This window comes from Chionomys nivalis, chromosome 7 (genome assembly GCF_950005125.1).
Source record: "Chionomys nivalis chromosome 7, mChiNiv1.1, whole genome shotgun sequence".
NCBI lineage: Eukaryota > Metazoa > Chordata > Mammalia > Rodentia > Cricetidae > Chionomys > Chionomys nivalis.
In genome coordinates, this window is record NC_080092.1 from 91,703,486 (window position 1) to 91,775,574 (window position 72,089).

Below are 72,089 nucleotides of genomic sequence, written 5' to 3' on the forward strand. Positions count from 1 at the left end.
AAAATTGGAGTTCACCAACATCAGCCAGATTAGGAAAGAACAAGCATGGATCAAACTAGTTCCTCTGAATGTCATTGACAGTTGCATGGCTAGAGTAGACTGAGGGGTAACTGACAGTTGCACCAGGATTCATCCCTACTGCTTATACTGGAATCTATTCTCTTTGGATGTTTACCTTGCTCAACCTGGATATAGTAGGAAGAGTCTTTGGCCTTCCCCAAAACAATGTGCCTTACCCTCTCTGAGGAGCAGATGGGGGAGGGGTGGGGTAAGTGAAGGGAATCGGGGGAGGAGAGGGAGTGGGAACTTGGATTGGTATGTAAAATGAAAATATACAATTTGTTTTCTTTTTTAAAGAAATGAAAAAAATAGAAAATGTGCTTCATTTAGTTTATTTAACTGAGCCTTGAGAGAAAATGTGATGAAAATGTACACACACATGCACGCACACACACACACTAAATTGGGGTTGTAAATTTTTGTCATTTTCAGAATCATGAGTCCATTTCTAACTCTACAAAATACAGATATAAAAAACCTGTAAAATAATTGTAACTTTCATTTATTAGGCTTGCTTTAGGTATTTTAACATAAATGATACTTTTATTACTGTAATGGATGGGACCATTGTTATCACAAACTTGAAAAGCTAGCCTTTCTTCTAAGGAGAGATTAATCACCTTTAAGTCATGTTTGCCCTAACTTCTGTTGAAAAATATTCACATTTACTGCAAGTGCAAAATTTAGCTTTTGAGGATTTTCAGTATTTATTAGGCAGTGGATCCAATTAGATGAAAATTAATGTGATTTTCCTATTAATGCGTAGAAGAAATCAAAATACATCTGATAAAGCACTTCCAAAATCCAGTACTCAGTAGATACCACAAGAAACAGTGATCTTGAATGATTAACTAGATTATTTTTATGCATAAGTGGTTTATTATTATTTCATATAGTAATATTTTTCATATGTGAGGTCAGCAGTGTGCCATATGTGTGGATGGAGAAAAAGAGTGTAATGGGATGATGATGGCTAATGGAGACAACATTCATTTTCATCAAAGAGTTAATAATGCCATATTGATTGCACATTGATTCCATACCAAAAATTGTGGACCTAGAGCCGGTGACAGACAACTTACTTTACTATCAAGAAGATACTTCTTCAAAGCCCACATAACCATTTAAGTCATTCAGTTTATATACCCTTAGCTTCTGCTGCAGTGAAATTTATTATGGTTCTCTTTAATGAGTAGCTAGAATGAAAAAGTACCTTGTAGAATATTTTTTTCAGTTCTTCCTCAGGTGATTCAGACTGTCAATCTCCCCTCTTGGGAAGTCAATGTCCCCTGAAATGTTATATGCCATAGTAACTATCACGAGAAGTAGAAAATGTTAAACAAAGGCGAACCCCCAGCAGAGCACGTTCTTTCCATTATGACTAGGATGCTACACTGTAATCGCACTCAGTGGTTTTGTGTATTATTCACGATGGAACAGGTGCTCCATGCTAGACAGTCTCTCCCCATTATTCCCAGCACATGTAACCGAAATCACCCCTGCGGTCTCTATTCTTTGGTGGAGATCCATTTATTCCATACAGCTTTGGAGGGAAATAAAAATAGACCTATCGTGTAACAGAACACCAATCTCTTTCAGCGTGGCCTTGAATTGTCTCTGCACCTTTGTATGCTCCAGATGTATTCCCTGTGCAGCATTTCCTCTTGAGTCTAATTAGATCCCATTATGTGTATTTACAAACAGGAAGCAGCAAGGTTGTGACCTTAGAATCTTCCAGAAAAGGGTTCCTCAATTAACATAAAGTGTTAGATTTTTGGGGAATGAACATTAGGTTCCCTATGAGTCCTGTGCAGAACAAAGATAAGTGATATGTTTTCTTTATCTTAAAAATGACAGTCTTTATACTGTTTTCATATTAGCACTTAAAATAAAGGTTTTTTTTTTTTTAAAAATTAAGCTTTTGTTTTAAATAATAACTGGATTCCACTAACATTAGGGAGAACTGATAGGAAACACAGTATGTGTGTGTGTCTCTGTGTGTGTACATATATACATACACATACACACAAATATAAATATACATTTATATATTATATTATTTTATTTTATTATATATTGAGTGAACTTGAATGACAAGCTCATAGCTGATGTGGGATTCCCATCTGTATGCTGTGAATGTATTTGGTTAACAAATAAAGCAGCTTAGGTCTATCACAGGAAAGAATAGAGTAAGGTGGAAATTCTAAGCAGAGATAGAGGAGAAAGTAGGCAGAGTCAGGGAGACAACATGTAGTTGCTAGAGCAGACAGATACTAGAAGCTTGTTTGTAGGCCACGACCTCATAGCAATACACAGATAAATAGAGATGGGTTGATTTAAGATGTAAGAGTTATCTAGAAATATGCATAAACTAAGTCTAAACAGTATTGTAATTAATATAGTTTCTGAGTGATTATTTCATGTCTGGGCAGCTAGGAAGCTAATGAGCAGCCTCTGTGAAAAATCCATTTGATATCAAGTAGGATGTAATGAAAGACAGAGTATCAGAAAGTGTGCACATCCTGGAGTCTTCAGGGAGGCCTTCTCACCTTTAAAGTGATAATATCTTCATAAACTTTTGAAACATACTTATGCACACAGACAAATTCATGAGAAACAATTAGGGACTCCAAGATGACTGCAAATAATAAAATGCAAATAATAAAAATTTCTTCTTAGAATCTTTTTGATACTATGGCTTCAACCCTACACAATGAAAATATTTTACAGAAATAAACTTGATCTAATTGGAATAAATGTTATTGTCACTCTCTTCTTCACTTCTTTTACATGTGGTATTTATTTTGTGTGTGTCTCTCCATGCATATCTCAGAAATCAAACTTAGACAACCAGGCTTGTTGGCAGGCATGTTTTCACTCTGACCCATTTTGCTGAACATAATGATGTTCTTTAGAAATAATTTTTTAAAATTTTGAAGGTATTGAATTTACATGTAGGGTATGTACATGTTACACCACAAGCATGAAGATCCAAGGGAGGACATATGTGATTTGGTTGTCTCTTTACATCATGTGGACTCTAAGGATGAATTTAGTACACATGCTGTTACATGCTGATTCATCTCAGCAGCCCTATTATCAATTCTCATACTCTTTTAGATAATAAGCACATATTTTAATATAATTATGGAAATATTTTTAAATTACTGAGCATGTACGTTATATAAGCTTCAAGAATTTGAACCCTAATAATATTTATTATATGAATATAATTAAGTAGAGCCATCTAGATATTAATAGAATATATTTTTTTATATTCATAATTCTCTTTTTAACAAAGGACTAAAAACTCAGAACAAGGTATATCTTTTCTGCTCCTCTTTAAGAGGAAAGTCCTTTCCAACCCTTAACTATGAACTTGGTACAGTCACTTAGCCTAACACAATAACACAAATCTGAATTTAATTGGAGTTTGTCACCGTAGGTTCTAATGGATTTGTAGCATAGCTCACAAATATTGCTGAAAATTAGCAAACATAGCATACCCTTTAAATGTCAGCCTGTTCTTTATGTACTGAAATGTCATGGTTCTTCGAAAAACAATATCAGGAATCTCCTATTAGAAAATCAATTTATTATCCAACCCCAAGTTCAGTTTTTCCTACTCAGATTTAATGACTTATTGTTCTAGTTTGATTTATTTTGCTATAATAAACATCTTCACTAAATGAAAATTGGGGAGTAGTTTATTAAATCTTTTTTATTAACATTTTTATTAATTAATTTTTTCATTTATTTTATATACCCACCTATTATGCTTCCAATTCCCCTTTATCCTCCCACTCCTCCTCCATATCCTTTCAGAGAGGGCCAGGTCTCTCATGGGAGGAGTCTCCAAAGCATGGCACAAAATGAAGGCAGGACCAATCTCCTCTTCCTGCATCTAGGCTGGGTCAGGCAACCCACCAAGAAGATTAGGTTTTCAAAAGCCCACTCAAGTGCCAGGAACAGGTCCTGATTTTACTGCTAAGAGCCCCACAAATGGACCAAGCTACGCAACAGTCACACACATGCAGAGGGCCTAGATCAGTTCCATGCAGGCTCCCTTGCTGTCTGTCCATAATCCACGAGATACCATGAGCTCAGGTCAGCTGTCTCTGTAGGTTCCACTGTCATGACCTTGAACCCCATTCTCTTCAACAGGACTCCCAGAGTTAGCATAGGACTTGATTGTAGATCTTATTTGTTTCTATCAGTTACTGGATGAATGCTCTCTGATGACAATTAGGATAGTCACTAATCTGATTATAGGAGATGACCAGTTTAGACAACCCCTCCACTATTGTTAGGAGTCTTAGCAATGACTTAGCAATGACTATTGCTAGGTCATCCTTTTGGATTCCTAGAAATTTCCATGGTACCAAGTTTCTCCCTAATTCTGAAAAGCATCCCCTCCCCGCCCTATCAAGACATCTCTTTTACTAACTCTCCCTTTTCTTCCTGCCCCAAACTGCCAAACCCAATCCAGGGACATCTGATGTTGCATTCAAGAGGTTGTTGTAGAAAACCGAAAATCATAAGAAGGATGATGGATGCTTAGGAAGTTCCCTAGAGCTGCAGATAACCAGTAGTCCACATGGAGATGAGACAAGCACTTAATGATGGAGACGCCAGAGACGGTTGTAGGTAGGAGGAATGGATGTGGAGAAGGCAGAGAACTTAGAGGGAGGGGGCCTTCTTTGGTCGTGAGAGCAAAGGGAAAGGAGTATGTCAAATGCACAGGCCAGTATGCAAATTCTCAGAAACAGCCTTTGCTCAGGGTTTTCCTAAGTAGGAGAAAGATGGGAAGACAGATTCCTAACATCTGATTAGCAAAACCGGTTCCCAGAAGTAGCCCCAACCCAAAGGATATGATGGTTGAGAATGAATCATCAGAGCTATGCTTCTACAATCGTCACAGTTCAGATTCAGTCTGGTTTGGAGGATTTGAACTCTGGGAGTATAAACTGAGTTGAGCTCAGAATTCTATGAAGCAAAACTTGCTTTTTTTGAAGGCTTACTGCAAGCCATGTTCACCTTATTTTTGGTAAGTTTAGTTACAAACGTGAACAAGTGATATTTCAGAATTCATATAACTGACTCACAAAGATTACTTATTGATAATATATTAAATATATATTTTGTGTTAGATTTAAGCTGTGAATATCAATGCTGTATTTAAACCAAGGGTATTCACTTAACACACTGGAGAGGTGTTTGTGTGTTTATCTTACATGGTTTGATTGAATTCCTCAACATAGTTTTGTAGTCTTGAGACAAAGACAATGTGCTACTTTTTTTTTTTTTTTTTTTTTTTTTTTTTTTTTTTTTTTTTTTTTTTTTTTTTTGGTTTTTCAAGACAGGGTTTCTCTGTGGTTTTGGAGCCTGTCCTGGAACTAGCTCTGTAGACCAGGCTGGTCTCGAACTCACAGAGATCCGCCTGCCTCTGCCTCCCAAGTGCTGGGATTAAAGGCGTGCGCCATCACCGCCCGGCCAATGTGCTACTTTTTATATCCCAGCCTGAACTTGAATTTGCAGCAACAGTTCTGCTTCAGTCTCGGAAGTGGTAGAATTGGAGGCATGGGCCACCACTTCTAGCTCATTTTCTGAAATGTATTATGTCATGTCTCCTTTCTCAGTCACCTGCAAATCTGATCTTATGGAGTATATGATGCTGGTTTGAACATTGAACAAGGTGTTTTTTTTTTTTTTTGTTTTTTGTTTTTTGTTTTTTTTTTTTTTTTCTTTTCCAACAGCTACAGAAGATCTACATGGCAGTGCAATACGGACAGAAAATTGGTTCTGAGTATTTTTGTTTTTCGTGACTCTGGTGGACTGTCAAAGGCCATTTAAAGAAACAAGAGGGAGCTTAGCCCCTCAACTCTTGGTAATGTGTCTCAACAGGCATAGATAAGACCTTTCAACACTGCAATCATTAAATAGCCAAAGTGAGTGAGGGTTCTAGACTTTTAAAATATTACATTGATTCATTTTTTAAGGGCGCTGTCTAAATGAAACTTGGGAAGCCGACAGGGTCTGCAAAATCTAGAGGAGTTTCTTTTCCCATCTGATTTGGCACGTCAGCCTGAGGGAATAGGAGAGGCTACAGTAACGAGAGTCAGACATTGAGAGTTCTTATAGATGTCTGGAAGCTGGGGAAATGGTAAGGAAATAACTCATAGACTAACATAGGTTTTTTTTTTTCTTGGTATAAAACATATAAAAAGCCAGTAGCTGAAGTAAGTTATAGGCAATGTTTTAAAGAGGAAACCAGAAGAAAAACGGTCAGAGGAAAGGAAATTTGGTTTGCAAAAGGATTTATGGACATTTGATGTTGAGATAACATTAGGAAACCCGAGCCTTACTGGCTCCTGTAGTCTTCCACACTGGTTAGGGAAAAAAAAATCTTTTCATAATATCTAGCCCCAAGGGTTTGAGTGTGATTGATAGGAATTACAAAAAGTACAAATAATAACAAACTGCTTTTCCCATGCTTGTTTCCAGCGAATTGAAGTAACTGATTGTTGAATGAGAAAGCCAAACACTAAGAGCAAGCTGCGTGCAAGACCTGTATCAGCATTTGAAAATTCCTGCAGAAACTGGATGTCACATAAATATCATTTGCAAAAAACTTTGTTTTTGAGACTCGTGAGTTGAACTATCTTCTTTCATCCTTTACCTCTGAACAAAAATGAGTTAAATAAAAAGGTTCTCTCAGATTAGTGAGATGGCTCCGCGTGTAGGTAAAGGCACTTGCCACCGAGACTGACAAGTTTGATCCCTGGGAACCACATGGGATTAGATTCCAAATTCTCACATGTTAGCCTCTGACCTCCACACATGTATTCTCTCTGTGTATTTGTTTCTCTCTGTCTCTGTCTCTCTCTCTGTCACACACAAACAAAAAATGTAACACAAATATATCACCATTTTTGTTCGTATTTCATCAGCTCCTTTTTGAGGATAGGTTTGTCATTTGAGGTGAAAAGTTTTTCTTTTCAGTTTTTGATGGTGGTAGTTACTTTTGTTTTTAAAAGTAATTTAAAGAAGTGTGATGAAGCCGTCCAGAGGTGCTATAGTTTTATGGGAATCAGGTTCAGAGACACTGAGTAACTACTGAGAAACTAAGACTGGAACTTGCCTGAGGGTCTTTAACTTCCTGGATGGAAGCCATTTTTGACAATAATTTTGTGAGGTGCTGGTTGAGATCTCATCTGAATGTCTTATAGTCAGTATTTGGAAAAGTCATCTCATCATTCAGGGTCTCATTTTCCTCATCTGTAAAGTAGGGGTGAAACTACTGTCCATTCCCAAGAGTTGCTCTGTAGGTTAACTGGAACGGCCATTTCCAAGAGCAGTACGTACTCATCATTGCTACAGAGAACATGTCACCATGATCAAATCATATTTAAAGAGTTAGTGATCACTAAAAATTCTTGTGGGAGCCACAGCACTCAGGAGGCAGAGGCAGGCAGAGCTCTGTGAGTTAGAGGCCAGCCTGGTCTACAAGAGTTCCAGGTCAGACTTCAAAGCTACAGAGAAACCCTGTCTCAAAAAAAAAAAATCATGAGGGAAATAGACATGACTGAGCAATAGTAAAAGAGGAAAGGAGAAGAAAATGAAGAAGTAAAGGTGAAGAGAAGGGATGGCAAGGAAGAGAAAGGAGAAAGGGGGGAGAAGAGAAGAGGAAGGGAAGGAAAGAGAAGAATAGAGAAGAGAAGGGGAGGGGAGAGGATGGGAGGGAAAGGAAGAGAAGGGAAGGGAAGGGAAGAGAAGAGAAGAGAAAAGAGAAGAGAAGAGAAGAGAAGAGAAGAGAAGAGAAGAGAAGAGAAGAGAAGAGAAGAGAAGGAAAGGGATGAGAAGGGAGCAGAATGGAAGAGAAAGAAAGGAAAGAGAAAGGATAGTGGTTTGAATCAAAATTGTCCCCCATATGCTCATTTATTTTAATGTTTAGTTACCAGAGAATGGAACTGTTTAAGAAGATTAGGAGGCATGGACTTTTTGGACTGGGTGTTCCCTCATAGAAAGTAGAAGGAGATGTATCTCTGGGAGTGGGCTTTGAGGTTTGAAAAGCCCAAACAAGTATCCAGTTCCAAGGCTTCCCCTACCCCTCTGCTTGTTGCCTTCAGATAAGGATGTAAAACTCTCAGCTACCAGTCTAGCAACATGATAGCCTGTTTCTTGCCATGATAACCATGAATAAAACTTCTAACATTGTGAGCAAGCCTCCGAAGTGTTATCTTGGTCATGGTCTATTTTCTCAGCCATAGAACAATAACTAAAACAGAAGGTAAGGTAGGGTAAGAAGATGGAAACATCACCAGGTTCGTTATACTATCTCACAGAAGGCATCTCTCAGGAAGTGATACTGCAGCTAAGATCTAATCAAGAAATTCATGGAAGCAGAAGCTCACTACATGTTGGTCAAATAAAAGGAAATTCAGCCAATTAATGACTTCTGCATCTATTGCTCAAAAATAATAGCCAGTTATTTACTTTTATCATCTATGGACTTGACTAGAACAATATTAAGAGAGAAGGAGTTGATTTTTGCGTATGGTTTGTGGCTGTATCTGCTTTCAAGGAGGAAGGTGTGGAGGCAGGAGCAGCTGCTGATTGCGCCTGTAGGAGAATGAGCCGCTTGCTGGGCTCACAGCAGAAGAGCAAGCAGAGAATGGAGAATGACTGGACCTAGCCAGTTCCCCTTCTTTCTCAGTTCTATTCTGTGCCACCCACATCCAGAGCAGGTCTTTTCCTCTTACTTCATCCTCTCTGGAAATCTCCTCAGACAGGAACCAGTAAGAGTGCCTCGCTAGTGCCCTAGGCATTTCTTGATCCAATCAAGTTGACAATCTAAACTAACCTGAAACCTTAGTAATAAAAAAGTTTTTGTGGAGGATGAGGATTCAGGATTTAGGGGAAAATATTTCTACAGTCAAGTTTTCTACCTTTGAAGAGAGACTATTAACGGAAATCAATTAATGACTTAAACTGCCAGTATTCTGTAAGACAAACTCACATCTGTAGAATATTACCTGAAGACATAAATGAATAGATGCTTAAATATATACATAAAATTTTATGGCATACAATTTTATGGTATTGGTGATTTTGTTTTTACTTTCAAATTTTATACTTTATCAATGTAATCAGTATATTTACATTAAAATTGAAAAAAATCAAGTATTAATTGATCTGGAAGACTAGGTATATAATTATAGCATACTCATGGTTTATCTGATACAGATACACCTACTCAATATATTATTACTACAATGTTTATGCATTTTGATACATACAACATATGTATTGCATGCATGCTTTGTGCTCATTGGACATTTTATCAACATTAAAGACGGCATATATACATTTGTGAGCTTGAGTGGTTGGTACACCTTAGCATTTGCTCCTGAAAAACAATGGTCTTAACTTCTTAATAAGAGTATTTGTGGCTCAGATAAATGAATGAAAGCAGATGAGATTGATTTTTTTCTCCGAAGAAGCCAAACACCAGCCTGGGCAGAAGGCAAAAGTGGCTGGTACCCTGATTTATTGTAAAACAGTGATTTGTGTATTTCAAATACATTCATCTTCCCTCTGTACTCCTTATTGACTAAACTTTAAGGGTAATTATCTTTCTTGCTTGTCTATCATAGCCCATAACCTAAATTCCCCATCCTCCATGATCCTCTCCTCTTCTCTGATAGTTGGGTTCAGGGAAATAATTGATTGCCTATAACTTTGCAATCTTAACAGAAAATAAAATGTTTTCAGGCATGCTGGCTCCAGCTGCTAGAGGAGACAGGGGCTTAGTGCATCCTGTTATCTGAGACATAGCGATGAGTTTCAGACACATCTCATACTGAAAATGGACCAGAATGATTTTAATTTTATACTATTAAAGAGGTTAATTTTGATAGTCTTTTCTATTATAGGTTAATTTATGAAAAACACACTTCATGTACTTCATTTAAAGATTGAAAACAGTGGTGTGGTTGTCAGAGACCTGTGTCAGGTTTTGTTTTGTTTGTCCTCTTTATAAATGAGCTATGAAATCATGGAGAATGTCATTTCAGGAGAGAGATTACTTCACCATGGCCTGAGTGTTGTGTCGTTGCCACTCTGTGAGGTTAATACATATGGTCTACTCAGGAGTCTACATGTGTGAAGTACTAGCTTAGCATTTGACTTCTGTGGAATGCGGTGCCACAGGTCAACCTCAGGAAGTAAAGCTTTTTAAGAAGGACAAACTGGACTAAAAGCATGGTATTTACTCAAATCAAGCAAACTTAATTTTCTGATGACTGCAATGGACTTGGAGAAGTGGGATATAGAATAGGCATCTTCAACACTCACATACAAGACTGTTTTGTGAACTGGAACAGAGAAATATTTTCTAAGAGGAATCAGGAACATATGAGAAACGTGAGTTCTTCTCTTCTCTTCTCCCCTCCCCTCCCCCCTTCTCAGTTCCCCTCTCTTCTCCTCTCTTTTTCCTTCCTTCCTTCCTTCCTTCCTTCCTTCCTTCCTTCCTTCCTTCCTTCCTTCCTTCCTTCCTTCCTTCCCTCCCTCCCTCCCTCCCTCCTTCCTTCCTTCCTTCCTTCCTTTCTTGGAAAGAACCAGTCTCTGTGACTGATTTTAGTGAGGACTAATCAATTAACCCAATCCTGAGCATGGCACAGTCGTCTCAAATGTAAAGTTTGAGACTATGCCAACTTCTTACTGTTTCAGTATTTAGGTGTACAACATCTTTTTGTTTGTTTGTTTGTTTGTTTTTCTTTTCCTTTTCATTTTTTATTGAAAATAGATCATACTCTCAAACAATATATCCCAACTACAGTTTCCCCTCTTTCCACTCCTCCTAGACACCCCCTAGCCTTTCTGCCCTAGATCCATTCCCCTCTGTTTCCTCAGTGGATCATTAAAATATCTTGATGATAGCAATAAAATTTGTCATATTTTAATATATTATACAAATCTTTTATACCATATCATTCAAACAACCTCTTCTTTATAGTTTGTATAGTACTTATATGCTTCAGTTAATTCCTTAGCTATAAAATCATTTTATCTCTAGGGGCTGCAGAGAGGGGGTGAAGACCTAGGGCTAAGGTATGGCACAGGCACTTATATCTCGCTGCAGTTATGGTAAGAAAACTACCATCCGTCAGTCTTAAGTCTCCAGTACCCCATTGTCCCACCACTTCTTCCTTGCTACTTCCATCTGAATGACTCATTTTCTGTCCCTTTTCATCTCACTCGGTCCTGGTCCTTTCTTTATTAACTCTCCCAGTTTTGTTTCCTCTTCCACGCAGCCCATACCTGTAAATGTGCCCTGCCAACCCAGTAGAGGACAAGAGCTTCTCAACCCACTTTCAGAGTCTCACCAATAAATACATTTGATGCCTGAACTTCCTGCTGTTGCCACACAGGAAGCGAGGGGAGTAAACTGAGTGTAGATGGCGGGATGATGGGAAGAATACTCTTTGTTGCTGCTGAAAATATCCAGCAAGTGTTGCTTGGGAGACCATACACTAAATGATAAGATGACTAAATGGGAAATGAAGCCCCAGTGATGTTTTACCTTTTAGAGAAATTACTAGAGAAAGCATAAAGGTATTCTAGCAAAAAAGTCCAGTATTAGGTAGGGTAAGCATTACTAAACACATCTACTACAGACTTGCTCATTTATTTGTTTCATTCCTCTAAGGTCTACCCGGCACTCACAAATTTTAAATTTTTCTATTTCGCTTTTTTTTTATTTTTCTCCTTTGACAAAACGTCTAGGGTCCACCTTGAGGGATGGTGAGTGGCCATTCCACAGGCAACCCTGACTCTCAGATACACATGTTCCAGTGAGACTGCTGTTTTTATTGGACACTTGTAAAAATACTTTACCTTAAGGCTAAAACATCTCCCGGTCACAAGAGGTTTTGTTTTGCTTCATTTGCTTGTTTTTATTTCATGTAACATAGTAGTACAGCTTTGAGAGACATTTGGTACTTTGTTTGTTTGTTTGGTTTGGTTTTTGTTTTGTTTTGTTTTTCAAGACAGGGTTTCTCTGCAGCTTTTGGAGTTTGTCCTGGAACTAGCTCTTGTAGACCAGGATGGCTTCAAACTCACAGAGATCCACCTGCCTCTGCCTCCCAAGTGCTGGGATTAAAGATGTGCATCACCACCCAGTGACATTTGATACTCTTATCCCCAAAGTCGACTTATCTATAGGACACAACAGGTACAATACTAGGGACCACAATGTACAGGGGCTTTGGATAAGATTTATGCTCAGTATATTTTAAAACCAGAAGATAATTTTTAAAAATGAAGATCTAATGAAGTCTGGGATATCTGCATGATTATGCCAACAAAAATATTAAAATATCATGAATTGTAAGAGTTTCCCAGCCAAGGATGAGGAGCCTGAGGTTTAGTGAGTCAACTCCTTGGGCCTGTTTGGTTAAGCACTGCACTGCTAGTAGGACTTTGTATACAAATGGCTCATGTATCCGGGACCAGAAATAAACACAGAGGCAACAATTCACAGGTGTTTATAGTAAATAGCCTTTGATAAGGGTGAATTGTGAAACTCTGCGAAGGAACCAACAATATTTATGACAGGAAGTCACAGCTATTTTTTTCATGGACTTTCTTTTATATATTTGGCAAATAATTTTCATTCAATTCCAACAAACACTAAATTAGGCCCTTGGGAACCTGAGAAAAGGGAAACCTACTTAAAACAAAAAGAACAATGTGTGTGGAACAAGGCAGATTCTCTAGTGTGAGAAAATCGGGAGCGTACAAAACAAGGCACGTTGGTGGCAGATAAAGGAGCTTTACATGTACACAAAATTTACAACCAAAAATGGCTCCTTAATGGATGAAAATCATACTGCATTGATGAACGAGAGGCAAGCTCTATCAATGGACTTGTTTAAAAACTAACTGGAATTTCTAGAGAAAAAGGTTTAGGTTGGGAAGACAAAATTTCTTTTTCATAAATGTGGTTCAATGCTAATTTAAAACAGAAACACAAAAATAAAGGGTATTGGCCTGGGATACAGTGGCAGAGCATTTGCCTAGTATGTATGAGGCCCTGGATTAGAGTCCAAGCATCGAGGAGTCAAACAACAATATATGCAATATGTTGTATGGTGTTGTACTGGGTGGTTTTGTATGTTAACTTGACACACGCTAGAATCATCAAAGGAAGGAACCTCAGCTGAGGGAATGCCTCTTTGAGATCCAGCTGTAACGCATTTTTTTTTCCTTTAGTGATCATTGGTGGAGGGCCCACCCCATTGTGGATGGTACTATCGCTGGGTTCTATAACAAGGTGGGATGAGGAAGCCATGGAAAGCAAGCCAGTAAGCAGCTCTCCCCTCCATAGCCTCTGCATCAGTTCCTGCCTCCAGGGTCCTGCCCTGTTTGAGTTCCTCTCCTGACTTCCTTTGGTGATGATTAGCAATGCTGAAGTGTAAGCCTAATAAACCCTTTCCTCCCCAGCTTGGTCTTTGGTTATGTTATTTCATCTCAGCAATAGAAACTCTAAGTGTGACAGATGTTTTTTTGGAATTTTGGGTTTTTAACCGTATACTTAGAATGCGAAATTAAAGTCTGGAGGCATAGACAGATGAATCTTTATATATAGGCCAGCCTGATCTACATAGTGAGTTCCAGGCCAGCCAGGGCTATGTAGAAACACCCTCTCAAACAAACAAGCAAGAATGGGAAATTATTAGGCACAATACCTTCATAATAAATGCTGATTAATAAAGTTTGTAATAAAATGGTAACAGATTTTAAGTGTTCACCTTAACAAAATTAATACAAGAAAATGTAAAACAAAATAAATGCAAACATAAAATGTCTTTAACACTAATGTTAAACACCTATACATAAAGTAGGGAATGAAACAATACACATTTTTGAGTGGGTGGAGTGGAGAAATAATGGCAGAGCATTGGCATAGATAGTGTTTCCCCTAGTACACAGAACCTCAGCACTAAGGAGGTAGAGGCAGGAGGAAGAAAAGTTCAAGAACACACTCGAATGCATGGCTAGGTAGTAAGTTCAAAACCAATCAGGGCTGGAAGACCCTACCTCAAAAAATGTGTGTGTGTAATAAACAAAATGAACATTAATAATAAAGAAAAATGAACTAGAATAATATTCTGAAGTTATACTAATTGTGATAAAACTTTAACATAAGTTGTGGTGGAAATGGTCTCAACATGTAGAATGAATTAGAATCCCATTGACCAAAACTAGACTCATCCTAATTGAGACATGTGTGTGTGTGTGTGTGTGTGTGTGCGTGCATGCATATGCCTGTGCATGTGTGTTTGTGTGTTTGTGTATGTTAATGACTATTTAGGAAATAGATTTTGTATTTAGGTCAAGTTGTCTTTGAAGTCGTTGGCTACCAAATCTCAAAGCTTCCTTCAAAGGATGCCAAAAACATGAATTTGTAATAGATTGCGTTATCCAATTTAATTTAAAAAAAATGGGGCCCTTGATCTTTTCTCAGATACTGTTCTTACTTCTCCACCTAAAAAGTTATATTTTGGTTTGATCATTTTTTTTTGGCAATCCTTCTTCACAAAACTGAAGATTATAATTCTTTCATTTGAATCATAATTAAAAGGAATTATTTATGCATATCTAATGTGACACTCATAAGATTTTAATTGTCTCTGGTGTGACATGCCTTAGTCCTTACAACATAACAAGTATGCAAATTCAACAATTTTCCTAGCTATTCCTCACTATGAAATTATAATTATCTGGAGAATGCATTTGAAAACAAATTTAAGCCTGTGGAGCCCTGAAATAAATTAAACAAACTCGATAAAGTCAGAAGTCAAAACAGAAAATAGGTAAAACAATTTGAAAGCAGGATATCTCTGAGACCATATCCTACGCTTCATGGAAACTTTCTAAGGTACAAAAATAAAGCAAGCCAATAGTATTATAGAAAATGTGATATCCAAATAGAATTGTTTATAAATAGAATGGTTTTCAAAGTTTCCATGAGGCGTCAGCTGTTCTTTAACCCCCTGAATGCTGAGATTTTCCACCTCCACTAGTTAACTTGAGGGATAGGAAAATGTTACCTATGCATTGTCTTTCGAGGTAGCTGTTGATCTATTTTTACATGTTGTGGATTATGTCTTCAGTTTAAGCAGCCTTTGGCCCATGCACAAAAACAACACACAGAGACAGACTGCCACCAGAATGAATAAAAAATAGCTCTTTGAATTTTCAGTTGTGAAAAGAATTACAGCCCAATAAAAGAAGAAGGCAGCATGCTCGGTTTTCAGGGCATGTCCCTGGATAAACTTATACTGCTTTAGTTAACCAGAGCAGTTCAGTGATTACATTAAAATTTGTTCTAAACGGTAGTTCTGCCATTGCCCATGTGGGACACAACATGTTGGTGAGTTGTCCCAGCAGTCAGGATTGCTTTACTAGATGCACTTGAATTCCTTATTCATCTAACCCAAAGAAAAATGTTCCATTAAAAACAAATTTCAGAAAACTTGGAATTATGAAGTCTACTAAAAGCTAGGGATGGCTTGCTACAAATCAATAAAAAATATTGTAAGATACAGAACTTTATTCTTCTTCTAAAACTACTACTCTTGGTGTATGATCAACTTTCTTGTTTTCCCTTTATAGTGGTCATCCATACACAGAAAACAACAGAAAGTCAACAGAGTTACACCTTCCCAGCTGTGAATACCTAAGGGAAAATAAATGACTAGATCCAGGCTTTATTCATGCGCAGAGTTAAGCACCTTAAACACCAAGGAAGAAGGATGGCCCTAAGTTCAAGGCCTGTCCAGATGGAAGAATGAAACCTTTTCTCACAAAAAGCATTCAGAAAAACGTAAGTAATAATGCTTTATTAAAATGTATTCATACTGTGGTGTTCTTAAACCAATCTTAAACCAATACATTTTGTACTTACACTAATTTGAAATACTTCTGTAAACATGTAGACCTTGTTATGTTGACTTGTTCCTTGTAAACAATTTGATGACTGCTGTCTGCTGTGGAAGAGAGAGCTAGATTTCCTCATGAACATTTTCTTAGAGAGGGTGCACATGCTCCGTTGAGAAAGGTCCTCCACCTAGGCTGTGCTAAATGGACTCAGAGAAGAAGAACATGACAAAGAGGAAAAGGAGGAGGAAGAAGAGGAGGAGGAGGAGGAAGAGGTAAATGAGGAAAAAGAGGTAGATGAGGAGGAAGAAGGCAGCACTAAAAGGACTCAGTGAAGAAGATGACGAAGAGGAAAAGGAGGAGGAAGAAGAGAAGGAAGAAGTGGAGGTAGATAAAGGAGGAGGAACAGGAAGAGGAAGAAGAAATAGAAGCTCTTGCAATTGCGAAGGCAATTTGGTAGGCAGTTGAAGAGTACCTGGGGTGGGCGGGAGAGTGAGTTTTGTCAAGATGCATTAGAAATTCTCAAGCAAAAGTATAATAGACAAAGTATAAAATGAAAACCTGAGATGTTCAAAATTTCTGGGCCTTCTTTCAGTTAAAAGAAGATTTTATTTTGAAAGAATCCTTAAAATAATCATTTTATAAGACGCATGTTATGTACCAAATACGTAGACATTGGGTTTAGTATGTTGTGAGTATGCTGAGAGACAACTCCATAAACGGGGAATGTTCTTTGAGAATGTTCCAACAGAGACCCTCCCCACATACTGCTGCAAGAGGACTCCAAACTTTAATTGTTCACAAAGTTTCTAAAAAGCAGAGTAAGGGTTGCAGAGATGCCTCAGAGGTAAAGAACACCTGCTGATCTTCCAGAAGATCCAGGTTCAGCTCTCAGCACCCTATAGCATTTAGAACTATCTATAACTCTAGTTCAGGGCATATGGTGACCTCTTCTGTCACCCTTGGATCCAGGGACACCATGCATACACACAGTATACATACATGTGGGCAAAAGAACTCACACACATAAACTCAAAACAATTTGGTCTTTAAAGAAAGGAACAATTAGAATTTCTAATTTACTGTCTTCCCTTTTGTAAGTCAGATAAATGAACAGATAAATCCTCACTTGCCTTTGTGTATGAGAGGGAGGGAGACAGTGATAGAAAGAGAAAGAGAAAGTAAGAGAGAGAGAGTGACTCTGTATGTAGTTGAGGATGTGTAATTGTGTATGTTTTAATATTGTCACATGAGTATGTCTGTATGTAAGTCGTGTGCATTCATCAGAACATGGACTTGCCACAATTTGCTCTGTCATATTTCCTGAACACAAGGTCTCAAGGAAATCTTATAAATTTGACAAGGCTGGCCAGCCAGGAAATGTTAGGATCCAGTTTTCTCTTTACCATGCTCGGCTTTAATGTGGATTCTGGGGATTTGAACCCAGGTCCTTATTCTTGCAGAGGAAGCACTCCGATGCACTGAGCCATCTCCCCAGTCCCAATTCTGACTTAGGTTCTAATAACCACTGCAAACCTTTTAAGACTGTTCCTCCTTCCATCTACCTACTAGGTGAACTGATAATCTCTTAGAATGATTTCGATTTTCTCAGACATCTGTTTTTCCTATAATCATTATAATTATCTTTGCTGGCATATTTGGAAATGACCTTGGCTTTGGGAAAGCAGACTTCAACATGTCCATAGAGAAAAAATAAATATTATCCCATGGCAGAGAGATTCTTTGAAAAAAATAGACACGATTTTGATTTTTTAAATCACAAATAGTCCGATGAGAATGAGTTAGCAACAGAAGGGTTAGTCATCATGGTTTCCAGATAAGTCCAAAGGAAATTTTAGAAAATATGCAGGCACACACTGATCCCATAGATGAAAAAAAAAGGAAAAATTTGAAAGATGAGAAGCAAGATCTAGTTAGATAAAAATTCTGAAAGAACAAAAACAAATTTTAAGGGAATAATTCCTTTCAAGGCAACACAACAGCACATCTGGACAATGGCACATCTGGACAATGGCTCATCTGGAAAGGGAAGCCAGAACCAGTACATGGGGATTTATGTTCTAACTTAAAAAAAAAAAAAATGTGTCTGTGTGTGGTGAGGCCAGAGGAAGGTGTTTGGTGTCTTGTTTCATCACCTTCTGCCCTGTTCCCTTAGTATATGGTCTTTACTGACCTTGAGGCTCACAATCCGAGCTATATGGTTAGCTACCATTCCTTGGTGATTCCCCTGTCTCTGCCCCTACCAACACTGTGGTTACAGGTGTGTGCAGCTACACCTGACATATTTTACATGAATATTAGAGATATGAACTCTGATCCATATGATTGTACAAGTACTTTTTAACTACCCAACCATCTTCCCATGCCCCCACCCGCACCCCATACCTGGATGTGAATTTTACTGCAGATACTTTTAGCAAAGAACAGTAAGTAGAATAGTAGGTTTTGAGATTTTAAACTCATTTAGTAGATGGTATTAGCAATTGCTCATTAGTTTAATTCAAATGCTTTTCTAGATCCTCTCATAATCATAGTAACGGTAATGATGTCAGACAGGTGTACATGCCAGGCACTCTTCTATAAGGTTTGACATATTTTAGTTCTCACTTACCCCAAGGGGCAGATCTGACCTATCATTCTTTCTAGTTTGAGTGCAGAGACATCAGATGTCAAAAGCTCATTCAAGATCCCAGAGTTATAATGTTTGATAATTTAGTTTGTAAAGGACTCTAAATTCTAGAAGAAGGAAATGGAATTCTCAATCTTTTTTTTTTTTCACTTTTAAGTGGGTAGAAAACTTTAGCAGAGATTTCTTCCACAGACTTTTCCAGAACTGGACCTTCTAGAGACATAGAGGAGGGGATAAGACATCTATGTCTGGCTTATGTTAAACAGAATCCTCAAAGAACATCACAAGAATGAGGCATCCACAGCTGTGCCCTTGCAGGGAGAGTGATGGCAGACAGTGTGATGTGGTAATGGCGAACTGGCATGATGGTGTATGCCTGTGAAACCAGCACTTGGGGATGCTCGCTCAAGATGAGAATTCCAGGCCATCCCTGACTGCAGAATGAGATCAGAGCCAGCCTCCGAGAACCTGCATGAGAGAACCAAAGAACCATATATGAGAACATGCTCAAAAAGAAAAATATAAACTTAAAAAAATGTGCAAAATAAAGTAAAAGATTAAAAAAAGATTGGGTGATCACCAGAATCAGACTTTGGGAAACTAAGCTTCGGTTTTTAGCACATAAAATGTATTTTAAAAAAAAACAACCTCAGAGTTGCTCATTGGTCTAGAGATATAATTCTTGCTTTGGGTGTAAGAGGTCCTGGGTTCAAATCCCAGATGGGTTCAGATTTTTCTTTTAATTAATTTGATCAAAAAGGAATAACTTCATGCAATGGCTAAAAGAATTGACTGTATTAATTAAATGTAGACTGTCTCACATGGTAAAATTAAATGTTATACAACTGTTACTATGTCAAAAATAATGAAAACAAACAACACAAGAAACAATGGCAAGGAAAAAATATTCCAAGCTGACAGTTGCTCATTTTAAAAATAACTCAGTTTTGTTTTTTGTTTTTTTTTGTTTTTCTCAGTTTTTTTAATTGTCTTTATTTTAAGAAATATGGTGTAGTTTATTGGCTAATGAATTTGTAGTCAGAATAAAATTTCGTGTTGGTTATGGAAAGGTTTATTAAAACCATCTTTTTTATTTGTAGTGTATGTTTAGAAGAAGATAGTGCCTTTGCCAAGATGCACATATAGAGGTCACAGAAAAACTTGAGGTCAGTTTTAATCATCTATCATATGTGTCCCAGGCACTGAACCCAGTTTGTGAGGCTTGGTGACAAGCACCTACCTCCACTGAACCATTGCACTGGCCTTTGGACCAATTGCTTATCTTTCTGCTCTTCAGTTTTCTTAAACATTACTGAAAATTATAGTGATACTACTCTTTAGGGTACTGGCTGTGCTGGAGCCTCAAACCGAAAGAGATAGCATCTGTTGATATTGAAGAGACATTAGCTCAACAAATGGATGAGCAAAAGAAAGAGTTAAAGAATACACACTCCTAAACATAAATACCTGCGTGCACATATGCATATGTATCATAGAAAGGATAACTTCACCTCCATGTTAAAATGCACTTTTAAAAATGGAGCTGGGCGGTGGTGGTGCACGCCTTTAATCCCATCACTCGGGAGGCAGAGGCAGGCGGATCTCTGTGAGTTCGAGGCCAGCCTGGTCTACAAGAGCTAGTTCCAGGAGAGGAACCAAAAGCTACGGAGAAACCCTGTCTCAAAAATCCAAAAATAAAAAAAAAATAAATAAAAATGGAGCAATCCATTGATAAAGTGATTTGAATTAAAAGCACAATTTCTGAGTCACCGAGGGCTTCTAAGAAGACCTGGAATTACTCCTGCTTAGCATTCTGGGGGAGATTCCTCCATTAGGAAGGAAGTAGAACACAATGAACCTGTCTGTTCCTTCCAACATTAAGATGAGAATTTGTGGAAAGTCCATATATGGACTGTTCTAGTTTGTATTTTAATAGCTTTTTCCCCCATTGTGGATTAAGTAGATATAATTCTCCATCACTTAAGAGGTGAGCCAAAGGATTTGGGATTTAGCTTAGTGGTAGAACACTTGCCTAGCAAAGCCAGGGGTGTAGGTTCAGCAGCCAAATTTTTTTTTTAAAGGGGCGGGGGAAAGGGACAAAATCACTAAAAGATTTGAATTAAAACCAACAGAGCCCAGCAAGCACATCAGCCCATGTAGCTCACTGCAAATCATAGAAACACGTTAGGGCAGTAGGTAATTCATAGCAGACCTTCGCCAAGTGTTTTCTGAAGAAGCCAACTGCTCCTGGAAAATGCATTACACCTCCTAGCTTGGCATGCAGACCTAGTGATTGCTGTCCAGGGAAGGAGCTGGGTTTATGAGTAGTCATAAGTAACTAAGACACTGACAGCTTCAAAATGACCAATGTCCTCACTATGATTCAAGGCTCGAAAAAGGAATGAGCCCCTCCTTCCAGATTGAAGGTGAGAGAGTTTTACCCATTTTTAGAACGTATCTAAAAAAAAAAAAAAGCCACTTTAAAATTCTATTATTCTGTCAAGTCATGTGCAAAATTCTTCACACTAAATCTTGAGTTGGTGAGATTATTGAATACAAAAGGAGGAACTGGTGAGGATCCATGGAAAAAGCCCACCCAGAAGGAGATGGTATATGTGGTACAACTACATCTTCATAGCCCAATGTGGAACTTGTGATCCCCTAAGAAGAATGCCACACACATGGGAAACATATTGGAAACCTTTGCTTTTGAACAAGAAGCTTTAAAACCCTAATAGAATTATAGTCTTCTAAAAATGTATCTTCTCTTCAACGAGGAATGTCTTCTTTATTGTCTACACTCATTGAATCCTTTTTCACTATGTCTATTAGATTCTAGGGGGCTTTCCTTTCCGTTTTATAGAGCTAGGGTCTCTCTCTCTCTCTCTCTCTCTCTCTCTCTCTGTGTGTGTGTGTGTGTGTACATATGTGTGGATGCCAGAGGTCAACCTCAGAGTCATTCCTCAGGTATCATCCACATGATTATTATTATTATTATTATTACTGTTGTTATTATTATCACCAGTACTATTACTGATAGGGCCACTTCCAAATTGGCTAGGCTAGCTGGCCAGCAATCTTCAAGGATCATTCTGTCTCTACCTCCTTAGATCTGAAAGTTCATGTACTTGCCACCAGACCCTGCTTTTTCATATGTCTTCGGAGGGATCAAACTCAGGTCCCCTTGCTTACAAAGCCAGCCATTCACCAGTTTAGTCATCTCCCTGTGCCCTCAGATACTTATCTAACTATTTACTAGTCAGAAACAATGGAGAGTCTGTCTCTAGCCTTTAAAGACGTGTAAAGCAATACTAATCTCAAGGTTTTAAATCTTCAGAATGACATGATTACTACAAATTTGATCCACATCTCCAAAAACGTTTGCTAACATGAACACAAAGACCCATGTATGTTTTAAGGTAATTCACATAACAGCATGATAATGTTTGTCTTAGTCACCTTAGGACAGGTACCGTCACATAATTCAAAGAAATCTTTTTACTCCCTGTGCTCAATTTATACCAATAAATACTCTTGCTACAACCATCTATATAGCCTAGCATTTTCTATTTTTACATGATCAAGGTAAGATAACTTAAGTGTTTGTTATTTATTATTATTATTTATTATTATTCAGCCAACTCTAGCTGTAGAGATGACTCTATAGTTAACAGCATTTGCTACTCTTGCAGAGGACCCAGACAATTCCCAGCACCTACATGGCATCTCACAACTATCTGTAATTCCAATCTCAGGGGATTCTAGTGTCTTATTCTGGTATCTATGGACAGATTCATGCTTGCATATTGTAAACATATATACATGGTCAGGCACACACAAAAAAATAAATAAATATTTAGGAAATTAGGCCGACTCTTCCAACATGTTTATTTTAATCCATCAATATTTTGGAAGAAGCAAACAAGGGATGATTAGGGGTAACTCTTCTCACAGTTGAGACTGGATTTTAACATGGTATACACTCAGGTTCTTCTATGGGATGTTTAAAATGGCTTATATTGATTGACCCACTTTCAGAAAAGATGCATCCATGTGTAGGGCACCAATATTGAGCAATCTCCCTCTCCATAACTCTATCTTTTCAGATGATTCTGCTGATCATCTGTCTAGGCTTAGGGACCATTTCTCAAGATAAAGAATTTAAACCATGGGTAAAAATTAAAACCACATAGTATACCATTACAAATTTCCATATTTAGAGTAGAGATGATAAACTATAAAAGTGCTTACAATATAAGAATGAGAACTTAATTTCAATACCCAGAACTCATGCAAATAAATAAATAAATCCAGCCATGGTGTCATAGGCTTCTATTTCTAGAGTGCTTGTGAGGTAGAGACAGGAGAGTTCCAGGAACTCCCAGCTAGACAGTCTTTCCTAAATGGTAAGCTCCAATTCTGTCAGGGAAACTGTCTTCAAAAACAAAATGTATAGTGAAGGAGAAATGCCCACCAAAACTGACCTCTAGGTTACATATACACATAGAGTAAAATCACACATACACATGTACTTTTACATACAGAGACATATATATTGTTCTCACATGCACACCTCCATATAAAAAGTGTGGCTTTTAGGTTAAGATCCAGACTTATTTTTGTACTGAATATGATCATTTGTGATTGTGTGAGCCAGTACTCAGCCTTGGTCCATACTTCAGCTTTGTACTCTACTTGAGTTTCTGTCCTGACTTCTTCTTCCCCACAGTTAAGGACTTGGAAATATAAGATCAAATACGCTCTTCTACCCTGTGTTGGTTTTGATCATGATGTTCATCACAACAACAGAAAATCTAGATAGACAATATTAAATTTTGAAACCTTTCCTACAATGATGGGGAGTTCACAATAGTCAAATAGAGAAAATTATTTTTGGTAATTAAATATAGGTCAATGAATATTTAGAAAACAAAGCCCAAGCAATACTAACTCGGGAGAAAATTTAATTATCTCAAAGGGGACATAAAGTTAAAAACTCACAAATTGAATTCCTTCTGTAGTAAGTTACACAAAATATAAGTGATTTAAAATAAGAAGTATAACAAAAAGGTCATAGCACACAGTTACACAGTTTAAAAGTCTCACTAGAATAAAATAAAAGTGGCATTAGAAGCCTGATTGCAGAAGCCTGATTACTCCAAGAGTACCAATAGAATAATCAATATCCTTGATTTACCAGGCTCTAGAGGTGCCCTCTATTCCTTGAGCCAAGGACTTCTCTTCCACATTCAAGCAGCGTCTGCCAAGAGCTTCGCACAGGAGTTATCCTGTCTTCTGCCCGTCTTGTTACCAAAGCAGGTTGTCCTAGAGAATCCAAAAGATCTACTGACTAGCCGTGTTTATTCTACTCAGCTTTAATATTCCTATGCCTTGGAATTCACCATAAAGAATGTATTGACAGGAGTCAGGATTAAGGTGTAGGAATCTTTGCAGGTCATTATTCTATCTACTGCATTCTGTTTACTGTAAAGTCATGGATGGAAGCAAGGAGCAGAGCCATTTGTATGAAGCTCTCTCCATTTTCTCAATGTAATCTGTATTAAGTCTGTGTCAAAAGAAAGATTCCCACCTCCCACCATTTAGATATCACCTTTCAGCCTTGAGAGCTTTAGCACAGACCAGTTAGATGAACTCACCCTGCAATCCAAATTGTGCAGAGGGTGTTAGGCATTGTCCACGGTGGCAATGGAAATGACATTGGGGCAAATTGATAAGTGTGTAGTAAAGAAAGTAGCTGGGATATCTAAGAGAGTGGCATATGGCTGGTTTTTATTTCTATTTGACACAGGCTAGAGTCATTTGAAAGAACCTTAAATGAGAAAATGCTTCCTTAAGATCTTCCTGTAGGCAAGCCTGTAGACACTTTCTTAATTAATGATTGATGAGGGACGGGCCAGTCCATTGTGAGTGGTGCCATTTCTGGGCTAGTGGTTCTGGGTTCTATTACAAAGCAGGCTGAGAAAGTCATGAGGAGGTCTGTTCTGGAGTGATAAATGTACCAGAAGTGTTGATGATGTGGCAGACAACCATCAGCATGGCAGAGACTCTGAGGAAGGTTTGCATTGCAGTGCCAGAGACATATAACATTGTGAGGCCTATTGAGGGAATCAGGGCTCTGCACAGAGTTCAGCTACCTTCTTTAAGGCAGGAGTTGCTTGCAGCATGAGCCAGTGGCCAGACACACTGATTTGCTGGCAGGAGGCAGGGAATGAGGTAATGTTGTATGACAGACATTTCCTAGGGAGTCACAACACATACACATGTCTCCCTAACCCAGAAAGGTATCTGCAGCAGACTGAATTCACTGTTACACCAAAGTCCAACCAGTGAGTTTTTCTTGCACTTACTAAGAGGAGTATGAATGAAGGATTACTTGTAGTGGCAGGCATAACTCAAAAAAAAAAAAAAAAAAAAAAAAAAAAAAAAAAAAAAAAAAAAAAAAAAAAAAGGTCATCCCAACAAGAAATGATGATTGACAAGTCAGGAAAGCTGTGTACTTCTTTAGCTGCTCTGCTGGTCAGAGGCTCCTCCCCTTTTGTTGGTTCCCTGCTGCTGCAAAGCTGGAGATGGGCTACTGAGAATCATACAAGTTTCCACTTTCCCAGACCTATGCTGTTTTCTTTACCTCCTGAGTGGCAAAAGCCCCCTCCCTCCTGGAGAGAATGTTTCAATGTTGAGGAAACTGCCATATAGCAGGTAGGAAGCAGGATATGTCCCCATCAATATGTCTTTGATGTAAACTCAATTCTCTGTGTGAGAAATTCTGGCACCTGGAAATCTGTTAGCTACAGCTTTATAGACACAGACAATGCTTTCTGTAGGATGCCTGTCTGCCTCTGCAGGGGACGAGGGATGTTGCAGATAGTGTGGCCTAAGCAGTCCTCTACTCTGAGTTCTCACACGACAGGGATATATTGTGAGCATAATGCCACAGGTAAATCAGTAAAACCTAACAAAACTAATATTTGACAGAATTTTCATGGAAATTGCTCTACAGGGAGGCAAGGAGAGTCAATATAGCAATATAGAGGTCAATACCAACTCTGAGTTTTAAACTGGGTCAGTCTTAATTATTAAGGAAATAAATTCAGACTTCAGATATAAAAGCAGGAGCTTTGGGTAGAAAGACGATGTTTGTGTTAGTCACCTTTGTGTCAACTATGTCCAAATACTTGGCCACAAAAAATTCAAGGAGTTGAGGTTTCTTTAGTTCATGGCTTTGGAGTGATTTCAATCCTGCATAGTGGAGAAGGCATGACAAAATTCACAGCGGCAGAAGCATGTTGTAGAATCTTGTTCACAATGAATACATAAGAACCAGGGGGTGGGCATAGCTGTCAAAGGCCCACCCTTGATTTAGTATTGTCAAACATAGTCCATCTCCTGAAAGCCACACAGTCTTTGAAACAGTTCCTGAAGCAGAAAACATTCAAAGCGTTATTCTGTGAGAGGCATTACAATTCCAAAACATTTATTGTGGTATTTTTTTGAGGGAGGAATAAGCAAATGTGTATTCATTGGAGATCAGGCATCAAGAGTAAACCAAAGAACCAGCTAAATCTAAGTTCAGATTAATGAGTCAATGAGTTTATTGAACTTGTCCACAGGAGCATCAATGGTCACTGATGACTGCCTCCCTGTGAAGTTTTGCCATAGCATGGGTGATGAACTTCTGCAAGCTGCATAGATGGAGTCCTCCAATTAAATTTCCTTTTCCTATATACATGATCTCCTGAGATCATGGGCAGCTAAGACAGAATTACATGAAGCTTGCATGGGTTTGTATAGGCCCAAGAGAATGTCTCTAATCCATGGCAAGGTTCTCATGATCCTTCTATGACTCCTATGTAGGAATGCCAATTGGTCCAATCATGTGAGTGTCTCATGTTTGTAATCACAGCGATTTTGATTTCAAGACAGCAATAACAATGTCATAATGGTAGTATCCCGTGACTCCATTACAACAACGATCCCATGCACTTCATAGTCAAGTCATCCTTAAGAGAAACACTGCACCTGGCAGTACAGTGAACAGAATCCAGATACCTGGTGATGATGAGAACCTGGTTTAAGGCCACAATGCTGTTATGAGGTCATCAGAGATACAATCATTTCAGCAGTTCAGAAGATGGGACTGTTCTGATAGCCTTTGAAAATAGTTTCAGAGTAGGGAAGTTTGTAAACAGAAGGGATTTCTCATGAACAAATATTCATCTTGATTAGCCAGCAATAAACTGATTCTAATCAAGGGAATGATTGACCTTGTTATTTGGAAAAACCAAATTTTTGTTGTCCTTTTGATATAATTTTGAAATTAACCAAGTTGAACCCCAAGGGGGCTTTTATTGACAGAGTTTGAGATGAGAGTGGTACCCTAATGGCTTTGTCTATTCTCTATGTTGAATCTTTCTCTCAAGAAGGCAGTGAAATCGGGATAAATATTCTCAGTAGACAAGAGTACATCTTTGCTTCACCATGCACTGGGAACACATAACCATTTTTCATCTTGGTCCTTGATTGCCCTCACAATTTAGACAGTCCAAAGACCTTGGAAGATGTTTGGAAATTTCATGCATGATATTGACACAGCATTTAAATAGTAATAACAATGGAAAACATATTGATATAGAGAAGGCCATGTTGAAAAGAAAGCTTAGATAACTATCTAGCAGGGAAACTGTTAATTTTGTCACAAATTATCAATCAACAGCCATCTGAGCCCTGTAATAGCTTCATGCATAACAACATGGCAACAGAGGGCAGATGGAGCATCTAGGGTATAAGTATTCAGATCGTATTTAAGGTGTCATGTCAATGAGAACTCATGGGCATAGCTTCTGTGATTTTTCAAAAAGTTTTCAAAAATATAATATTAAATAAATAGATATCCTGGACAAGAGGCTGTTGAAATTCTCTTTCCTGGTTGTGTTAAATTTCTCAACTTTTGTAATGCTATTTTTTGACTCCGTGGGATTCTCAGCCTTTTTTTTTTTTTTTTGCCATGGGTTTTCCCGGGTTATGTTTTCAGGATACTCTGAAGGACACAAACAATTACATTACAGCAGAAAGGACAGGATCCTCATTTAAGTTCCCGTTAGGTTAAATGCACCTCAATTATGTTCCTTGTTCTACTGTTGTTTGTTATTGCCCTTCCTGTATTTGTTTCCAGACACCTTAAAAATATGAGTCAGGATAACTTTGTAGGTGTTGGGAAGGTTGCTAGGAGGAAAGAGAGTCGGTAATAGGGCACGGAGAATTTCTTCTTGTTTCCTGTGCTAAATTTATTGAACTTGAATTGGATCCAAGGTCTTGGGCTTTACAGCTGCTGTTTGTGTCTCCATTTGTGTATTCAGTTGCTCAATAAACATGCAGAACCTCCCGGAGATGCTCTGAGAAACACTAACTTCATGGTGGCACACAATTTCAGGGTCAAAGAGTATCTTTCTATACAGCCTGTGAGTCCCATCTTTTATACTTCAATGACTCCCAGAATGTGGGTCTATTGTGCTTTCACGAAGGGAAGAAACTACCCATATGAATCTTTCTTTCAAGGAATGTGCCTGATTATCACTCTCTTCCTCTAGTGTGACATTGTGACGTGTGTGTGTGTATGTATGTGCGTGTATGCACATGCATATATCTCTTTTATAATAAATATACCATCTTTTTTATAATCTATCAGTCACAGGCCTGAAGATAATGGAACTTTTTGTATGAGAGGATGTTTAGTCTACGTTTTTGTTCTCAATCAGTAGCAACAATTTTTTTCTTAAAAAGGTTAGATAGTAAATATTTTCAGCTTTATAGACCATATGTTTCTTTTTGAAATATTATATTTCAGTGTACTAACAACAGTCAAGGAAATGGGTATATCTATATTTCAATAAAACATACTTCCTTTTTCATTTGAATGTGTTCCATTATAGTTTGGGATAACAGATTATCATTTCTCTACACTTAGCTAACTTCTTTTACTATAAATGTATAGGTTGGCATATATATACATGTATGTGTGTGCCGTTACAAATATATGCATTTTTAAACACATGTAAAGACTGAGGAATTTTCTTGAAATTTGAGTTTTCTTAAGTAAAAGCTAAAATGAAACAGGCAATAACAGATTTTGTTTGAAGCAATTGGAGCCATACCCCAGTAATAGACATTTATTGAAAACCAACAATAAGGTTCAGAATGCTGACTTCAGACGGTAAGCTGGGTGAAACCATGACGATGGTGTGATCTACATGCTCTAAGAAAGAGTTCCTGGTGTTAAGGTAAATTCCCCTGGTTGCAGATGACTGTAAACTATGTCCATGTATTAATAAGATGCATAGAGCACTCTTTGAGACCACTGGGGGATGCATGCTTGTCTGTGTTCTAAAGATGAGCTAGACTGTGTAGCATCTCTATGTCAAAAGTTCAGCTTCTTCTTGAAAACAGAACCAACTATGAAACCTTATTATAGGGAAACATTACATAGCTACTGTGTGTGTGCATATTCAACACCCCCTGAGCTCTTCTTCCTCAGATGCAAATAAGAACTTTAGAAAATAATCTTAATTGCCTTATGTCCAATGCATGTAATGTCTCCTAAATCAAAGTCTCCTTCAAGTGAGAAAAAGTGAAGGAAAGACATGTTGGTCCATGCTTGTAATCCCTGAATTCAAGAAGTAGCAGCAAGAAGATCATGAGTTTGATGCTATCCTTAGCTAAAGAGAATTATCCTATAGCCCAAACAACAACAAAGATGGAGGAGTGGGCATGAGGATGTGGGTTTCTGAAACAGTGATTACAAGTGTGAGGCCATGGGCTTGACCACCAGAGGTAAGGAAAGTAATAGAAGGAAGAAAAGAACAGAAGAGAATGATTAAGAAAGGGAAGGATGGATAGAAGGGGAGGTAAGGTTGTGCATGCCTTAGGAAGAGGAAAAAGGCATGGGGAAGAAAAAAAAGCAAGGAGGGGAGAAATGAGGGAAGAAAAAAGCAGGTGGTAAAGTACAGAAAAAAAGAAGAGGGGAAAGAATGGAGGACAGGAAGGAAAGGGAAGGGAGAAAGGGGAAGAGAGGAGGGGAAAGGAGAGAGAAGAAAGAAAGACAAATAGGAAAGGGGAGAGGAGAAAAGGGAAGAGGAGACTAGGAGAAATGAGAGAACCACTTGAGCCTCCATGCTGAAAGTGTAATTATCAGGCAACATAAGCAGCATAACCAGGAAATATGTTGGTAAAGTTCATTTTAGAACTTTCTAAATGTAATTTGTATTAATCATGATTTAGCATATCATTCATGTACTTATACAAATTTAAGAAATTCTTGCTTGAATAATCTACAATTCGAGCTATTTTAAATCTTTTCTCAGAGTTCAATGAAATAAATAATAAATGAACAAACAAAAGAAGGAATGAGTGGAATGATTAAACAAATATATTGAGAAATGCTTTTTCGCATTCTGATTATATGAGCTATGAACAAATAAAGACAGATCTATGCAATAAGGCTTACAAAAACGATAGCTAAGCAAGTGTGGGACAAATGATGCAGGTCATCTAATGGCACTTTAATGTGTGAATCTTGCTAAGAAATTATTTGAGACATGTCCCATTATATGAATACATTTTTTTATATGCAACATAAACTTCTTTTTCTCCTGTGGTGAGGTGCTTGGGAAAATATTCTCTCAGGACATTGGTTGGCTAAGGCACAAGTTATTGTGTATACGAATATTTCCAACCATTGTTCTTTCCGTGTGAATTGAATTGCTTTTCAATGAACAACTTCTCTTTCACATACACACACACACACACGTAAAAGCATGCATCCACACACATGCATGCACACACATACATACACATGCACCATCATGCACATCCTCCAATAAATTCACATGGTTGTCAATCTCTCCTCTATTGTGGTGTGCACAGCAAAACGACTTCATGTTAGATTCTGTCTGGGATAGCCTAACTTAGCAGTAGAGTTGACATTTTCAGTTTGTAGGGGTTAAAAGTACATATTACTTGGTTCATAAACCCCATGACCTTGGAAAGCAAATAGTTTCTTATTATAATGAATGTACACAGGGCTGATTTTAGACGAATATTTACTTGAATGTATAGATAAAATTGCATTACATGTGTTTTCATATTATACTATGGGCTGTAGAACCATGCACCTAAGGTATAGAAAGTGAATGAAAAAGACCACGATTCATCCATCAGTAGTGAAGTAGTACTTTATCTGAAAGGTATTAGCCACATTCATAAGCTTTATGCAATTTTGTATGGGAAATGTACGTGTGAGCATCTACGCTTGTGGAGCTCAATTAATTCTAGATTAAAAAAAAAAAAACCTGACAACTGTCAATCTCCAATGTGTGGGTGAAGCTCACTTCCAGAAGAAGTGGAAAGAATTCCTGTGGACAGATTCTGCAGGTTATTTATATGCACACGAGAATGCAGAAGTTAAAAAGAAGTAGCTCAAAAAATAACCTGAATGTTTGTAGTTGATAAGGGTCAAGAATAGCGCTAAGGAGTGTATTTTAGGTAGAAACTAAACTTACATTTTTAAACTACAGTTACTAACCAGACAAAAATAACAAGTGTTTTACATTCTAGGACTACTGTTGGATCTATAGAGAATAACTTGGGTCTTTATAAACTATTTGCCACTAGTTTTCTAGCCTTTTGAAGTTATGTGCAGTATCCTATGTGAAAACTAGACAGCCTGGGTAATGCCACCACGGTGAGAAATAACTGTAGGTGAAAGGCTATTCAATGTTCTAGAAAAAAAAAATGATGGTTTTTCTCTATCAATTCAGCCATTTAAAATGGATCATGTATTATTTTTCAGGGGGACACTAAGAAGAATCTAAAATTCCTTCATACTGATGACATCATAATTCACTTCAAGTATTTAAGTAATGCATGCAAGTTACTTTTCAAAATCAATAATTCACTTTTAGGAACCCAGAATAAACATCAAAATAGATAAAGAAGCTTCATCCAGTGTCATGTATAATAATAACTAGTACTAGTAATGAAAACAGGAAAATGAGAGCTCTTGCCTCACAAAACAAACAAGCAAATGAGGTAGGTATAGAGGACTACATCAGAGGTTGAACTCTGGTCTCCATATGAACAGGAATACAGGTACCCAAGAACTTGTACACATGATTTTGCATACTTTCAGCAAAATCAAATGAACCATACACATGGAAATTCCATGTATTGCAGATAAAGCTTCATAAAAATATTGAAGTTATTTAAGTAATTATTAAATATTAATACACTGTAACAATGTGAGATGTGATCGTATTAAAAATATAAGGAGAAAAAAATAACTTGGTATGCTTGCACATGACATTAAAGCCAGATGCTGAAAGACACAGGCAGGTAATTCTCTGTGAGTTCAAGGTCAGACAGGGTAATATAGTTAGATTCTGTCTCAATAATACATGTATACATACATATAGGAGAATAAAATTGCCTCAATGAAAATTAAATATTTAGGACAAAATTAGGAACAACATGTAAACCTATGCATGTGAAATATTAAATTTTCCTCAAAGACACAAAACAGACTTAAAAATTATGAAGCATCTCCCACTTTTTAATAGCAAATTTTCACATTAAAATCATGTTATAGCACCCTAAATTACATTCTGATTCTACAATTTGTTGAAATTTTCATGAAATTAGGTCAGCTGATAACAAAACATATCTGCATAGCAAAAATGCAAAATTATCTACAAAATTCTATGGAAAACAGGGGACAGTGACCAGGGGAATTAGACATAATATAGACAATAAACTTTCCATGATTACCCTCTGTGGTGCCAGTGTATAAACAGACAATGAGAACTCTGGAAAATAACAACAAGTTCAGACACAGTACATGTGGAAATTTAGAACAGGATGCCACATGATTTTAAATCTATAGAGATGGCCTTTTCAATACATTATTCTGTGATTCAGAGTACCCATGGGGTTAAGTCAACAGGAGTTCATCTAAAACTAAAACCCAGCAGGAAGAAGGATGTAAATGTACAAAATAAAAGAAATGCTAAAAATAATAGCAGAAAATATGAACACTTGCTTACTTAATAATATTACACTTTAACTATGTGTATATGTGTATACATATCTGTATGTAAACTTTCTCTCTCTCTCTGTGTGTGTGTGTGTGTGTGTGTAAAGGTGACTACAGAGACCAGGATTCCACAGGAGTTGGGGGTGGCTTCAAGCTGCTCAACTTGGATGCAGGAAACTGAACTCAGATCTTATGCATTGTCAGCAAGCATTAAATTTATGGCAATTTTATTGAGATACAAACCTTTTATTTTTTATTGTCAAAATTATCAACACTTTACTGTTAAGGTTTGCCAAATGGGTCGTGACCCAAATCTTGAGAATCAAATACTTGTTTATCCTTTCATGAAGAAATGGCCAAAGTATGTTTGCATAGATTTAAACATTTCCTAATGATACTCACAAACACACACACACACATACACTCATACACACACAAACACACCTCTCTATACTAGAACTGTAATTTTTATACTGTTCAGAACTAATCTCTCTAATGTTTCTGAATAACTACTCCTTAGATTAACATAGACATTGATTTCTAGACAGAGCAATCTGAAGTGATTGGCAATTTGACCCAACTTTGATACTGTGTGATTCTGAGGAAAGGCCTGTATGCTTCCTAAGTCTATGACATCAGAAAGAATAGCTTATTAACTATACATTGATATAGAGTGCATAAGGTGGTTCTGTCTCAAAACACTGCCATGTCACTGCTCCATTCCAACTCTGCCAACAGCAGAGAAATCACAAAAGGCATCACTTCAAGAATAAGACCAGATGCTGTCCTGTGAGTGTAAATGAACAAACCATGAGTCTTTGCATCATACAACACTGTTGTAATATGAGCAGCAGGCTGGGCTGCGTCCCGCCATCCTGCTAGCTTTACCAGAAATAATTACATGGAAACTGTATTCTTTTAAACACTGCCTGGCCCATTAGCTCCAGCCTCTCATTAGCTAGCTCTTACATATTGATCTAATCCATTTCTAATTTTCTGTGTAGCACCACGAGCTGGCTTACCAGGAAAGATCTTAACCTGCGTCTGTCTGGAGTGGGAGAATCATGGCGACTCCCTGACTCGGCTTCTTTCTCCCAGCATTCTGTTCTGTTTACTCCACCCACCTAAGGGTTGGCCTATCAAATGGGCCTAGGCAGTTTCTTTATTAATTAACCAAATGAAAGCAACATATTAGAAAGAAATCACTCCCACATCACAACACACAGGAACCTTGCAGTAGGCATTCTTGGAAAGACAAACAACAGCAAGTATGATAACAGCTAAACCCTGCAACTCTCTAAGTTTTGTCAAATGAGGACTAGTGATTTGGTGTCTGAGTATAAACTATTCCAGGTAAAATACGTTCTGGGAACCTTTTTCCTTTCAGTCCACAAATGAAAGCAAATTTACATTGATATATGGGATTAGCTATTGATGTAGAATGAATGAACAGCTTGGGTTGTTAGTAATTTAAATGACAATGACAAAAGCATTTCTGAATCAACCAACATTTATGTGGTTTGAGCTCTGTGAATATATGTTCCACACCTACTTTGCGCTTTTACACTCTCAGGGTTGACTTATATTTACAAATATATTTTTGGTCATTTTCTTAGGGTGCATCCCAATGTCTCTCTTTAGATATCTGTTATATATTTGTACATTTTGCAATAGTTTATAAGTGTTCAAAAGAAGAAGAGACGATGAAGAGGATAAAATATGTGTTCATTTTCATGGGATGAATCCAAACCAACTTCTCCTTGCTAACAGATTTTTTTTTTTTATTTCATCTCTCTACACTCTCATCTTTACCCTGTTCTCATCGCTGTTGGGGGAAGGCCATTAGCTGGTTCCCAGCTGCTCAGCCCCCATATAATCACACAGAAAAGCTCTAGTTTCTTATTGGCTAACTCTTACATCTTAATTTAACCCATTTCTAGTAATCTGTGTATCGTCACATGGCTGTGGCTTACCAGGTAAAGTTCTGGTGTCTGTCTCTTCTTTACAGCTACAAGTTCTGAAGTATACTACATGCTCTGATCTAGAAGTTCCTAAAGAAAATAAGCAACTCTTAAAATCACTATGTTTTGCCATGGTGTTTAGATGGGTTAATTTTTTTTCTGCTGTAACAAAAGACCTGATAGAGGCAACTTAATTTGTTCATCTTGGCTTCGGGTTCTCAGAGGAATTCCATTCATCATGACTGAGAAGGCAAGGTCAAAAGTGGCTCAGCCCTCATCTGTCATGACTGATTAGGTCATAGTGATCATCCAGCAAAATAGAGGTCAGAGTTCCAGTCTGAACTACAAACAGATATTAGTCTTAAATATCTGTCTTTAGTGTCCCACATCAACAGGCTAGGACCCACATTCCAAAGGTTTCATAACCTTCTAAACAATGTCAACCACTGGGGACTGAGTTTTCAAACACAGGAGCTTCTGTGGGACCAGGCACACTCAACCACAGGAAAACTGTGCCTTCTACCGGAAATCTACCTAACTACTCAGTGCTAGTAAAACCATGGTTATGGGAGCAGGGGTGGGGGGTCAGGGGGTCAAACCTACAATCACCAGTTCACTTAACCAACTTAATCCCTAACAACAATTTATAAATATTTGTCCTTATAGCCACAGATAAAGGTAATCTTCACCCCTTGTCAAGGAAATGTCTCTTTGCAACAGTTGAAGACCACTACAGAAAACTGAAACCAATCAAAATCTACTGTTGTGGTACGCAGTCCTAATGGACACATCTATAAAACACTCCATAATGCTTAGGAAACATTGTATATGAGGAGAATGAAAGACCCTGAGAGTCAGAGGGTCAGGGGCTTTGCAGCACTTTCCAAAGTTGTCTTTGCAGGTTTTCAAAACTGAAAGGTGTTTTCTGTTTGAGTGTTCGCAGTGAGATATGACTGGCATATTTGTATTTCTGGGAAGTTGATATTGTTTGCAAAGACACATTGTAAAATCTATGAAACTATATTGTGTATATTTACCTTAGATCCTCATAGGCTCAAAGTCTCACAGCAGCAATCCTTGAATGTCAGTTAAAAAAAAAATCTCTATAAGATCAGGCTGTAGGCAAGCTTGCAAGACATTTCATAATTAGTGATTGATTGGGGAGGACACAGTTCATTGTGGGTGGTGCCATCCTGGGATGGTGGCCCTGCGTTCTATATGAAAACAGGCTAAGCAAGCCATGTGGACCAAGCCAGCATGCAGCACCCCTCCATGACCTCTGCATCAACATTTGCCTTCAGGTTCCCACCCTATTTGATTTCCTGCCCTGACTTCCTTCAATGATGTATGGTGATATGGAAGTGTAAGCCAAATAAACCTTTTCCTCCCCAACTTGCTTTTTTGGTTATGGTGTTTCCTCGCAGCAACAAAACCCTTAACTAAGACAATCGATACTTGTAAACTCTCTAATGGTTCCACACATATGTATTTTTTTTTCATTGTATCTTAAAGTGCTATAGCATTTTCAATTCTAATACTTCTTTTTAGAGACTAATTGTCCTCTTAGCTTTCTAGGTTGTACTCCTATCTGCCTCATATATATGCTGAAAGTAGTGGTAAAAGTTTTCAGGTTACAGCTATCAAACAGAATTGACCTGGACAGAGAAAAAAAAAATATCAGTAGTCTAGATCTTCACTGGAACATTCTCTTTGCCTAAGTCACTTAGGAATACACCAAGAGACCAGGAGAAAGAGACTAAAAATCACAAGCTTGGACTCACTTACCCTCCAGATTCTGTGGGAGCAATAATAGAAGGGGCCCGCCTTTAAAACCCTGGCGAGGAAGGGGCTCAGTGTGAGCATTTTAACCTCGCACAGTCTCGATCCTGTTCCTGCCTCATCTTGGCAGCTGAACATACAAAGTGAAAGACATAAAACCTGCGATTTCTTCTCCAGCTGTTTCCTGCGCCTTTCACAGAGTTATTTAAATGTCTCGTGACTTCAGGAGAGGGGTAAGCTTATGACTTCCAAATGCATTCTCTCCTGCCACTTCAGATGCACTTGCTAATTGGGAGAATTATCTTTTATCATCCCAGTTCACAATCCAGTTGTTTAGAAACTGCACTTTCCCTCTTTATTTTTTTTTTTTTTAGCCTTCAAACTCAGTATACATGGAAGCCAGAAAGCAATGGGAATTATACTCCTTGATTCATAGGAAAAAGGAAAGATTGCTTACTGAGTACTCAGAAATTTTTCTGAAAATATTTCCCCATTGATGAATATTGGGATCATGTCTAAATGAATTTTGAAATACAAAGTGTTGTGTCAAATAATTTTTCTTGTGTTTTATTTTGGCATGTTCTTACAAATCCAAATATATGACTTGAAATAAAATTTTGAGGATAGATAACCCCATCTCTGTTGTACTGTATTGTACCTTAGTGATAAAATAATTCCTAATAATGTAATGATCAATATTATTTTCATTATCAATTTCTATTAGTAGAGCTATAAACTGCCTCAGCAAATATTTGACATGTGCACATGGATACAGAGAAATGGGAAGCAAATGAATAAAGATAAATATTCCTTACATGATGTTTGTATGTACACTAAGCTGAAGCAAAAAATTTCAGTGTAATATTACAAATCTTTATTGATAAAGACAGATATTTGGGCTAAGAAAACCAAACTAAAAGTAACTCTGCTATCAGTTGTGGGATGTTGACCAATCCTGTAAAAGCGTGAGTCTTTTTTTCTGTTGTTGAGGGACCAGGTTTATCTTTATTGCATTTATGACATAGATACCCACAATGAGGTCTTACTTGCTTGTAATGACTTTGTCTCTACCCATTTGAATGATTCCCTTGCAAACAAACTGAAACTTAGCTGCCCACGCAGGGATGAGCATTTAAGAAAAGTGGAACAGTCATTTCCACTCCCTCTGAAGACTGAAGTCCGGACTCCGAGATTATCTTCTCTCTGCACTGCTGTCAGGAAGAGGGCAGGGAGATGGGCCAAGGTCAGCATAATTCACTGCTATGAGGGGATGCCACCCATCCCAATCCTGGCGGTAAAGAATACCAGTCAATGGAAACAGAAGAATGTGTATTTCTTCACAGAGAGAACATCATGTCTTCCTGAATTCCCAATTTTTCTATTTCTTGTGACACTTATGAAGAAAATTCAATGCATTCTTATTTGCCTTCTTACCATTTCACTGATGTGAATTTAGATTTCACAATTCTTGGCTAGCACAGGTAACAAACGAAAAGAATGAACTGTCTTAGCATATGAATGCATTTACTCTAAGTGTAGTAGAAATGGGACATTGTGACACTTTTGAGAAGGGAAAGTTTCAGCTCTCTGCATGTCACACATATTTGGTGACTATTTGATATGTTGCAAGCCATATTAAGCCATCTCAAAGTAACAACATATAAAACTGTACTTAGGCAGAATATCTTCACAAAGTTACAGGCAAACTGGCTTGCCAAACCACAAATCATTCCAGAAAGCACAATGTTAACAACGATTGCATTTATGTGTAATTGATGTGAATTTTGAATCCTTTTCTTTCCATTCCTTGTTCCGTGAGATTTTCAGTTCTCAACATTTGTGGAAATAATGTGTGTTCATGGCTCCCATTCCAATCACCAATGTGCTGCATTGACTTTTGTGTCTTGAGCAAATGCCTTTATTCTATAGTGCTTATTTCCCAGTGTCAAATTTCCCACAGGAGTAATTTTTCTTGTTTTAATTCTTAACCTGTCTGGCATTGATCTCTCCTGATTAATTACTTGCATATAGAAAAGTTATTTTTATTTCTACTCTTTGTAGATGACTCTACATAAAAAAATGGTATCAGCCCCATTGATTTTTTTAATACTTTGAACATAATTCCCTTTGAACTTGATTTCATAGTTATTAACAGCAATATTTCATTCAAATGTTCTTAGGTATTCACAAGTAATGACATAACTCCATTAATATGGGAAATATTTCTATTCCAGAGGGCAAGCAGGGAGCACACAGGGATAAATTTCTTTTGTCATTTAAATAGTGACTCCTGTTTAGTATAAGATCCACATGACTTTAAACATTAGTCATTGATCTAATACCTCCTTTTTTCCATTTAATGAAGCCAAGTTCTAAAGAATGTGTTAGGCCAGGAGGAACTTTTGTGACCTGTGAGAAGAGAGCATGATGGGACAGATATTTTCACTACAAGTCATAAATAAAATAAAACTCTTTTAAAAATATTGGCTGCACATATGAAAATTTAACATGTAAGATCTGAATACATTTTCCTATTACACTTTCCCATGTCTGCACGGTATGTACTTAGAATTAATGTATTTTTTTTTTTTTTTAAGGAAACATTCATCTTATCATGAACAGGTCAAAACATTAGCAAGGAAATAGATGCTAGCTTAATGTCTCCTCATGTTGGCTGGAGATTGGTTCACATAGACTTTATTTGTTTTTCTGTTTTCTCTTTCTCTCCTTTGCTTTCTAGGTCTTTATACAGTTTTATTTATCCCCATTATTATAGTGCAATTGGTGTGCATGTTTGTGTGTGTATGTGTGTGTGTGTGTGCATATGTGTGTGTGTGTGTGCATGCATACTCATTGCATAGCATGCATGTATGGAGGTCAGAGGACAGCTATATGGAATTGATTTTTTTCCCCTTTGAATTCCAGGAATTGAAATAAGTTCATGAGGTTTGCACTACAAACACCATATTACCAGCTTAGCTACTCTTGCTGGCCCTCTCCTTCCCTTTTTATCTGCCATTTCCTCAGACTTTCCTATAACTCATTCTACACTTGGCCATCTCTACAATATTTCGAGACCCACATGTGGCCCTTCAATCTTTTCCTTAACAGTTCAAGTTGGCAAACTGATGATGATGATACACTCTTGTAATCTCTGAACTGCAGAGATAAAGACAGGAAGCTGTGGAGTTCAAAGTAATTTTGACAGCAACTTAGTCTCATGTGTACATTTTACAAACTAAGGACTGGAGAGATGTCTCAGTGCATAAGAGAATTGCTGCTTTTGCAGAGAGTTCAATCTTGGCTCATAAGCATCCACACTAGCCGGGCGGTGGTGGCGCACGTCTTTAATCCCAGCACTTGGGAGGCAGAGGCAGGTGAATCTCTGTGAGTTCGAGACCAGCCTGGTCTACAAGAGCTAGTTCCAGGACAGGCTCCAAAACCACAGAGAAACCCTGTTTCGAAAAACTTAAAAAAAAAAAAAAAAAGCATCCACACTGGGCATCTTATAACCAACTGTAGCACTAGCTTCAGGAGTTCCAAAGGCACAGGCACCTGCACTCATATGTACACAACCACACTCCCACATCTGCACATATTCATATAATTAAAAGTAAATTCTGGAAATGCAATCATTGTACTGTGATCTTAAAAGCTACGTGTAATGTATATCTGCTTGAAGATGCGGACATCAATCTGAATAATTTGTTAAATATGACTTGTAGAAATGGGCTTTAGTGGTGTGTAAGAGGCTTTTCTGTGTTGCAAAACTGTGGGTTTGTTCTTCCCTGCTTGGTTGTCCAAATGCTTTACCCTGATGACAGAGGGCCCCTTACTGTATACATGCTAGATTCACTCAGAGGAACCTCCTTCTGTCTTTTACTCTTGTAGGAAACAAAATTCATACTGTATTAATGATGTGACTATTTGAAACAAGCTACCTTGTTCATATTCAAATCACAATTTAATATAGCTTATAATAATGCGATTGCATCTTCTTGCTCCATTAGGGAATAATAAATGGTACCAGAAAGCTTGAGCAAGGCAATAAATCTTTGCATTGCATATAGTAGTTATTAAAATACATAACTAAATCCCATGGTCCCTTGTCATCTCACAGTAAACAATTGGATCTCATTTATGAGACGTATGTAGGTTATCAAAACTGCAAAAGCATAATTCTAAAGTAGGAGGATATCAACGCAATGGCATTTTAATCTCCAGGAGGATCCTTTACACCAACTGTTAGTTTATCTTCACCTTTATAGTCAAAAGGGAGCAAAGTACATATCTAAAATATACATTCTATCCTTCAAAAAAAATCTCCAAGGAATTCACTATCATAACATGTATAGATGATATATGAGTTAGAAGGCTGTCTTTCTGAAGGACATCCTTCTATCCAATGAATATATGAATGATAAAGTTTTATGCTTTGCCCAGGCTTTCCTCCTGATAGTTACAGGAATTCAATAGTTGACATCCCTGCCTAGAATAAAAGAGAAAGTTCAAAAGTTCACACATGTCCCTCAACAACCACTGCACGTCTGGAGCAATTGGTGGCCATCTGCGTGCTAATTTTGCCAGCTGTTCTTGACAGAATGCGTCACACTCTATAGCCATGGAGGGCTAATGCTCTGAGATTTTTTCTTTTGTTTGTTTTATTTTACCTTTTTTTCCCACAGAGGCAGTAACAACATTCTTTTTAAAGCAAGCACTAAAGGTCAGATAAGGTACTTAGGTGATGTGGGATTCCCCTCTATATACTATGAATGTGTTTCATTATCATTGGTTAATAAAGAAGCTGTTTTGGCCAATACCAGGACAGAATAAAAACAGGCTAGAAGAGATACAGAGCGAGAGTAGGTGGAGTCAGAGAGACACCATGAAGCTGCCTAAGGAGAAAGACACCAGAAGAGAAAATTACCCAGTAAACCACAGCCTTGTAGAGATACACAGATTAATAGATATAGGGTAATATAAGATGTAAGAGTTAATTAATAAGAAGCATGAGCTAATAGACAAAACAGTATTGTAATTAATTTAGCTTCTATGTGATCATTCAGGTATGGGCAGTTGGGAAGCAAAAAAGCAGTCTCTTTCTACATGTAGGGAACTGTAGAGATGGCTCTGGTGATTAAATGCCCTGGCTCCTCCTCCACAGCACCAGAATTCACACTTCAGTGACTTTGTGGTAACTCACAGCAGTCTGTAACTCTCGTTCCACTGGGATAGGCACCCCTTTTGGCCTCCTAAGACACCAGGCACATAGGTGGTCACACTGACAAAGATAAGGCCTTCGACAACTCAGCTAAGCTGTGTCGTTGCCGTCAGGAGTTTGAAGTGAGACATACAATGTACTCCACTCAAAAGCAACTGAAGCTTAGCAATAAATCAAGATTTGGCTTTGGTCTGGTGAAGTTAAGGGTAGTCTTCCACAAGATCAGAAGAAGGGAAAAGAGGGAGCACCTGGCAGGCAGCAACCTAAGCAAAGCAGATGAGTCCATTTAAGAAAGCGAAGAGATAGCCTGACAGACTTTCACACAGAAGGAGGCTTTGGTCTGAGAATGCTTATCTATTTATACTAAATCAGTAATAGGGAAAGTAAAGAATGAGAAAAAGATATGCAACATGATCCAAAGGAACACATGCCCAAATTAATCACGCGATGGATCGAGATTATGAAATACGTACAAGGAAAGGAGTGGGGTCTGAACCTCATGAAGCAGGATGACAATATAAGATGGTGTTGGATGTTCACATTGGGATAAAATTGCCTTGAGTAAAGCCTTTTATAATTGTCATTCTCTGATGATTTTTTTGTATATATAGTTATCAGCAAACAATCACAGGAAACAATGACTGCTTGTATTGTCCTTCTGAACACAGGACCAAGGAGTTATTTTTATGATCTTTTTGTTTTGTTTTGTTTTCATTGTTCACATCAAATCATTCTGTATCATTGACTAAAATCCCTCAGGATAGTTAAATGAGAGAAAAGAATATCTTTGTCTCTTTAAATTACATATAATTCTGATATAGAAATGACCCAATAGAAAAATATGTTGATTTAAAGATAATGTGTTGTCTGAATCCACTAGACAGACCCCAGAGCTGACTGCAATGTGGTGTGCTGTCTTCGTTCTCATTGTAAATGGAAATTGTCAGTAGTCATTGCCAAGAATAGGCCTTTGTAACTTTGAGTTTGGCACCGTCTGTATAATGAATATCACTGTCCAAGTGTCTCTGGAAAATGTAGACCTTTTAGACGGTTTCACATGAGTGGATGAACAAGAACCTTGTCATAGTAAACAACCCTGTGTGTACTCTCCCGAGCGAGTCCAAGGAAACCACCTTGGGACACCCTGAGCCCAGCACCTCAACTCTCTGTGTTTGGCCTAGCAGTGTCTGGGACTCTATAATTGGACCAAAGTGCAGGGAAAGGAGAGATGGTTCATGGTAGGGGACGTGGACTTGGCAATGTCTGGGTCATTTCTCAACATTTCAGTAATTGCAATTTCTCATTTCTCTGTGTCGACAGTCCTGAGTAACATAGTAAAGCCCAGGAGATCATTTAAAGTCTTTTTTTTTCTACATGGTAGCTTTTCCAAGCAAGCATAGCATTTTTTTTTCATTTTAAGTCCTGTCATCACTCAGAGAAAACAAAATACATGATCCATTTCCTTTCGTGCATCTAGTTTGAATTTTTGAGGTTTTTTTTTTTTCAAGTAATGGCTGAGGGATGTTCACTTTCTTTTTCCTTTTCCAAGTTTTAAGAACTCTACCTTAGTAGACATTGCTGATTAAACAAAATAGTAGGATTTGCATCTCCCCCTGAAACCGAGGCTAGTGCTCTGTAAGAGGCTGTTATCCTACCAAAATTCATCTGAGATTTTATATGTTGTTAAGTAAAAGCAGGGAAAGTTAGTTGTTAAGCATACTCTAAAGATTCATGATTTAACTTAGGACATGTCAGAACACCATAAAAGTTAGCACAGATGTCAACCTGGAGTCAGCATGCCCTGCATCAGTCACAACCTCAGCCACAGACCAGGAAGGCCACCTGTAACAATCTGATAATGCCTACTCTCTGGAATGTGGAGGGAATAATTCATGATCTGTTTCTGACAGTCATAAAAGCAAAGGAGCATCATTTTATATCTCCAATATCTTTACACAGACTGCATTGTTTGATAGGAAGGGATGTCTTGAACTGAGGCCACCTGGAGCCACAGCAGCTTTATCAAATTCTTTTTTCTTTCTTTCTTTCTTTTTTTTTTTTTTTTTTTGTTTTTGGGAATTTTTTGTCCTCTAAAGGAGAAATGATGCTTACCCTTAGCAATTAGTAAATTTTTAAAAATCTGGTATTCCATGTCGTTTCTATTAATGAAGCTTTCCGGACTGAATAAGAATGGGCTTGCAGTAGTTACCTTGAATTGTCAAATTGACCCTTATTTAGAATCACCAGAGACAAAGAATCATAACGATAGATTATCTGTATTTGGTTTATCTGTGAAGAACTGTCTTAGTTAAGTTAATTTATTTGGGAAGACACAGCCCACTGTGGGCAACACCATTCCTTAGGCAGGGGGTCTTGAAATATGTAGGAGTAGAGAAATAGAGATGAGTTCAAGCAAGGAAGCATTCATGCATTCATTTCTCTCTTGACTGTTAATGTGATGTGACTTGAGCAAGTTTCTCCTTTGACTGTCCAACAATAACAGGCTGTACCAAGGAAATATAAGCTAGAGTAAATCCCTTTATCTCCTAAGTTGTTTTTAGTTGGGATTGTTTTTTATCACAGATACAGAAATCAACAAAAATGGGACTCTAGTACATTTTACAATCTTTAATGCAGTGACCTAGAAAAGAACCAAACTTTCAGTTGCCCAGCATGCACTAAATCTAGTTCTTCCACAAACCAATCTTGAATTCACTTAGCATCTGTACTATGTAATAACCAGTCATTTTAGGATTGCTTCACAATGTTATTTCAAGTCTTATACTCAATTGATGATTTGGGGAAAGAAAGGTACCATAGATTATTATCTATGGCCCTCAGAAAATAAAATGATGAAATCCTTATGCAATAAGTGATAATATTGGAAGACTAGACTTTGGGTGGAGAACAAATTATGAAGATATGTCCTCATAGATTGAATTAATGCCCTCATGATAGAGACACAAGGGGGCATGCAGGCTTCTTCTCCTGTGACTTTTTTGTCACAGAAGCCAGGCCTCTCTGTAGATACTGACACTGTGAGCATCCTGAACTTGGAATTCCCAACATACAGAACTCTGAGAAGTGGATCTGTTGTTTGAAGCCTCCCAATCTGTGGTGTTTTGCCATGGCAGTTTGAATGGACCACTGCAGAGGATCCTGAGGAAGGCAAATGCACTTTTAACTACCTTGAGATGGCGGTGGGGACAAAGTCTGGACAGCATGTGTTGCTCCAATTTGGTGGGTTTCTGCTTGGCTGCTATGCTGCTACCTTCTTTAGAGAAGATGAGTGGACATGAGCTAACATATGTTTGGCTGTTTGAGATTGGTGCAAAGAACCTGCGAGACAGTTGATGGAATCCATCTCATGTTTGGAAGGATGAGACCAAACTTCAGACAATTCCACTGTATCACTATGCCGAACATGACATTTTCACTATTTAAGAAACCTGACATGTTCTGATGACCTGAATCAGATCTAGCTCTTTGTCTCAAAAGTAGACAGTGATCCATTAAGAAATACGTGTATCCCAAGTTTTAAAGCTCCCCATCAGGCCCTTTCTGAAAGGGGCAGATCCTGAATGTTCGGTTTCTAGTAGTTGCCACATCTAACTGTGTTTATTAGGTAATTGGTAAACATTTCCTTGTATACTCAGTCAGGCAGGAAATGTTACAAGGTGCTTCCTGTAATATGAGGAGTCAGAGAATCAGCCTGGCCTTGATCTCCTCTGTGCTCATGTGGGTACATGTGGGGAGGGCCAAACCAGTATCCGTAAAGTCACCCTTAGAAATGGCTCAGTAGGTAACACGCTTGAGTGCAAGCCTGAAGACATGAGTTCAGATCCCCAGCACCCATGTAATCCAGCTGTAACTCCAGTGCAAGGACAAAGTAGAAAGATCCTACAACATCCGGAAGCTTATTGTTCAGCCAGGATAGCAAATCGATGGGTTTCACATTCAGTGAGAGAGCCTGTCTCAAAAATAGATAAATAAATAAAAATGAAGACTAATGGGGAAAGATATCTGATGTTGACCTGTATATATACCTGACACTAACAAACACATATATCATACACGCACAAGAAAATACACTCTACAAGTACCTGGGATTAAAAATAAACAGTTTAATGAGAAACGGCCAGTTAAACACAGCATTGCACACATATCTTTCTTTCTTCTTCTTTTTAGAGGCCAAGTAAAATAACAGCCCTCCAATATAAAAAGAAAGTAAAACACAATGGCGAAAGCGAATTGGCAAGGATGCAGCAGCAATTCCGAATTTCAACAGATTTCCAGAAAAACCACAGATGCAAGAGAAAGACTGACTCAGCAGATAGTAAGCGTTTACAACCTGTACTTGTAAAAGAAAGCGGACGCTCTCTCCTCCAGAACCTATCAATTGCCAAACTAAATTAGACTTGATTTTTAGTTTTTAAAAGAAGAATACACAAAATTAGGTGAATTGGGAGTAGGGTGTATCAGGGAAGACTTGAGGAGGTGAATACCATCAAAACACACCCTAACAAATTCTGAGAGAACTAATAAAAATTACAACCTTGATGTTGAAGGGACATTTATGATGATCTATGCAAACAGCTCTAACAACCTTGTGATTGGCCAGACATGTAAAAACAATAGGCCTTATTTCAGAGAGGCATAAGATGGTGACTAAATAGAAAATGGTGTGAAACATTTGTACTCTTAATGTTTACATTCGTCCATTGCCTGCTATCCTGCTTCTCCATTTAGTGCTGATGTACACAGGGTTCTTACTGAAGAAATGAAATTAGGGCAGTGCTAGACATGACAGTGAGAGGATCACCGTATCAATTAAGTATCTCTGTGAGAAGAGATCCAGTTGAAAACCCTCACAGGCCATCATTCCATCCCCAGCGTTGATGTCTCCATCCCACAGATGGGCTTTGCACACAACCCAGCTGTCCTGTTTCCTGTCTCTTGTCATCACAAAACCTCTCACAAATGTAATAGTTTTAAAGCAAACTCGGGGTACAGAATGATTGTAAGCTACACTGTTACACATTGATGATATATACTTATTTTAACAAAAATAATTTGGGTTCTTTGCAGATATTGCATGGTTGTATATTGACTGTCTCCTATAATCCCAACATTAGACAATTCACAGAATTAAAAATAGAATGACCATATAATCTAGTCATTCCACTACTGGGCATATATTTAAATGATATAAAATCGGCATATATTTTCCCATATATAGCAGCAGTGTTTACAATAGGATATAGAATCAACAGATTATCAATATATGATAATCTGTCAACCAATGAATGTACTAATTAAATGTATTTTGTATGCACAACTACATACTACTTGACCCTCTGAAGAAGAGAATCTTATCATTTGTAGCAGCATGGATGAACTGAACATGGAGGAATGCATTTTAAATAAAATAATCCCAGCATAGAATGACAAGTACACGATCTCATTTTTATGTCCAACTGTGAAAAGCTAATCTCTCCGTAGTTGAAAGTAAAATCCTAATTATAAGGGTCTGACACATATGGAAGCTGGAGAGATTTTTTTTTAATATACAAAACTTCAGTTTAACAGAAGAATGTATCTAAAGACATCATTGAGTGAGATGGCAGCTATAATTAATAATCTATGATAATTTTTGAAAATGCTAAGAGAGTATTTTCAAGAAGTGATAGATACATGAGATATCACATATAACTGGTTGTACTTTATCATTCCATGGTAGTTTTGTATTTCAAATCATTGGGCTTTACAAATAAGTGCTTATAATCCTACCTCAGTGGAAGGGATAGAAGACGCAAGGGGGAAGGGAAATTAGTAAAAGAGAAGAAAGAATGAGGGGTGGAGAAACGGGAGGAGAGAGAAGGAGGAAAAGACTGAGAGAAAAGAGTTGAGAGAGAGATCAAAGTTTGCATAGATAAATCACTAGATATGCTCTGAAAACATGTTCAACAATTTTAGGTCCAAACACTAACTTCATTAAAGGAAGAAGAAAGAAAGAAAGAAAGAAAGAAAGAAAGAAAGAAAGAAAGAAAGAAAGAAAGAAAGAAAGAAAGAAAGAGAGAAAGAAAGAGAAAGGAAAAGAAAAAATTCTCTTTTTTAATCAGTACTTTGAAATTTACTTTTAGTATTTTCTTTTTTAAATTTTGTATTCAAAAAATGTATTTTTATTTTATGTTCTCCCCTTCCACTCCCCCCTCAGTTTGCCTTTCCCCTACCACTCCTTGGAAAGGCCAGGACTTCCAATGGGGAGTCAACAAAGTCTGACATCTCCAGTTGGGGCAGGACAAAGCGCGCCCCTTTATCTAGACTAAGCAATGGGGAATGGACTCCAAATAGCGGGTTAACGCACTAGGGAGAAATATTAGTCTCACTACCAGTGGCCCCACAGACTGCCCATGTCACGTAACTGTCACCCACATTCAGAAAGTCTAGTTTGGTTCTATGCAGATTCCCCAACTTTCAGTTCAGAGTCAGTGAGCTCCCACTAGCTGGGGATAGCTGCATCTGTGGGTTTCTGCTTCATGATCTTGGGCCCTTTGCTCACATAATCCCTCCTAGCTCTCTTCCACTAGACTCCAGGAGCTCGACTCATTGCTTAGCTGTGGATCTCTGCATCTGCTTCCATCAGTTACTGGGCTGGAGCGATGGCTCAGCAGTTAAGAGCCTTAGCCAATCTTCAAAAGGACCTGGATTCAATTTCCAGCACCCACATGGCAGTTCACAGCTGTCTGTAACTCCTCTTCCAGTGGATCTGTCACCCTCACACAGACACACACGCATATAAAAATGAATTATTTTCTAAATTAAGTAATTAGAAACAGACGAAAAGCACCTATAGGCATCTATAGACTTTAGCAACCACTGATATTTTTCCAAAGATATTTTGCTAATGTCACCAAATGCAACTTGGATGAGCATAAATAATATTAAATCTGATTACATTTTTTACAAAAGGCATTTTGTGCCTAAGTAATCCATATTCTTCTTACTGAACAGATATCAAGTTTTATTTATTTTTTAATTAATTGAAAAAAGAATTTGCTAATTCCACCTATGATGCTTGAATGAGTTGGTTAAGTTAGAATCACTCTTTGGTGGAAAACTCCCAGTAGTCATTGGCTCCACTGGGAAGCATGACATTTCACCCTTGCCAGCCGTACACAGGCTTTATCTCACTGACAACAGGGAGTGGGGCACTCAGGATATTGAGACACAATAATTTCCTAGGCGTTGCTCTAGGGAGGAAAATAGTTTTCCATGAGCCTCAGAGTTGTTGGAAAGGAAAAAAAAAAAGAGAATAAAATATTGTAGTCTGTCCTCATTTCTACAATGTAAAACCATGGGCTCTACTCTTTTGCATTGGTTTGATTTAGAATACGTATTCATGTTATATTGCACATATATTTTTACATTACATATTTTCAGTATTCTCAGTGGAGAGAAACTTCCATCTTGATAAGTTGATTATTTGATATAGTTAACTACAAAAATACCGTGTGTCAAATGTACTTTACACTTATTATGTGATTAATTAATACATTATAGAACAAAATGTGTCAACCATTATAAAAAGGAACATAAATATGTAACTACCAAGAAATTTCTTAAATACCCCTATTGATGAGCATCTGTCTTTTAATATAGCTGAATTAGTTATGTGTATAGGCATTTTGTTACTTTGTGTTTGAGGTTACCCTGGACAATATAGTGAGTCTCTATCTCAAAATAATGATAATAATAATTACTATTACTACTACTACTACTACTACTACTACTACTAATAGATCTTGTAGAAACAATATATTTCTCTAATGGAGACAATTTTTAAACCACACAAAGACACATAGACAGAGATACAGAGACACGGACCTCTAGTCACTGGTAAGAAGCCCTTTATTCAATAGCACCATGGAGGCTTATATACCCAACAGTCAGGTGGGCCAACAGGTGAAAACCTTATCCTCCCTCTGATCCTCAAGGCCAAGGCAACACATGTTCGTGAAGCAGAGCTGGTAAGCAACTTTGACACAGCCTTTAGTAACTGAAATCAGAAGGAAAGTAAATATCTCTAGCAGGGAAGAGCAGCTTGAGGCAAGGACTCCAAATGGTCCCAACATTATATCCTTGTTGAAAATCTTTTCAAGGTAAAAGGGAGATGTGGATGACGGCAGTTGGTAGATGAGCTAGAAAGATAGTAACATGATGCAATTTTAAATTGATTCTCTATTCCCAGTGCTTTGCACTTTACACACAATTATTTGTATCAAAAGCTTCAGTATAGCCCATCCAAATATATATTTAGCTAGAAAATTGTCTTTCATATAGCTAAAATTTGTTGTCATTTTATCATCAGTTAACTATTTCATATATATGAATTTCTTACAAATACAAATCATGCTTTCTTTTTCATAAGGATAGATTGTTCCCTATTTTTAGCTGTAAAAAATGCATTAAAATTGAATGCCTTGAAAGTCAATGGTCTAAAACTGAGAGTTGGAAGACATTTCCTTAGATCTCCAGTTGTTGAAAATGTAATTCTGCAGAAACATACAATAGAGGTGAATCAGTTCCACTTTCAGTGTTTCTATATCATTGTGACTAAAAATAATGTAATAAATTTACAATTGGCTTAGGTATTTGATGAAACAGTACTGTCAGAACATTCAAGTTCTACTTATAGAAACAGTGGAAAGACTGGTAGGTATGCCATTGACAGATGGCAAAATACTTAAACTGAACAAACTTCCTGCAAAGATGTCAAATGAATCCAATTTGAATTTGTGGGTGTTGTGAATGTTCGTTGGTGAACCCACCTTGGAAAATCATTGAGCATTAATTAAAGATTTAAAAGTTACTCTACACAGTGACCAAACCATTTCACTCTTTGTATTTACTCAAGCGTACATTCTTCCCAAACTGTCTACACAAATATTCTAATAATACCTTTGTGCCTCTTTATTTTAATGACTTCAAACTGGTAACAATACAGCAACTATTTGCACATTCATAAGTAAATAGAAGACATGGACAATATCTCACTCTCTTTCTCTCTCTCTCTCTCTCTCTCTCTGTGTGTGTGTGTGTGTGTGTTTCACCTCATCTATCATCTATCTATCTATCTATCTATCTATCTATCTATCTATCTATCTATCATCTATCTATAACTCTATTTCTCTTTTTCTTTCTGTCTTTGTGTCTCTGTCTTTCTCTCTCACTCAAACACATTTCTTAAGCAATAAATAGCGGTGATCTGTTTATAAATAGCAACATTGCTGCATCTCAGCACAAATACAGAAAAAAAATAACCAAAATGTTATGGGATTTCATTACAGAAAGTTCTAGAACATTCTAGTTAAAATACAGGGACAGAGAGAAGAGGACTGTGCATTTAGGTATGATTAAGAAAAAGCGAAGATAAAATCCAGGAGTCAGAAAAGGGTGTAAAGAAAGGTATGAGGTCAATCAATGTTTTCATTTATGATCATTGTACATATGTGTCAAAATTGATCATTGAACAGTATAAATACATGTGTCCAATTATACTTTGATAAGCCACTATACTATCCTACACATGACTGTTACTAAAAGAGACAGAGCAATTTATGACACATGAAACAAAGGGAGGGACAAATGGAAGTTCCTAGGGTTCCTTGATTAACAATTCATTGAATTTAAATTTCATTATTTCATTTCTCATACATTATTGAATGATATTTTATTGTTTTTAAAATCTTAGAAGTTAAAATTCATGTGTGTACATGCATATATTAAGGACCTGTTATTTCTACAATAAAATGAGATTACAAAATAAATCTGAATTTTATTATCTAACCTTTGACAGAAGCAAATTTGGGTTTTAGTATTAGCAACTATTGTCCTTCATTTGCCTTTGTAGATCATACTTAACTTAGGCATCTCTTATAATTTCAGTTTTGTTTCTGCTTTATTCACAAATCTTCATGTTAACTGATTTAAAATAATACACGAGAATGTGTGTTTATTAAAACTATCTGTACGTGTATTGCAGAAAATCACCTTTTCATCTGGGTTTATGACAACATCTACCTGGAAACAGTGAATTGTATCATTTTATTTATTTGTATGACACTATTGTGTCCTCTGTCCATTAGAGCTTCTGTCATTGCCTGGGGTACAATAATGTATTTTTTATGTGCGCTTCCCTTGTTATTTTTCTTCATCCTTTGTAAATTTCTTCTTTGCCTTGGGTGACACAGCCTAGAGCTTTCCTATTTGAGTTCTCTAATATATACATGTGAAATATATACAAGAGTCACTGAGGATAGTATTGGCGAGGTGACCATCCCTAAAATGTGATCCAAGAATGTTTCCTCAGATATAAGAAAAATACTGTAACAAGTATCACACAGAAAGAAAATACCAGTACAGAAAAGAAAATTTAAAATAAAATCACCAGCCATTATGCAGAAAGAAAATCTAAATTGGAGATCTCTTTGGATTCCTCCCCTAATATATAGGGTAACCCCAAAAAAGACGAGGAGGAAAGATTGTAGGAGTCAGAGAGGATAGAGACAACCAGGAGAACAAGGCCCACGGAATCAACTTAGCGGGGCTCACAGAGACTGAAAGGGCAAACATGGGGTCTGCAGGGTTCGATACCAGGTCCTCTGCATATATGTTAACAGCTATTAGCTTGGTGTTTTTGTGGGACTCCTAACAGTGGGAAAGGATGTGTCTCTGACTCTTTTGTCTGCTCTTGGGATCCCTTTCCTTCTATTGGGTTACCTTATCTAGCCTTGATATAAGGGATTGTGCCTTGTCTTACTGTTTCTTATTTTGTCTCATTTAGCTGTCATCATTGGAACTGTGCTCTTTTCTGAAGAGAAAAAGAAGAGGGAGTTGAGCCATGAGGGAGGGGAAGGAGAGATAGGACCGGAAGAGAAAGGAAAACTGTGGTTGTGATACATTGCATGGGAGAAGAATCAATTTCAATTGAAATAAGTATATAATTGGATACATGTAGCAATCTCATTTCTGAAAGTCTGTAGATGAAAGACAAGCACCAGCTTAAAGTTTCATGAGCAGTGTTCCATTAACCACAAATGTTAAAACACAGTATCGGTGTATATTTACTCAATAGATTTATGAATAAAATAAATAAGTAAAATTGCTAATAAAAACAAACTGTATTGGAATGTTGTTCCATTTTAAAAGCAGAAGAAATAATCTTCCCCAAGGTAGAAGCTCCCAATAGGTTATTCAATACCAAGTGGTCAGCCTTGAAATCATATAGCACAAGTGACATTATATGGACTAAGCAGGTTCCTGTGTGTGTGTGTATGTGTATGATAAAGAAATATAGACCATTAATGTGATAGTAAGAGGGTACATGAGAGAAATTGGAGGGATGGAAAATTGGGGGAAATTATAAAAAATGAAATAAAATATTGACATTCATGAATGAATAAAAACAAATTATATTAGGTGAGTTAAGCTAGACACATAAATTCAAGTGCTGAATGATTTGTTCATCTGAATAACATATAATAGCTAAACTAGAATAGATGCATGTGATTTTCAGAGGCTGATGTTTGGGAAAGGCAGAAATATGGGTCAAAGAGAAAAATTTCTCAATTTTCTTACTTGCTGTATGAAATCATTCCAGAGATTTTCCAGTTTATTATGGCAATCGGGTGTCAAATAATTAGGAGATTACATCTCAAATATTCTCCAAAAAGAGATATCAGCATAATGGGATAGGTATGTAAGCAACTTTATGGGGAAAAATTCACCATGTATGTGCACACACAGACACACATACAAGCACATGCACACATATGTGCATATATTCTATTTGTTAGTTATTCTCTAACGAAGCTGAAGTGAGAATACTTTTTGCCAATCAGCCAGGTGAAATGATTTGTTTTAAATGTGGAAATATGTTTTTCCAAGACTATTTCCTCTCCTCTGCTGAAATCACCTGACCGGCGTGCAAGGAAAAGAGCCATGTATAAGATTCCCAGACAGTCTGATTACAATCAGGCTGTTTCTAATCTTCTCCAAATGTACCGTTTCAGTTTGGGGATTTTCTAGGGTGCATCAATTCTGAGATTCTCAGGAACTGTACCATAGATTCAATGAGTTACTCTAGGCAGTAATGTGCATGGGTATATGAACGTTGTAGTGGGACTTGAATTAGTAAAAGAAATGCCAAACGTAGTTCATTCCTATTTAGATTATTTACAGACACATCATTTGTGTTTAATAGCAGTGACTTATGATGCCAAATACCTTATTATTATTAGTCTGAGGGACGATAAGTTGATTCTTCTTTGTGATGATTTAAGACAAATTTATTAAACAGATTTAAATCATTTTGTCCATCAAGAACCTTGTAGATAATTTATTGCTATACAAATTCCAAATCACATAACCTTAGCCTTAGATATACTTAGCTCTTCTTTGACAATTTTTTCTCATGTTCCTTGTCAGTTCAAGTGAAAAAAATTCTCTTTTCAGTTTTTCTTCTTCATATCATGGGAACAATAAACATAATTTTTTCATTAGGCCTGAACTAGGGCCAAAACTACTCACCCACTAAATGGGTTAAATGTTCCTATACAAAACAAGTTTACCAAGATACTTCAGAACTTTTGATTCATTTTGAAAATAATAGAAAACAATCCCACTAGGAAGAAAATGTCTCTTGGAAAGTTCTGTGCTTTCTTCTTCCCCTATAAACTGTTAACAGTAGCAACAGTTTGGTTTGTGTTTTCTGGGGAATAGGAGAATGGAGAATCCTAGCAGCAGCGAGTGTTAAAATTGTACAAGCAAATTTCTCCACAGCTCTCAGGAAGAAACACACACACACATACACACTCACGGGAAAACTTCTTAATACAGTCACGACTCAACTCATTTGCAAGCCTTTGATCAGTAAGACTACAATAGGCTATACCACAAAGAACAAGAGATTCCACCCAACTGGCAAATTATTATAATTAAACATTTTGAAAGTCTGCATAAAATTAAAAGCTGTTAACTAAAGAACTATGTATCCCATTTAAATGTTTGAGAAATGCCAGATAATGTCATTCTCAATCACACATGTGCAAACTTGGGGTCAGAGAGTTTATATAGTCGTTGAATGAAAAATTTAGGCTTTGCTTCCATGTCTGTCACTTTAGTGCCTATTTTTCTCATGTTATTTGTTATTACTCTGAAAGCAATTTAAACAAGTTAAATTCAATGTGGGTTAAGGTTTGACTAGCTCAGAAACCCCTAGTAGGTTAAGGTGTATAAAAGAAAAATCAGATTAATAACTTAAGCAAATGGTATATCTTTAGAGTCATCATCTCAAAACCAGAAACATCCCTTGATCTCAGGAGTGCACAAGGTGATATCTCCATGTGTAGTAGGCAATGATCAACACAGCAACACACAATTAGCCAAGAGGAAGAGAATAAGAGAATGCCGACTTTCCAGCATGAAATGGAATGCATATACTGTACCAGCAAAGATTCAGGGTCATGGCAGAAGAAGGAGCAGAAATAGCATGAGTCAGAGGTGGTGGATGACTACGGGGAAATCCTGTCTTCTGGACACAGCAGAGCAGCTGTATATGCGAGCTCACAGAATTTGTTGTGCGATGTGCAAGACCCATGTATACCTAAACCAGAGCAATCTCAGAATGGAAAGAGGAAAAGTATTGATTCAGGACCCCCAAGACCAAGATCACAGCCCAAAGGAGATTTATTTTCTGCAGAGGGACAGAGGGTAGGGAATCCGATGCAATGGCAGGGGGACAAGGGAGAAAAGAAAGCAGTATCGAGAGGGAGGGGGAATGGTGTGGGGAGAGGAGAAGAGGAGTGGGGATAGGGGAAGGGGAGTGGGGGGAGGGGGCAATATTTGGGAGGAGGGGAGGGAAATGGGAAACGGGGAGCAGGTGGAAATTTTAATTAAAAAAGAATAAAAAAAAAAAAAAGAAAGAAAGAGAACAAGGGAACAAGGGAAAGGGGAAAGGAAAGAGTCTGTCCTGGGTGGGAAGACAAAGGACCACCTTTGGATAGAGAGGAGACAGACGTGGCCTGTACACAAATGATAGTTCATAAAAGAAAAGTGGGAAACCCTCCATTAAGATAACTTTTTTTCTTCTAATCGGACAGCCTTATTAGATTAGCTAAATGGGCTTTTGATTGCTGAACTTCAATAATTTGATAACTGAAACTTGGTAGTCAGACTCAGGAGGAAGAATTGGCCAAATAAGGGAACAGAGTTAAGAATGTGATCTTAACAGTTTTTAACAAGGTAGAGAAAATTGGGGAGAAGTGCAAGGCCAGCCAGAGCCACAAACTCCAGTGGACCTCTGTCCTTTCAATCCCACTGCTACACAAAATGCCGTTGATTAATCATAACAGCTGGGAAAGGAAAGGTCAGTTTTCTCTAAGATTGTCAAACATCCAAGGTCACACATCCAAGAATATTTGGACAGTACAAATTGGCCTGGGTGGGAAAAGAAAAAGGAAGCAATGTTGGGTAGGACTCAGTGGAATGAATGACCCGAGTTTTCTCTGTGTTTCCCCATAAATGTCTATTTATAATTATTATGCCTTTGACATTTTAGACATGATTGAAAGCATGATGGTGATAAAGGTGAAATGACATTTCTGTCTAAATAAAAGCTTTTGAGATTATGTCTGATGTTTGTTGGAATATATCTGTGAGTGTCTATATCTATTTTGTTTTGTTTTCCCAAGACAGGTCTCAAGTAGACTAGACTGGCCTTAAACTCACAGATTTAGCAATGAACTTCTGATCCTACTGCTTTCACTTCTTCAGTACTAGGATCACAAGTGTGTGTTTCTGTATCCAGTTTATCTAGAGCTGAGTCTCCAAACTACGGTATGCTAGCCAAGCACTCAGCCAACTCTACATACCCAGTTGCTAAAAATCTACCTCATCTTTATATAATGGAATGAATGGGTGATAAAGCTTGTATGAGTTCACTTGCGGTAAGTACCAACCAGATAGAGGACTTCACTTTTAAAAGGAATATGTCATCAGGAAGCTAACAGAATTTATATTTATCATATATTTATTAAAAAAAAGAACAAAGTGGTGACTGTTAGAGTGGTCAAATCCATATAACTGTGTCTCTGTAAGATTGTTTCAGTTCTAGTCAAGGCATTAATTTAATTCTGACATTATCTTTTAGGATGTTATGGTTTTGTTTACTTGCTTGCTTTCTTTGGGGGGTGGTGGGGGTATTAGGTTTGGTCTTTTCTTTTTCTTTTTCTTTTTTTGCCATGATTTCATTTTGTTAGAACTGAGTACAAGAGTCTAGGGCCTCGTGCATTCAGGGAAAGTGTAGCATGGACCCCAACATTGAAGTCATGTTTTTAGCCTCTACGAGATAATGCAGTAGGTATTATTTTACAGTTTTCATCATGGTAATATTAAAAAAATTAAAAGGAGAGTGTTACATTCTGTTATCTTGAGCTAGCAAGATGACTCAGCTGATAAAGGCAACTGAGAGCAAGCCTGATTACCTAGATTTGTTCTACCCCCAGATCCACAAGGGGAAGGGAAGACCACTTCCTACAAGGTGTCTTCTAACCTCCATATAGACTGTAGGACACAGATGCATGGACATACACATACATGCACACACACACACACACACACACACACACACACACACACACCAAATTATGATGCCTTAGGAGTGATTGATGTATTACTAGAAAAAAGAGAAACAACATTTACAACATTTTTCAAAGTTTAAAGAGATGGGATTTTTGAAATCAGTCTTGTCTGTGGCTTGCTTTGCCATGGTGGCTCTTACAGTTAGATTGTCTTTTTCCATTCATCCTTCCAGGATTTCTTTCCAAAAATACTCTGTGCAAACCAAGTGGTAGCCAGAGCTGTGTCTTTGATGGGTGAACCTATACATTTCTTAGCCCAACACTTCTTTTGAGAAAGAAATACAGAAAGCATATTGAATTAATGGCAATGGGATAGTCTGCATCTTGTGGAGAAAACTGGAGACTTGCCCACTACTCTTTTAAATCCTTTGGCTGAAATGAAAACAACTCCAACTCCAAGAAGGAAAAAATCCAGGAATGAGAACTTGAAATGGGGTTTGCAGAGTCAGCCACCCTCAGTCTCTGTATCTGGGGTCTTGTCATCTTTAGGCCATTTAAATATATTTGTAATTATATTTACAATGCTTCAAAATTTTAAATATACATATTTGTAGGTCAAATGCTGCTCTATTCAAAACATAACTTTCTTTTTACTGAGTGAGGCTCAGTTTACCTCTGCTGATCAGCCCTCAATGACTTCAGGACAGATTCAATGCACTCTAAGATTTCAATCTTTGTCTCTAGTCTCCCTTCACCTCTTTTCTATTATATTCATACACCCTGTTTCTATCTTTCCAAGAATTTACAGTTCATGTTCCTTATAACATGCAGCTCAAATCAATATGGAACCAGTGAGTTTAGTAACCAGCACCCACATAATAGAAGAGAATTGTCTCCCACAAGCTGTTCTCTTATCTCCACATGTTCTCTGTGTCAGGCTCATGCTCAAACACAAATAATAAAATTAAATAAACAAAATTCTAATGTGGTATTCCCCACTGTATGCTGTGAATAATATTGGTTAATAAAGAAACTACCTTGGCCTGTTGATAGGACAGAATTTATGGAGGTGGAGAAAACTAAACTGAATGCTGGAAGAAAGGAGGCAGAGTCGGAGAGAAGCCATGTAGCCCTGCTGGAGACAGACACCAGAACATTAGCTGGTAATCCACAGCCATGTGACAATACACAGACTAATGCAGATGGGTTAAATTAATATGTAAGAGTTAGCCAATAAGAAGCTATAGCTAATGGGCCAAGCAGTATTTTAATTAATATAGTATCTGTGTGATTATTTCAATGCTGAGAAGCCAGGAATGAGCAAGCAGCCCTTCTTCGAACAAATTCACACCCAACATGGGGTTTGGACCCATGGCCCTGGGATTAAGAGTCTTATGCTCTACTGATTGAGCTAGCTGGGCATCAACACGTGGGCCTTCTTCCAACAATTTTTTTTAAATAAAAATATCTTTGATCATCAAATTATATCTCTACTCTAAATTCTAAAAGGAATAATTTCAACCATTGCTCCTTGACACTTTCTTATAGTGTTGATTTCTTAACTTGGGGTGGCTACTTGTTTCATCATGGATCAGAAAGAAAAGTGATAATAACTATTGCTGCATCTGAATTTAGTGGTCTACTAATATGAATAGGATGTGAAGAAAGAGAAGATATAGAAAATTACATTAATATCCTTGCCTATAATGATCTTATAGACTCATGACCTTGCCCAGACATGGGGCTGAAGGAATACTTATTATTAATTCAAAATATTCAATATCAAAGACAAAATGAGAAGAAGGTAGAAGAAGAAAAGATTTGGAAAAGATCTAAACAGAAGGAGAAGAAATATCACTGTTAACTTAGGAAAGGACATTCTGATGTTCTAAGGTAATCACAGAGGTTTCAACCCACTGGTGAAAACTCCAAAAGGTCGGTAAGGAAATAAGAGGATTGGCATTACTGATGAAGAGTGAATATCAAACTTCCTCAATACCTCATCCGTGTTTTACTCTATGCAGACAATCCACAACTATTTATTACATGATAAATATGAGCAGATGAAAAAGCAATGTCCTCTCATTAAAATAATAAAGCTTACTGGTAATACAAAGAAGATGATAATATATTTATAAAAATTAAAAATCAAGATTTTTACAATGTTTACTGAGACCATGGGGAAAGTGGAGCGAAATCTTGGCATAAGAAGTATTATTGATCTGTCTGTGGGCAGCTGTCCAGAGCCTGTGGGAACTCATAGACTCTGGACCAACAGCCAGGGAGCTCTCATGGACTGACCTAAAGCATCTGCATCTAGGTAACACTTGTGTAGTTTGGTCTATTGGGCTCCTAGGAGTGGGGCCAAGATATGTTCCTGATACATGATCTGGCTCTTTGGAACATATTCCCTGTGATGGGATGCTTCACCCAGCCTTGAAGCAAGGAGAAGAAGCTTGGTCCTGCCTCAAGGTGATATGCCATGCTTCCTTAACTCCCATGAGAGGCCTTAGCCCTTCTGAATGGAGATGTAGAAGGAGTGGATGGGGGAGGAGTAGAAGGAAGGTGGGGAGAGGGAACAGGAAGAGAAGAGGGAGGGGAAACAGTGATTAGTTTATAAAATAAATTTTAAAGTTATAAATCAGCAGTTTTGATAAAGGTTATAACCTGGAATCAACCTAGATGCTACTCAACTGTAGAATTAATAAAGAAAAATGTGACACATTTATACAAGGGAATACTACTCAGCAGTAAAATACAATGACATTCTGAAATTTGCATGCAAATGAATGAAACTAGAAAAAAAATCATCCCGAGTGAGGTAACCCAGATTCAGAAAGACGAGAAAGGTATGTACTCATTCATAAGTGGATATTAGATGTCAAGCAAAGGATAACAAGCCTATAGTCTATAACCCCAGAGAGGGTAGGTTACAAGGAGAATCCTAATAGAAACATAGATTGAATCCCCTGGAAAGGGAAAATAGACAAGAACTTCTGAGTAATTGGTGGGAGTGTGGAAGTGGGCAGAAGTGTGGGCAGAAATGAGGACAGACGGGAAGAAAAGAGGAAAAAGGGAGGGAGGAGGGAAACTTGAGGGAACACAGTGGTCAAGATGGAGGAAAGACAGAGAAGGAAAGAGATATTCCTTTCCTTGAGGGAGCCATTATAGAACTAGAAAGAAACCTGGCACTAGAAAAATTCACAGGAATCCACACAAGGATGACCCCAGCTAAGACCTTAAGCAATTGTAGAGAGGGTGCCTGAATTGGCCTTCCCCTGTAGTCAGATTGATGACTATCTTAAATGTCATCATAAAACCTTCAGTCAGAAACTAATAAAAGCAGATTCAGAGATCCACAGCTAAGCACTGGACTGAGCTCCCAAAGTCCAATAAAAGAGAAGAAGGAATGACAATATGAACAAAGGGGTCAAGATCATGATGTGGATACCCACTGAAACAGCTTACCTGAGCTAATGGGAACCCAACTCTGGCATGAGAGCGGGGAACCAGAATTGGACCAATCTAGGCCCTCTGAATGTGGATGAGAGTTGTAGAGCTAGGGAAGACTGACAGTGAAATCATGATTTATTCCTACTGCTCGTTCTGACTTGTTGGAACCCATTCTCTTTGGAAAGATACCTTTCTCAGCCTAGATATAGTAGGAAGGCCTTGATCCTGCCTCAAAGCAATGTGCTAGACATTGGTGACTTCCCACAGAAAGCCTTATCCTGTTTGAGGCGTGGAATGGGAGGAGAAGGAGGGGGCAAAATAGAGGAAGGGGAAGGAGGAAAGGGAGTAGGAACTGGGATTGACATGTAAAATGAGAAAAGATAGCTTTTTAAAAAAATGAATAAATAAATTAATTAAAAATTACTACTGAGAATTTAAGATGAAAAAACAATGTGACTAAAGCCATGTTTGTTTTAAATAGAAATTGAAGAAAAGAATCAGGATTGCAGAATGCATATAAATAACCTAAACTATCATGAGGAAAAAAATTCTTGCTGTGTTTGGGAACTAGTCATTTATCTCAAACATAAAACAAAATGATTTTTTTTATTTTTTATTGAAAAAAAAATTTCCGCCGCCTCCCATTTCCCTCCCCCTCTTCTCTCCCTCCCCCCACTCCTCTCCCCCTCCCTCTCCAGTCCAAAGAGCAGTCAGGGTTCCCTGCCCTGTGGAACGTCCAAGGTCCTCCCCGCTCCATCCAGGTCTAGGAAGGTGAGCATCCAAACTGGCTAGGCTCCCAGAAAGCCAGGACATGAAGTAGGAGCAAAACCCAGTGCCATTGTCCTTGGCTTCTCATCAGCCCTCATTGTCCGCCATGTTCAGAGATACCAGTTTTATTCCCTTCTTTTTCAGTCACAATCCAGCTGGTCTTGGTGAGCTCCCAATAGATCAGCTCCACTGTCTCAGTGGGTGGGTGTGCCCCTCACGGTCCTGACTTCCTTGCTCATGTTCTCCCTCCTTCTGCTCCTCATTGGGACCTTGGCAGTTCGTTCCAGTGCTCCAATGTGGGACTCTGTCTCTATCTCCATCCATCGCCAGATGAAGGTTCTATGGTGATATGCAAGATATTTATCAGTATGGCTATAAGATAGGGCCATTTCAGGTTCCCTATCCTCAGCTGCCCAAGGAACTAACTGGGGACATCGCCCTGGGCACCTGGGAGCCCCTCTAGGTTCAAGTGTCTTGCCAACCTTAAGATGGCTCCCTTAATTAAGATATGTGCTTCCCTGCTCCCCTATCTGCCCTTCCTTTATCCCAATCATCACGTTTCCCCAAGATCCCCCCATCCTCCCCTTCTCACTTTTCTCTCCCCATCTCCCCCTACCCCCATCCCGCCCCACCCCCAAGATCCCAATTTTTTGCCTGGCAATCTTGTCTACTTTCCATATCCAGGAGGATAACTATATGTTTTTCTTTGGATTCACCTTCTCATTTAGCTTCTTTAGGATCACAAATCATAGACTCCATGACCTTTATTTATGGCTAGAAACCAATTATGAGTGAATACATCCCATGTTCATCTTTTTGGGTCTGGGTTACCTCACTCAGGATAGTGTTTTCTATTTCCATCCATTTGCATGCAAAATTCGAGAAGTCATTGTTTTTTACTGCTGAGTAGTAGTCTAATGTGTATATATTCCACACTTTCTTCATCCATTCTTCCATTGAAGGACATCTAGGTTGTTTCCAGGTTCTGGCTATTACAAATAAAAAAAAAAAACATTAAACTTAAATGCCTCATACTCTAGTGAACTGAGATATATGAACTCTGTGCTTCATAGAAGTTTGAGAAGTTAGCACTTAAAATTTATAGAGCACTGATTGTGCTATAATTGTAAAATACTCTAAAAATTACAACCAAGCAACAAATATACAAGTCAAGATGAAATCCTTAGTTAGACTGAATCTTGTAGAAAGAAAAAACAGGGCTAGGGAGACAGTTCAGTAGGTAAGAGTGCTTGTGATACCACCTTGAGGAACTGAGTGCAAATTCCCAGTAAAATAGGAAATGCCTCTCAAGTGGCATATGGCAGAAAGTGGTAGACCAGTCCACACAACATTTTCCTCTCGTCTCCACTGGTATGAACACCAATACACACTTGCATGCATTTACTACAAAAAACAAATAAACTTAAAATTCTCACAAATCTTCAAAGAGTGTAGAACAGGTATAAAATAGTCAATGCACTATTTTTAGAGAAAATAGATGTAACAAAAACCTTCATTTAAAAACCTACTGTCATTTTCCTAAACTAGTATAATTTCAAGCTGCATTCTAAATACCTATCTTTATATTCAAAGGTAAGTGTTACTCTCAGTCCTCTTCAAAGAAGCTTTGTTTTAGAGAAGACAGAGACCAAAACAGAATTTATAATAGGTTCAACTACAGAGAACAACTGACTATGGTCTGCCCAAGCCTAGTTGATATGGCAATACCTCTATACCCAATGACGTTTCAGGGAATGTTTTAGAAGAGGAGGCAGAAATATTATAAGAGCCAGAGGACCATGACATGTGCTGCAGGTTGGTACGTTCTAGACATGACAGGGAAGCCACACTTATGAAATTTCAAGATGGTGTTCACCTAAACAAGACCCGTTCAATGACATAGGTCAACATGCCAACATTGATGGAGGATAGGTCACTGGGTCTAACACTTAGTTAAAGAGCTACAAACAGTTGATGTCTTTTTTAAATCAATATTTTAAATGCCATATTCTATAGCTCTCTGAAGTGTTTGAGAGTTTCCTAGGTATAGCTGAATAGATGAACTTTTGTTTTAGTTACTTGTTTTAATCTTAACTCTGAAAACATGTAATTAATTACATCAGTTCTTAACATGAGTACAATGACACTGGCACAGGATCGTCCTGGATAGCTGGACCAAGCAGAGAGGTTGTGGAGGGAGGTTTTAGCCAGCATTCTCCAGCTTGATTTTAACTGATTTTAAATTAGCAGGTCAGATTTATGCCTGTGAAAGACAAAGAAGTAAGTCTCTAAATTAGCTTTTGTTAATCTGAAATAGATCTTTTTAACCTCACATTTTTATCAAAATATAGAACATATTTTAAAAGAGTTGTTACAACAGACATAACCATATATTTTTATCATCATCTATAGGCAAACACACACACACACAGGTACACACACACACATACACACACAGGTACACACACACACACACACACACACACCAAATGAGGAATAAAAGATTGTGAATTTCAGAGGGAGTGAGGGGACAAGGGAAGAGTTGGATGGGGAAAGGGTGGGATGGAAATGATGAAAATAACAGTGTTTGTGTACAAAATTACTAAAAATATAAATATTTTAAGAAATGTTAGCTTTCTTCTTCCCTAATGTTCTGGCCTTGGAAGTTTTGCTTCAAGTGGCTGGTTCTCAACATCTTCAGATCTTCCTACCATCGGCTGAGAAGAGTACTGGAGAGACAATGTGTCGTATATTTTATATTTTGCATTCTGAATGTTTAATGCTTGCTTATATATTTCTAAATTGGCCCTTCTCCCCAAATGACCTGTCTTATCGATTTTCATTGAAATTAAATGATTATCTCTAAGGCTGAATCTTCAAATAAGTCTTAACTGTAAAGTGACAGAGTTATCTGCTTGAGAAATGTTTATATTTTTTCATCCATTACTGCCAATGTTCCTCCTTAACCTCACCATAGCTTAAGTGAGTTGTGATCTTAGGACTAAAGTCTTATATGAAACTGGTGAACCCTCTTCTTCACAAATAAGACTATATCATCTGCAGATAGGACATTTCCAAATTGAGAATACAATGCTGGGTTTAACTTATTGCATACTACAAAACTATGTTGCTGCTGATTTTAGGTCTATAACTTACCTCCATTTTTGAGTAGCACTGGATAGGAGTGATTTGTCTTTTTAGCTTTCCTTATTTTCACTATGCTGGACTTTCCTACTATTCAGGGCCACATAATAGGGTCAGAATGACCATAACCTATTTCCATTGTGGTCGAAATCAAGGAAAACACGTTGCAGAAATTCTGAAGCAAGTCTTCTACTAAAACTAACCTGGATATCGCAACAGAAAGAAAAATTGACTGCCTGCCAGGGCCCACAGGTGTGAGTCCATTCTGCCTTGACTAAAGGTCAATAAATCTGAGCTTATCCTTGCTCTCTCCAAGTTGTTGACAACAGGTGTGGCTACAAATAAGAAATGATGTGATTAATTAGTATTTTGATTATGGAATGTATCCTCTCCACCTTGACCCACAGTCAGAGAATTCAATTCTTCTTTTTCTTCTTCAAAGAGACCAGCAGGAGGGTCCAGAGAGTGGCTGCCTACAGGATACTTGGTCTATGCCTTATATCAAGTTAATTAAGTCTGTTGTCTCCTTCTCCCCTCATGGAGTGAAGTATATAATCACAGACAAGTTCAATATTCGCTGACCTTCCCTCCCTGTACTGTTCTGTATTTCTGTCTTTTATTTCTCTCATATCTCTGTTCCTTTTTCTTAGTAATTCTAATCCTTGCTCTCCTACCCTAGAACCTGAGAACTCTGTTGAGAATGAAGCTGGACAGATGCCCCCTGAATGTGTATCCTATGAAAAAAGGTGTCTATTGTGGGGCCCCAACAGGTGCCCCCTCAACGTAGGACACACAACAGATAATGCACAGACATGTGGCTAGCTGTACAGGAGAAAAAGCATGAAGGATTCTTCATGGTGAGAATTACGCTGCAGGTATAGAGGTGAGAATTGAGAGCCCAGGAATACACAATAATAGATAATAAAGGTAGAAAAACAGGGGATAAAATATTGGGAGTAAAATTAAGTATAATTGTAGATATAGGCCCAGAAAAAAGCAGACATTTGCTTGTGTATATTTTGATTGCCAGAGGATATGTGGTGGAGCAGAAACAAATGCAGAGATGGTTGGAATTTACAGATAGTATACATATTCTCTTCCCTCCCCCACATTGTTGGCATATCTGCCTCCACCTCCAGATGACTCTGGGACTTGGAGAGGTCAAGGTGCGGCCTCTCTGTGATCTGGTCAAGTCGACCTGTGAATGCTATAGCCAAGGAGTCACACAAGCTGCTGCTTGCTGGTCACGTGGAAGAGTGAAGGGAATACAGAATGCATGGCCCAGCAACAGCTGCAGGCCATTGCCACCAAGATTGTGGCTGCCTGTGCGTGTGGCAAGCTGCCTGTAGCAAGCTGAGTCTGGACTGTGCTATGCTGCAGAGACAGGAAAGGCAGGAGACAGAAAAGTTTGGAGGGCTTGGACTTCCATGGCTGGCGCCTAAAGCTCATCAACAGGGAATGGCTAGAGGCAGCGTGGCCCACAATCCAAACAAGCCTATAGGGTAGAATAAAAACAAGACTATACCAGCCTAAGTTTGTGGGTACATCAGTCTGAGGGCCGCTGAGATGGTGGGCACCCGGGAGACTATACGACAGCTAAATTTGCCATCTCCCTCTAAAGCTGATCCCTGACGGGACCACTGAACATAGAAAGCAAGGCCTGTGCCCTGTCCAGGCACAAAAGACAACGAGAGAGCAGTGCCTTCTGGTCCCAGGTGCCAGGTGGGATTGCCCAGTAGCAGAGAACACGGCTAGCTGTCCTAGCCTAGCAGACAGATGGCAGCCAAGCCTCAGGTAACCAAGCATCTGTGAAAACGCAAATAGATTCCAAGCCAGATGACTGGGAGAATGCAAATACTACCTGTCAGGTGGTGAGACTTGCAGTTTGGATTTAAAAAAGGAGCTTACAAACTTTAAATGATTTCCAGAGGTTATTTGTGAGATATCCAACTGCTATCGTCCTATTTATTGTTGTTTACAGGGTATCTTGAGTCCCATGGTGCATTTATTAAGGGGAAATCATAATTCTATTTCCCCCAGGCAGTTCGTGGAAGCTGATAAACAAAATAAGATAAAAATAATAGGGAAGTTATACCCTCAGTCTATGTTGGAAAGGACCTGATCCTGTTTTAATATGGGCATGAGGACATGTGCTTTTTTTCACAAGAGTGCCAGTCCTGATGGCATCGTGGAAGGGTCAGGGTGAGAACCTGTGTTGCTGGCTTTCTTTTCCTATCATGCTTCAGTATAAGAAAGGAAAAACGTTTGTGGTGACGATTGGTGATTCCCAGTTTCTTGGTGGGCCTACTGCAAAAACTTCCAGACCTTAGGGAGTCCTAATGTTTGGCAGTTTATTCAAACTATATATTAGGACACAACTCATTCTGCTAGCATGGTATTCAATATGCTGTTGAAATAAAAGACCTGAGAACTGAGATCTCAATTTTCACCTCTGGGGAAAAAAGACTCGTTATGAAGACAAAGAGTAACTGAAGTCCCTCTTCAGATATGAGGAAGAATAGCCTAAAAGATTTGTTTTTGTTGTTGTTTTGTTTTGTTTTTGTTTTGCTATTCAGAGACTGGGACAGTTCAGACTTATCTTTGAAACTTAGAAGCAGCAATGCAAATAGACTATAGGAGAGGAAAAAGACACAAAGCTCACCCATCACAGAAACCTTTTCTGGTCTTTTGATTAGAATGAACTTAAGAGAATTGTGATTTGGCAAATTGTGTGTCTATTGTTAATTCCTATGCTAGAATTATGATATTGACCTCTTAATGTTTGTAACTGCTTTAGTTCATTATGAAGATGTTACTAATTCGAAAAAGGTTAGAGCATGTCTGAGAGAATTTTGACATTGCCACTGAGTCCTTAGATGTTGAAAAGGACAAATTTGGATTTGATTGCAGCTGAAAACTGTTAAATATATCCTAGACAAATTTAAAAAGGCAATCCCACTGTAGTAAGTAGGCCACTTGTTTGTTCCTGGCCTCTCAGCCCCAAAATAATCACACAGCAACTGTATTAATTAAATCAGTTTGGCTCATTATCTTTAGCTTCTTATTGGCTAACACTTATATCTTAATTTAACCCATCTCTATTAATCTGTGTAACACCATGCTACTGTGGCTTACTGGCTAAAGTTCTGGCATCTGTCTCCAGCAGTGCTACATGGCTTCTCTCTGACTCTGCCTTCTTTCTCCCAGCATTTAGTTTAGATTTCCCTGCTTAATCTACCCTATCAGGCCAAACTAGGTTCTTGTTGGAGGAGGCCGCTTGTTGGTTCCTGTCCTCTTAGCCCTGAAATAATCACACAGAAACTGTATTAATTAAATCACTGTTTGGCTCATTAGCACTAGCTTCTTATTGGCTAACTCTTACATATTAATTTAACCCATTTCTATTAATCTGTGTACTACCATAAGGTCATGGCTGGCAGCAGCTCCATGGCTTTTTTTTGACTCTGTTTTTTCCCCAGCATTCAGTTTAGTTTTTCCCACCTATCTCTGTTTCCCTATAGCTCTGCTATAGTCCCAAAGCAGTTCCTTTATTAAGCAATGGTAATCACAACATACAGAGGGAAATCTCACATCAGTTCCCATATTAACCAATGGTATTCACAGCATACAGAGGGGAATTCCACATCAATCCCACCTCTGATCATCTTCCACTCCTTTATTTGGAGATCTTGTTGGTATCATCAAGCATCATCTGCTTGTATATCATTATCCAGTTGTTGGTGAACTCTCTTTACTTAAAATTGACTCAAAGATACACAGAGCTGATGGGGAACTTCCTTTAGCCATGGCCTTTGAGAGTCTGGACCAGGTTGGGCATGGTCTTGGGTACCAAAAAGATGCATGAATTCATGTTAACCTTTACAGAGCCTAGAGATGCACTCTGCAGAGGTACACTCTCCCTTAACACTTTATTTTCAGATGCTAATAGTCAGTGATGAGTAAGATCTCTCCTCCCACCCAGGCAGTCTAAGACAGGATGTATAAGATGGAATATATGTACTGATGATGGGTAAGACTAGAAAATGGAGGAAGATGCCCAAGCCAGGCACAGTTGTCAGTCTTGAAGCAGAAGCACAGGCTTTATTAAATAAATAGAAAGGGAAAAATTGTCAGGGTCCACAGATGTGAGTCCATTCCACCTTGACTAATGGTCAAAGAGTTTGAGCTTATTTTTGCTCTCTCAAAGTTGTTGACAATAGGTGTGGCTACAAATAAGAGATCCTGACCTATGGTGTCATTAGTTAGTATTTTGATTATAGAAGTGGAGCCTCTCCACCTAGAACTAAGGTCAGAGAATTCAAGTCTCTTTCTGTTCTTTCTAGGAGATTGACAGGAGTTTCCCAGGAGTGGCTGCCTGTAGGATACTTGGTCTATTCCTTATATAATAATAATGAAGTCTGTTGCCTTCCCCTCTACCTTTTGGCATGAAATATATAAGCATGTGGAAAATTAACATGGGTGTTGTAGGAGCAGCAGGCTACGTTGTGCCACCCAGCTCCCAGCCGCCTGGCTAGCTTTGCCCCAAAATAACGACACACAAACTGTATTCATATAAACACTGCTTGGCCCATTTCTATTAATGTGTGTAGCACCATGAGGTGTGCTTACCAGGAAGATTCTAGCCTACGTCCATCCTAAGTCAGAGCTTCATCGCGTCTGCCCTGGAGAGGAGCAGGCATACCCTCTGTCTGAGGTGTCTTCCCTCACTTCCTCCTCCTCACAGCATTCTGTTCTGTGTACTCCACCCACCTATGTTCTAACCTATCAGGGCCAAGCAGTTTCCTTATTAATTAACCAATGAACTTCCTCCATCCTCCATCACATGGGTGAATTCAAAATTCACTGAATTTCCCTCCTGGTGCCATTCTGTGTTTCTGTCTTTTATTTCTCTCATATCTCTGTTCCTTTTGCTTAACAATTCTAATCCTCAGGCTCCTACATTGAAACGTGCAAACTTGGTTGAGGATGGACCATGACAGATGTCTCCCAAACATGTGGCCTACAACAACTGCCTGTACAACTTTCCTCATCTCCAGGCATTTGGACTTGTGTAAATCATTGGTTTGCTGAGAACATCTTAAATCCTGCATGGGAAGGTGCTAATATGTGTTCCAAATCATCAGAATGATTTCTCTAAAATCATTCCTGGTATATATAAAGAAAAAGTAAACACTTCCAACTCTCACTTTTCATTTCAGTCACATAAAGTTAAAGCTTAAATAGTAATTACACGTATGCTTTGATTTGATGGGCTGAAAGATAAGGTTAAAATAGCGTTGTTAGCCCCGTGCTGTGTTACAGTGTAATTGTCTGCTTCAGGAAGTTACACGGACCCTTGGGATGGCATTTATCATGTTTTATTTCTTTCAAAACTTCATTTGATTCACTCATTATACCAAACTCTGCACATAAGCCCATCAAGAAAGTTTATAAACAGCATCTAATGCATAATCCAAATCTCATCTTTGCTTTTAACTGCTTGGGTGGTTAAAAATAGGATTGATTTGTTTCTCTCTAAGCTAGAAAATTATCTTTCAAAAGGAATGCTGTCCTAATTGAAATGGAAAAAAAATAGGTGTCTGTAATGTTTGCAATCAGACTTTTTCTTGGGACTAAGTGAATTTTACTAAGGATGTATTACCATATTAGAAAGGAACTATTATATTAACCCTACATTGGCCTCTTCAAATCCTACATAGTCAAGAAGTTGACATATATAACTAAAGTCACTGGACAATGGCCTAGTGATTTTAAAATAAGGTAGATAAGTGATGACTGTGTTTGCTTCTATAGAAAAATATATAAGACTGGAGACAACTGCAGAGGAGATATGAAGGGAGCAAGCCTCACTACACGTTATGCAAACTCTCACTTTTGTTTCTTAAGGCAGGGTTTGGCTATGCTGCTCCAGCTAGTACACAATTTGTATCAATCACTGCCCATCCCCCTCTACAGTGCCCAGACTGCAGGCTCAGGCTTCGACACCCAGTTTAACCAGTTTCATTCATGAGTAAATATACACATCTTATGCAATACTAATACCATTAACTCTGATGCTAATATGTAGGAGATAAAAAATGTATGGTTTCTAAAAATTCAGACAGCTTATCTGATTTTTCTAATTCTGATAAAAGTATAGTGTTAAGTAACAAATGTAGGACAAAAAAATTAATATGCCTTTAGCAGCTGTGGTCAGGATGTAAAACAAATAAATGAATTTAATTAATAAAAAAGGAATTATTAGGGCTTAGAGATATGGCTCAGTGGTTAAGAGCATTTAGTGATCTACTGGAAGTCTGAGTTCAGTTCCCAGCATTTACATGATAGGTTACAAGGTTCTGTAACTACAACTCTAAGGAGCCTGATGCCTTTTCTTGGCCTCATTAGGTATCAGGGCTGCAAGCAATGTACAGAAATATTCAGGGAAAATACTATTACACATAAAATAAGCTGAACACAAATACAGAGATTTATTTTTTAATTGTGTGTATGCCTATTTCTGTGTTTGTGTGTTGTGTGTGTAGGCTACGTCTGTGATGTCAGAAGAGGGAATTTTCTTTTCAATGACATCTTATATAGAGAAATACTCAGGAACAGTCTCCAGGTTACAGAACATCCAAGTATTTATCTTTAATTCATGCTCTTCTCTTTCTTTGGATTGTACAGCCTTCCTTGCTGACCCTTCTGTAGAGATTTACCTAGGTGCTTTTCCTATGTGATAAAAAAAGAGTCTTGAAATCACTAATCTTGATATTTTTGACACAAGAAGTTGAAAAGATATTGTTATGAAGCAAAACTTTGCAAAGTTGAGCTATTTTTATTGAGATCCCAATAACCTGACAACTGATAGAACTGAAGAGATTGATATGTTATTCATCTTCCCATCACTATGACAGACACCTGCAAAAATAAATTACCAAGAGAAAGAGTTTATGCTATTCCACACTTTGGGAGCTTTGGGTCCAGGGTTGAGTTTCCACCAGCATTCAGACGTGGTGAGTTGATCATCATAGTACAGGCATTTGAGCGACCAAAGACTTTCACTTTATCTACCATAAAGCCAAAGAGAATGAGAGACAAACAGGTTTCACAGTGCCTGTCAAGGATGGATGCATTGTCAGTCATCCAGAGAACTCCCAAGAGTCCCTACCTTTAAAAGTTCTAACAGTTCCCAAGGGTGTTACCTTGGGGACCAACACAGAAGTCTTTAAGGGTCACTCAGGTTTAAATTATAGTAAATGCAAGGATTCAGCCTGTAAGCAGCATAGGGAACAATACCAACACTGTCAATTTGCCATTCAGAGGCTTCAATGGAAACTTTTATAGGAACAGAATGTTGCCTTTC